This window comes from Mobula birostris, chromosome 4 (genome assembly GCF_030028105.1).
Source record: "Mobula birostris isolate sMobBir1 chromosome 4, sMobBir1.hap1, whole genome shotgun sequence".
Classification (NCBI taxonomy): Eukaryota; Metazoa; Chordata; class Chondrichthyes; order Myliobatiformes; family Myliobatidae; genus Mobula; species Mobula birostris.
In genome coordinates this window covers 189,940,038-190,012,126 of record NC_092373.1, presented here as the reverse complement: position 1 = coordinate 190,012,126, position 72,089 = coordinate 189,940,038, and positions in this window count along the sequence as shown.

Here is a 72,089-nt window from a genome sequence, read left to right as displayed (position 1 = left end):
CTCACCTCTGTTCTAAATCAACATCTTTGTATTCTGAGTCTGTGCCCTCTGGTCCTAGACACTCCCACTATTGGAAACATCTTCTCCACATCCAAACTATCTGGGCCTTCCAATCTTGAAGAGCAATTCAGTCAACTGAGTGTCCATAGTCTCCATCCTGTCACAGAACAATCACTTCATTCTTTCCAATCCCACCTTTCTTTGTATCTTAAGTAGTTTTTTTTTCCAAATTCTCAACTTGATAGAATAATTGAAGGGTAAGTTGAATACTCTTTCTACAAAATGCAGAAAACGAAGACTTTGATGTCCTCCTGAGAGAGGTGATGGTGCACAGGAGACTACAATGCTCCTTCATCCCAGTACTGGAGTACAAACTACAACATCTATGCACTGGGGTTTTCCATTGTTTGACATCTTACTCAGGTGTAATTGCTTCCACAGAGGCAGGATAGGAATGTGGCCACTACAGTAGGAGTATCAATGCTTCAATGGCTACATCTGCTCAAGGGGATGACTTACGAATCTGTGGAGCAGGTGATTAACTGACCTTTCCAATGTCACTTGCTGACCCTCTGTAGTGAGTACTTCTGAACAAATAATTTGACAACAAACCCTTGCCTTGCTGGAAAAATATTTTATACATCTCAACAGGATGTGATCTTGCATTATTGCCTCTGCAGACTGAGGCCATCATCGCCTATAAATGAAGGCACCATAAAATAAACATCTTGAGGTAGGATTACATTCAACTCATAGTCAACAAAGCACAATCCTGCAGATGTTGGGAGTTAGAAATCAGAACACAAATGGCTGTACATTCTCGGCAGGTCAGAAAGTGTCTGCGGCAATTGAAAAACAGTCAGAGAACTGTAAAAGTGTGACAACAACCATACCTTAAGTTGCAGAGGGAAGTGGAAGTGGGAAGAATAAAGGGAATGTTTGTGATTGGATGGAGACTATGGATGTTAAGGTGGCAAAGTTTCACACCATGAGGGAAACTGTGTTAATAATATATCCATCAAGAGGGATGTAAATAGATCAAGATGTGAGGGAAAAGAAGTATGTTGGAACTCTGTTATAGAGTCATAGAACAGTACAGCACAGAAACAGGCCTTTTGACCCATCTAGTCCATACTGAATCATTAATCTGTCTAGTGCCATCAACCTACACCTGATCCATAACCCTCCATACCCCTTCCATCCATGTATCTATCCAAATTTCCTTTAAATATTGAAACCAAACCTGCATCCATCACTTGTGTTGGCAGCTCCTTCTGCACTCTCAGCACCCTCGGAGTGAAGAAGTTTCCCTCTCATGTTGCCCTTAAACATTTCGTCTTTCACCCTTAACCCATGACCTCTAGTTGTAGACTCACCCAATCTCAGTGCAAACAGCCTGCTTGCATTTACCCTATCTATACCCCTCATAATTTTGTATACCTCTATCAAAACACTCTTTATCTTCTACGTTATATGGAGTAAAGCCCTAACCTACTCAGCTTTTCCCTGTAACTCAGGTCCCAAGTCCTGGCAACATCATTGTAAGTTTTCTCTGTATTCTTTCTATCTTATTTACATCTTTCCTGTATTTTGGTGATCAAAACTGCACAAAATACTCCAAATTATGCCTCACTAGTATCTTATATAATTTCAACATAACATCTCAACTCCTTCAATACATTGATTTATGAAGGCCAATGTGCCAAAAGTTTTCTTTTCAATCCTATCTACCTGTAGTATCACTTTCAAGGAATTATCGATCTGTATTCCATACTCCTCAGTACCTTACTGCTCACTGCATAAGAAACACCCTGGTTGGTCCTCCCAAAGTGCAAAACCTCAGTCTTGTCTGTATTAAATTCCATCTGCCATTTTCAGCCCATTTTTCCAGCTGCAAACCATGATAGTCTTCCTCACTGTTCCCTCTACCCCCGATTTTGGTGTCATCTGCAAGTTTTCTGATCCAGTTTACCACATTATCATCCAGATCCTGTTACTGATAGGAAGGCAAGGCAACTTTACACAATTGAAACAAATACATCCAGAAAGGACCAAATGATGCTGGATCCAACCCACAGCCGAGATCCCTTCATTCAGCACGCTTACCATGACTAGATGCAGAGGAGTACTCACAAAATGCTGGAGGAACTCAGCATGCCAGGCAGCATTTATAGACTGGTTAAGTTAACCTTCTTCACCACAGACATAGACACAAGTGTAGGGAGGCTACAGAGGTGAGTATGTATAGTATGCACAAAGGACCACCTGATCCTTTAAGACCATATAATCGTTTCAGTAAGATCTGCTCCATTTTCCTGACAATCCAAATATCCTTCTTTCCCAGTAATCTATTAATCTCTGTTTTGAATGAATACAATACCTGAGCTTCCACAGCCTTGCACAGTTGAGAATTCCAAGGATTCTCCACCCTCCGAGTAAATAATTTTCTCCTCATCTTCACAGCGCAAAAACCAACCAGAGGACATACTTTTAAGATGAGGCCTAAACTTTATAATCAACTTTGAATTTCACCGTCTGGCTTCAATTTGATGACGGAAGGTGTTAACTGTAATGTTTACTCACCTGCCACAGAGAGTGCTGAGTACTTCGCATAGTCTCTGTTTTAGCATTAATCATTTTAATTTGACAAGAATTAACAAGTTGAAGAACTAGGAGCAGGAATGAACTATTTGGCATGATTCATCAAGTTCACGGCTGCTTTCCTACCTCAGCAACATTTTCCAGCACTCCCATATCCCTTGACTTTCTTCCATTCCAGAAAATGAAGATCTACATTCTGAATGAACTCAATGACTGGTGTCTAAGAGCCACCCAGAGTAATTAATTCTGTCCCTGCTACATTACCCACTCAGCCTGGTCAATCCTATCACTGATATTCCCCTTTTCTGCTCCATCCCACCTTCTCCTCTCCCTTTATCTCTCTTTTCAAGTTCATTGTCATTTAACCATATACATGTAAGTGAGGCCTCCATTGATCAGAGTTGACCATGGATATTTCATCCTAGCTGTCTAGTTACACAAGCCTGGGCAGTACAATATGGAGAGCAAGCTGTTACCCATGTAGCAAGCTCCCCCCCCTTTCCATGCATCTGATGAAGCCAGAGGAATGGCAGAGACCAGTACAGTTTGGCACCAGCAGCGTCACAGGAGTTGCCAGTCAGTGTTGAACTCAATATAGGACTGCCTTAGAAACTCCAACTCCGGAAATTTCCCTCCAGGCTTACTCCCGAAGACTTCCCTATGACTGGATATACCTGCAAGGCAGTGGAGGTTTGAGATCAGAGTTCTCCTAGGTGAGCTGCCAACCATGGCTGACAAGCCCCATCTGCCTGAAGCAACTGGTTTAAAGGTGCCAGTAGAAACAATTCTGCCGGACTTAGTAGGTAAGCCACATGTGAAGGTCAGGAGTTTGGCTTGGTTGTCAGAGGCTAATTGAGGTGCAAACCACTGGTAGCATTTAATAGTTTGTGGGGCCTTGTCCCCCTAATACCACTCCTGGCTATAACAACCTTAAGGAACCCATGTATACAGCAAAACAAAACATCATTCCTCTGGGACCAAGGTGTAAGACACAGTACGTGTACTCATGCAGAGCACATATAGTTACGGTCCAGCACATCTGGTCACAATATAATATTAGCACAGGCCCCTGAGTGGCATGGCCTGGAGTTTGACAGGTTGCCGTGAAGAGCGAGATGCATGTTTGTGTAAGACAGTATAATGTTACTCTCACTATTATAATAAAACAAGCAGTAGTGTAAATCTGTGAAACAGCAACAATAAAAGATGAACAGTGACCAGTGCAGAATGAAAGTGTGTCTGTGATTTGGGGGTGGGGTTTATTTCTATAGAATGGCAGACATCCCACCCTGCAAAAACTCATTTCAGGGAAGTAGCACCACCAATTTGCGGGAGACTCCCGGAACTTCCGGGAGAGGTGGGATGTCTGCAATAGAGTAGCTCCTTAGCAGCTAGCCAGCTAGTTTAAATAACGTTAGCTATGCTAATGAATGAATGACACCTGTTAAGCTCACCTCAAAATGTCTTTTACAGTCTTAACCCACCATGGGCAATAGAAAAGTCACTGTTGCAAACAGTGCAGCGAACAACACTGTCATTATTTTTGACCCCTATTAGGCAGGGGTACACTTTAGGGTAGTCTGGGGTGACGTACGTTTTATATTTTCTTTTTTTTGAACACTCTGCCATCTCTCTCTCTCTCTCTCTCTCTCTCTCTCTCGCACACACACACACACTCTCTTGCACTCTCTCACTCTCATTCTCTCTCTCAAAAAAATTTAATTTTGGGATATTGTATATAATTTGCGGGCATCAGGGAGCCACTATTAATATGCGGGAGACTCCCGAAACTTGCGGAAGAGGTGGGATGTCTAGAATGGCCTCAGACCTGAGACATTAATTCTGTTTCTTTTCCCACAGATACTGCTTGACCTGCCTTTCTAGCATTTTTTGTTGTTATTTTATATAAGAGAATTCCAAAGATTCGCGATTCCCTGTGTGAAGAAATTCTTCCTTAACTAAAAGGTCTGTCCTTTATTTAGAGACTCTGAACCCAGAAACATCCTCTCTGCATCACCTCTGGTGAGTCCTATATGAACTTTGCAAGTTTGAGATCATCTCTTATTGTTCCATACTCCAGGGAATATAGAGCAAATTATTAAATCTCTCGAAATACAGAAGTTAGTGTTGTACAGTCTCTGTGGCAAGTATGAACATGAGGACTCTACTCACCTCCTATTCTTTTCAGGGTTTTATGTAATTAGCTCTTTCATTATAGAGTTCCATCAAGCCACAGCCTTTGTCACCACTGAGGACATTTTCCTGAAGGAGTTGATGAACCTCACCATTGGGACATAACTTCTTCTCATTACTACCACTGAGGTGGAGATACAGGAGCCTGAAGACCCACACTCAACAATTCAAGGACAGCTTCTTCCCCTTTGCCACCAGATTTCCAAACTGTCCACAAAATCACTCACTTTCTTTGCACTATTTATTTTATAGGTTGTACAATTATGTGTCTTTGCACTGCATTGCCTCTGGAAAAAAACACAATTTTTCTATGAAGTCATAAAGTCATCGAGCACTACAGCACAGAAACAGGCCCATCAGCCCATCTAATGCATGCTGAAATATTATTCTGCCTATTCCCATCAACCCGTATCTGGACCATAGTCCTTCATTGGAATTGAATCTGCATCCATTACCCATTCCATACTCTTACCATCTTCTGAGTGAAGAAGTTCCCCCTCAGATTCCCCTTAAAGAGTTCATCTTTCACCCTGAACCTATAGTTCGAATCTCATCTATGCTCAGTGGAAAAAGCCTGCTTGTATTCACCTTATCTTGCATATATTAATTTAATTTTATTTTATTTACTTAGAGTTGCAGCACAGGACAGGCCCTTCTGGCCCTTCAAAACACGCTGCCAGCAACCCTCATTTTAACCCTAGCCTAACCGCAGGACAAGTTACAATGACTAATTAACCTACAAACTGGTACGTGCGTCTTTGGAATGTGGCAGGAAACCGGAGCACCTGAAGAAAGCCCATGCATTCCATGAGACCACAAGATATCGAAGCGGAATTAGGCCATTCGGCCCATCAAAGTGCTCTGACATTTCATCATGGATGATTCATTTCCCTCTCAGCCCCAATCTCCTGCCTTCTCCATGTGGCCCTTCATGCCCCGACCAATCAAGAATCTATCAACCTCTGCCTTAAGTATACCCAGTGACTTGGTCTCCACAGCTGCCCGTGGCAATAAATTCTACAGGTACACCACTCTCAAGCTAAAGAAATTTCTCTTCCTCTCTGTCCTAAATGGAAGTCGTTCTAGTCTCAGACTCCCTCACCATACAAAACATCCTCTCCACCTCCACTCTGTCGAGGCCTTTCAAAGTTTAATAGGTTTCAATGAGATCCCCTCTCATTCTTCCGAATTCCAGTGAGCAGACGTCCATCAAATGTTCTTCATATGACAAGCATTACAGTTCGAGAATAATTTACGTGAACCTTTCCTAGATAAGTGCCCAAATCTGCTCATAATATTCCAAGTGAGGCCTTATAAAGCCTCAACATTACATCTTTGCTTTTTTATTTTAGTCCTCTTGAAACATCATATTTGCCTTTCTCATCACAGACTCAGTCAAATTATTACCCTTTAGGGAATCCTTCAAGAGGACTCCCAAGTCCCTTTGCACCTAAGATTTTTGAATATTCTCTCCATTTCTCTCTGTTCATTCTACGGGGAGGACATGCAAACTCTGCCAGGATTGAACTCTGAACTCTGATGTCCGAAACTGTAATAACGTCATGCTAATCGCTATACCGTGCTAACCGTGTTGGCGCGAGGCCAAGTGGTTAAGGCATTCGTCTAGTGATCTGAAGGTCGCTAGTTTGAGCCTTGGCTGAGGCAGCGTGTTGTGTCCTTGAGCAAGGCACTTAACCACACATTGCTCTGCGACGACACTGGTGCCAAGCCGTATGGGTCCTAATGCCCTTCCCTTGGAGAATATCGGTGTGTGGAGAGGGGAGACTTGCAGCATGGGCAACTGCCGGTCTTCCATATAACCTTGCCCAGGCCTGTGCCCTGGAAACTTTCCAAGGCGCAAATCCATGGTCTCATGAGACTAACGGATGCCTATATATGTAATAAACCACTATACTATGATTGAATCATAAACAATAAGTTGGTAATAATATATCTGATTCTGACTTCAACATCTGTCCTTCTCCTGACGTTGGCCTGTCAGTTCTTTAACAGTGTGACCAATTTAAACTCACTTCCATGAAACTATAATTTGTGATTGTACATGGCCTATCAGAGGCATCAACAGAGCTTTACCGTGAGGGGTTTCTCACAGGTCAGCAGCAGTTATTTAAAAAGGGAGCTTCGAGCATGTTTGTCCATTGTACGTGTCCTATCAGTGGCTGTAACAGGAGCACCAGTTGTGAGTTGGGAAGCAGGGAAGGATCAGACGTAAACGGGAGACGCTGCCTAGTGGAGCGGTCATCGACGGAGTGATCTGAGGCAGAGTGGTAGGGCTTTGGCTCATTCGGGCTTCAGCGATAATGGTCGAGGCAAGGTAAGTTACCTGTGAGGAATAGAAACAGGAAGTATGTCTGTGAGGCCAGTGTTCTGTGCTGGGTGTCAGATGTGGGATGTCCGGGAGGATCCCAGCCTCCCGGACAGTCACATCTGCGCCAGGTGCATTGAGTTACAGCTCCTTAGGGACCGTGTTAGGGAACTGGAGATGCAGCTTGGTGACGTTTGACTGGTCAGGGAAAGTGAGGAGGTGATAGAGAGGAGCTATAGGCAAGTAGTTACACTGAGGCCTTAGGAGACAGATAAGTGGGTAACAAGCAGGAGAGGGAAGGGCAAGAGTCAGAAGCTAGAGAGTACCCCAGTGGCTGAACCCCTTAACAATAAGTACTCCTGTTTGAGTATTGTTTGGGCGGGGGGAACGGCCTACCTGGGGGAAGCAACAGTGGCCGGGCCTCTGACACAGAGTCTGGCTCTGTGGCTGAGAAGAATAGGGAACGGAAGAAGACAGCTGTAATAGGGGTCACTGTAGTTAGGGGGTCAGACAGGCAATTCCATGGATGCAGGAAAGAAACACAGATGGTAGTTTGTCTCCCAGGTGCCAGGGTCCGGGATGTTTCTGATCGCATCCACAATATCCTGAAGTGAGAAGCTGAACAGCCAGAGGTCGTGGTACATATTGGAACCAACGACATAGGCAGGAAAAGGGAGGAGGTCCTGAAAACAGTCTACAGGGAGTTAGGAAGGAGTTTGAGAAGCAGGACCTCAAAGGTAGTAATCTCGGGATTACTACCCTTGCCAGGTGACAGGAGGTATAGGAATAGAGTGAGGTGGATGATTGTGTGGCTGAGGGATTGGAGCAGGGGGCAGGGATTCAGATACTGTGGCAGGGGGCAGGCTGCAGAACAGGAGGAAGTCGTGGAGGGATTGTCTACTGTGGGTGGAAGTTAGGAACAGGAAGGGGTCAATAACTCTACCAGCTGTTTTTTATAGACCACTCAATAGTAACAGTGACATTGAGGAGCAGACAGGGAGACAGATTCTGGAAAAGTGTAATAATAACAGGGTTGTTGTGGTGGGAGATTTTAATTTCCCAAATATTGATTGGCATCTCCCTTGAACAAGATGGGGTGGACTTTGTTAGGTGTGTTCAGGAAGGTTTCCTGACACAATATGTAGATAAGCCTACAAGAGGAGAGGCTGTACTTGATCTGGTATTAGGAAATGAACCTGGTCAGGTGTCAGATCTCTCAGTGGAAGAGCATTTTGGAGACAGTGATCACAATTCTATCCTCTTTACAATAGCATTGGAGAGGGACAGGAATAGACAAGTCAGGAAAGTGTTTAAATGGAGTAAGGGGAAATATGAAGCTATCAGGCAGGAACTTGGAAGCATAAATTGGAAAAAGATGTTCCCAGGGAAATGCATGGCTGAAATGTGGCAAATGTTCAGGGGATATTTTTGTGGTGTTCTGCAAAGGTAAATTCCAATGAAACAGGGAAAGGATGGTAGGGTACAGGAACTGTGGTGTACAGAGGCTGTTGAAAATATAGCCAAGAAGAAAAGAAAAGCTTACGAAAGGTTCAAAAAACTGGGTTATGATCGAGATCTAGACGATTATAAAGTTTGCAGGAAGGAGCTTAAGAATAAAATTAGGAGAGCCAGAAGGGGCCATAAGAAGGCCTTGGTGAGCAGGATTAAGGAAAACCACAAGGCATTCTACAAGTACGTGAAGAGCAAATGGATAAGATGTGGGAGAATAGGACCAATCAAGTGTGACAATGGAGAAGTGTGTATGGAACCGGAGGAGATAGCGGAGGTACTTAATGAATATTTTGCTTCAATATTCACTAAGAAAAAGGATCTTGGTGATTGTAGGGATGACTTACAGCAGATTGAAAAACTTGAGCATATAGACATTAAGAAAAAGGATGTGCACGAGCTTTTGGAAAGTATCAGGTGGGATAAGTCTCCAGGACCAGACAAGATCTACCCCAGGCTACTGTGGAAAGCGAGAGAGGAGATCGCTGAGCCACTGGCAATGATTTTTGCATCATCAGTGGGGGCAGGAAAGGTTCCACAGGAATGGAGGGTTGCAGATGTTGTTCCCTTATTCAAGAAAGGGAGTAGAGATAGCCCAGGAAATTATAGACCAGTGAGTCTTACTTCAGTTGTTGGTAAGTTAATGGAGAAGATCCTGAAAGGCAGGATTTATGAACATTTGGAGAGGAATAATATGATTAAGAATAGTCAACATACTGTAATCTAGGAAATATATTCATTTTTATAACATTGACTCTACCTACTAATGTTATTGGTAATATCATCCATTTGTCAAGATCTCCTTGAATTTTTTTCAATAGTGGTAAATAATTAAATTTATATAAATTCTTTACATCATTATCAAGTCTTATACCTAAATACTTTATACCATTTACCGGCCATCTAAATTGGGTTACTAATCGACATTGACTATAGTCTCCTTTAGTAAGAGGTAAAAGGTAAAATTTCACTTTTATCCCAATTTATTTTGTAACCTGATACCTTCCCATATTCATCCAATCTAGAAGATAATTTATGTAATGAATGTTGTGGGTTTGTTAAATAGATCAAAACATAATCGGCAAAAAGATTAATTTTATATTCCTCCTGATTAACTCTAAAACCCATAATATCTGGATCAATTCTAATTAGTTCTGCTAATGGCTCTATCGCCAATACAAATAAAGCAGGTGATAGTGGACAACCTTGTCTAGTTGACCTTTTTAACTGGAATGGTGTTGAAATTTGAGAGTTTGTCACTACTTTAGCTTTGGGGTTAGAATTTAAAGTTTTAATCCAATTTATAAAAGATGTTCCTAACCCATATTTTTCTAGTACTTTAAATAAAAAATCCCATTCTAATCTATCAAATGCTTTTTCTGCATCCAAAGCTACTACTATACTCTTCTCATCCCTTTTTTGTGCCAAATGAATTATACTGAGTAGCTGGGTTACATTATCTGCCAATTGTCTATTTTTAATAAATCCTGTTTGATCCATATGTATTAATTTTGGTAAATATTTAGATAATCTATTCGATAAAATTTTTGCTATTATTTTATAATCCGTATTCAATAAAGAAATAGGCATGTATGATGTTGGTTTCATAGGATCTCTGTCTTTTTTTGGTATTACAGTATTTGTTTCAAACATTACCAATACAATTGCCACAGAAATTTTTTCAAGAGTTAAATAAATGTGTGAGAAAATTTCTTTGGAAAGGTAAAATGTCAAGAATATCATTGGAAAAATTGACGTGTAAATTTGGGTTAGGAGGGTTACAACTTCCAAACTTTAAAAACTATTATAAAGCAAATCAACTTAGATTTATTGCATCTTTCTTTGATGATCGAAAACCAGCATGGATTAAAATAGAACTAGACAAGATAGGGGAAAATAAACCTGAAGATTTTATATATAAATGGGAATCTAAATTGATACGGGAAAAGAAAGAATCTCCTATATTAACGCATTTGATTGATCTATGGAATAAGATAAATGTTGATAATGAAACACAGAAATCTCTATTAGCAAGGAGGCCTTTGTTCCAAAACAGACTTATTCCTTTTACAATGGACAATCAACTTTTATATAATTGGTACCAAAAAGGGATTAAATTTATAGGAGATTGTTTTGAACGAGGTATATTGATGTCATTTGAACAATTAAAGGATAAATATAAAATATCTAATAATACTTTCTTTTGTTACTTTCAATTAAGGGCTTACTTAAAAGGTAAGCTGGGTCAAACAATGTTTTTGCCAAAACCTAATGAAATTGAAATTTTAATACAAAAAGGGAAAATTAAAAAATTTATTTCTTGTATGTATAATTTGATTCAAGAACAGACAATTAAACAAGGAACCCATAAGTCAAAGCAAAAATGGGAAACAGATCTGAATATTAATATTGATGAAACAAATTGGTCAAGACTTTGTCTTGACAGTATGACAAATACAATAAATGTTCGACTTAGATTAGTACAATATAATTTTTTACACCAATTATATATTACACTGCAAAAATAAGTAGATTAAATTCAAATCTATCTGATAAATGTTTTTGGTGTAATCAAGAAATTGGTACTTTTTTACATTCTACTTGGTCTTGTTTTAAAATTCAACCCTTTTGGATAAATTTAAGAATTTTATTGGAACAAATTACTGGAACTCAACTTCCACATAACCCTGTATTATTTCTATTAGGTGATATTGAAGGGATAAAACCGAAACTTAAATTGAATAAATATCAGAAAGAATTTATAAAAATTGCATTGGCAGTAGCTAAGAAGACTATAGCAGTTACTTGGAAATCTGATTCGTATTTAAGTATGGATCGTTGGAATAATGAAATGGCTAGTTCTATTCCACTCGAAAAAATTACTTATAATTTAAGAGACAAATATGTAACATTTTTGAATATTTGGCACCCTTATTTACAAAAGATAGGATGGCATATTTAAGTGCTCCGATAAAGACTTTGGTCACTTGGGGAAAGTAACGAATAATTATACCAAATTTATTTTGAATCCCATGGAGCATGTGGAAACCTTCCAACACCCAGGCGGCTCTTCTTCTTCTTCTTTCTTTTTTCTTTCTTTCTTTTTAGGTAGGACTTTATATGGGGGGGGGGAGGGTTAAGGGGAGGGGGGAGGGTAGATTCTATTTTTTCATGTATTCCTTTTGAAAATTCAATAAAAATTATATTACAAAAGAATAGTCAACATGGCTTTGTCAAAGGCAGGTTGTGCCTTACGAGCCTGATTGAATATTTTGAGGATGTGACTAAACACATTGATGAAGGTGGAGTCGTAGATGTAGTGTATATGGATTTCAGCAAGGCATTTGATAAGGTGCCCCATGCAAGACTTACTGAGAAAGGATCCAAGGGGACCTTGCTTTGTGGATTCAGAATTGGCTTGCCCACAAGGCAAAGAATGGTTGTAGATGGGGCATATTCAGCGTGGAGGTCGGTGACCAGTAGTGTGCCTCAGGGGTCTGTTCTGGTACCCCTTCTCATTGTGATTTTTATAAATGACCTGGATGAGGAAATGAAGGGATGGGTTAGAAAATTTGCTGATGACACAAAGGTTGGGGGTGTTGTGGATAGTGTGGAGGGCTGTCAGAGGTTACAATGGGACATTGATAGGATGCAAAACTGGGCTGAGAAGTGGCAGATGAAGTTCAACCCAAATAAGTGTGAGGTGGTTCATTTTGGTGGGTCAAATATGATGGCAGAATATAGTATTAATGGTAAGAATCTTGGCAGTGTGGAGGATCAGAGGGATCTCGGGGTCTGAATCCACAGGACACTCAAAGCTGCTGTGCAGGTTGACTCTGTGGTTAAGAAAGCATACGGTGCATTGGCCTTCATCAATCGTGGGATTGAGTTTAAGAGCCAAGAAGTAATGTTGCAGCTACATAGGACCCTGTTCAGACCCCACTGTGCTCAGTTCTGGTCACCTCACTATAGAAAGGATGTGGAAACTATAGAAAGGGTGCTGAGGAGATTTACAAAGATGTTGCCTGGATTGGGGAGCATGCCTATGAGAATAGATTGAGTGACCTTGGCCTTTTCTCCTTGGAGCGATGGAGGATGAGAGGTGACCTGATAGAGGTGTATAAGATGATGAGAGGCATTGATCGTGTGGGTAGTCAGAGGCTTTTTTCCAGGGCTGAAATGGCTAACACGAGAGGGCACAGTTTTAAGGTGCTTGGAAGTAGGTACAGAGGAGATGACAGGGGTAGGTTTTTTAACGCTGAGAGTGGTGAGTGCGTGGAATGGGCTGCCGGCAACGGTGGTGGAGGCAGATATGACAGGGTCTTTTAAGAGATTCCGGGATAGGTACATGGAGCTCAGAAAAATAGAGAGCTATGGGTAACCCTTGGTAATTTCTAAAGTGAGAACATGTTCAGCACAGCATTGTGGGCTGAAGGGCCTGTATTGTGCTGTAGGTTTTCTATGTTTCTAAACTGCAAGGGCTGATGCTCAGTAAATGCCATTGCTCCTTTAGGCAAATCATTTGCTCTTGTTACATTGATTCTGCTTTATCAACACTTATGTAGAATAAAGGCAACTTAACAAATGTTCCCATTGTGCAGGGATACTGGAGCACTTGGCAATTTTATCTTTAGGGCAGAGATAAAAGATGAGAAGTATGTTAAATACTCAAAATAATGAGCGATTTTTAGAGAGGAGAGATAATCTCTCCCTATTTAAACAGGAGAACTCTATTTTTATTGGCAAAAATTTGGAAACCAGAGGGTACAATCTAACTTTAGAAAAGGCAAGTTGGTTTTGCATTCCTTCACAATTTTCACACCCCTTTTTAGTTGTCTATAGTCATTTAAAATACATTGGTAAAATTACTTTTTGAAGTACATTAATTTCTTTTAAATATTGAAATCGAACCTGCATCCTCCACTATTGCTGGCAGCTTGTTCCACATTCTCACCATCCACAGAGTGAAGAGGTTTCCGCTTATGCTCCCCTTAAACATTTCACCTTTCACCCTTAATCCATGACCTCTGATCCTAGTCTAGTCAACACAGGAAATGTAGCTGCTAGTTTGTATATCACAATCTCTCACAAACTGCAGTATAATGATTAAACTATCTTCATTAATAGTTAGACTCTATGAGGAATATGCATTGACAGGACAAGGAGGAGGACTCCTCTTCTTGCCTTCAATATATTTCTGCTGATTCTTTACATAGAGAGATCAGACAAAAGACATCTGCCCCAGAGATGATACATTTGAAAATGCTGTATTCTCTCAGCACTTCAATAAATTATCGCATTTGGTCTTTTGTTCAAATCTCTGGAATGGGACTTGTAATCATAAACAAAACAATGAACAGTGAAGTAGATTGGCTGAGCTTACAACAGGATCTAGATTAAACGGGAAAGTGGAAGAGGGTTCACTTCTGTCGGTAGATGCTGCTTGACCTGCTGAGTTCTTCCAGCGTTTTGCGTCTACTGTTCAAAAATGGACAAAGGAATGTCTGAATGAATTAACTCAGACAAGTACAAAACATTGCCTCTTAAAATTTTCTTATTACTTTGAGTCGTTTTAAACAAATTTCTAATTTGGTGTCTCTGCTCAGAAGACAACATTGACAACTTCATCAGTGTCACCACACAAAGTGAATGTTTGTAAAAGTCATCTTTAACCTGTTGATGGTGGAGACGTGTGAAAGCACACACTCAATGATTCAGGGACAGTTTCTCTCCTCTACCATCAGATTTCTGAATGGACATTGAGCCCATGAACACAACCTTTTTACCTTTCTTTTATTACCTTTTTTTTTACATACACAAACAAATTTCATGACATATTCCAGTGATATTAAACCTGATTCTGATTCTAGAGCAAAGTCGATGAAACTACAGTAAGAAAAAGAGTAAAAGTGTTTCATCAGAAAGACTTCAGCATTTACTCAAAATGGTGCAAAGTGGACATTATACCAAGCCAGTATATACATAGAATGACAGAGTCCTGGGGAATGTTACTGAATACCCAGAACCCAATACCCATTCTTGTCATCTTCAGAAGTTTTCGGATGACTCTGCCATAGTTGGATGCATCAGCAAGGGAGATGAGGCTGAGTACAGGGCTACGGTAGGAAACTTTGTCACATGGTGTGAGCAGAATTATCTGCAGCTTAATGTGAAAAAGACTAAGGAGCTGGTGGTAGACCTGAGGAGAGCTAAAATACCGGTGACCCCTGTTTTCATCCAGGGGGTCAGTGTGGACATGGTGGAGGATTACAAATACCTGGGGATACGGATTGACAATAAACTGGACTGGTCAAAGAACACTGAGGCTGTCTACAAGAAGGGTCAGAGCCGTCTCTATTTCCTGAGGAGACTGAGGTTCTTTAACATCTGCTGGACAATGCTGAGGATGTTCTAAGAGTCTGTGGTGGCCAGGGCTATCATGTTTGCTGTTGTGTGCTGGGGCAGCAGGCTGAGGGTAGCAGACACCAACAGAATCAACAAACTCATTCATAAGGCCAGTGATGTTGTGGGGATGGAACTAGACTCTCTGATGGTGGTGCCTGAAAAGAGGATGCTGTCCAAGCTGCATGCCATCTTGGACAATGTCTCCCATCCACTACATAATGTACTGGTTGGGCACAGGAGTACATTCAGCCACAGACTCATTCCACTGAGATGCAACACAGAGCGTCATAGGAAGTCATTCTTGCCTGTGGCCATCAGACTTTGCAACTCCTCCCTTGGAGGATCAGACACCCTGAGCCAATAGGCTGGTCCTGGACTTATTTCATAATATACTGGCATAATTTGCATATTACTATTTAACTATTTGTGGTTCTATTACTATTTATTATTTATGGAGCAACTGTAACAAAAAACAATTCCCCCCGGGATTAATAAAGTATGACTATGACTAACTTGGTGAACAAATACATAGTTCTCTGAAAGTGGCAATGTTTATACAGAATAGTTCAAGTTCAAATTCATTGCCATCTGACTGTACATGTATACAAACAAACAAAATAATGTCCTCTGGACCACAATGCACCCACACAATATATATCCCACGCAGCACATAAACCAAAATATTATATTATAAATAAGTTAATAAAATATAAATCGAAATGCATGTAGTAAAGTGCAGCACAGGTAAAGAGTAAACAGCTCGCTGTCCTAGTGACAAGACCTCGGCGGTGGCAGGGTGTTCATTAGTCTCACAGCCTGAGGGAAGAAGCTGTTACCCAGTCTGGCAGTCCTAGTCTTGATGCTTCAGTACTTCCTGTACAGTGAAGAAGGTGTCTGTCTGCACAGGCTGAGGCATTACAATTAAGTTTTGTAACATCATTATACAGTTGGTTAGGCTGCATTTGGAGTATTTTATGTAGTTCTGGTTGCCACTCTATAGAAAGGAAGTAATTAGGCTGGAAAAGGTAGAAAATATTCAGATATCTTGCTTGGGTTATAGAGAGAGAATGGACAGAATGGGACTGTTTTGTCTCGGATGTTAGAGGACGAGGTGTGACCATAAGGGGCTTAGACAGGGTAGACAGAGTCATTTTCCCAGCGTAGGGGAGACTGAAACAAAAGGTTTAAGGAGAGAAGGGAGAGATTTAAAGGGACCTGAGGGGCAGGTTTTTCACAGGGAAGGTAATGGGTATATGGAATGAGTTGCCAGTGGAGGAGAGTACAATTACAGGATTTAAAAGACGAGTGGACAGGTACATGGATAAGAAAGATCTAGAGTATAATGGGCCTGACTCAGACACATGGGATTAGTAGAGACAGGAATCTTGATTGGTTTTATTGTTGGGTGAGGGGAAAGTTTCTGTGCTTACTCTGTAAACCTATCTGGCCAGCTAAACTTCAGCTGAGATTTACACCCTGAGAGGTTGAGAAGAGATGGGAAGATATTTTAATTATATTCTGGAATGCACCAACTGAAAGAGTGATGGACACAGATGCAAATCCAAATTGGATGCACGTATTAAAGGTGAAGGAAATATGCAGGACTACTTGTTCAGAGGAAGGATACGAGAAAACTCAAGGATCAGGAATAGCTATGCTGCTCTGAATGGTCACTTCCTGAGCCCGGGGATCTTTGGTCAAGATTTACATAAATGATACCACAAGAGGGAGAATACAATGTCAATCATAAGGGTGAAAGATTAAAGATCACAAGAGATTTTGTAATTTCATGTTTTAGCAACCACTGCTAAATTACTTTTTCAATGATGTTAATTTTGGAGTTGAAATCAGTGAAGACCACGAATGTGAGGTGGATTGGAGGTAAAGATTGGGGCACAAGGACAGAGAAAATACTGAACAAACAAAGCAGACTGAGGAGTGTGGTAGATCGGAGGGATATGGGAACACAGATTCACAATTCCTTGAAAGAGACATCACAAGTAGATAGGGTTGTAAAGAAAGATTTTGGCACAATGGCCTTCATGAATAGAGTATAGGAGCAGGGATGTGATGTTGAAGCTCTATAAGGCGCTGGTGAGACCTCACTTGGAGTACTGCGGGCAGTTTTGGTCTCCTTATTTAAGAAAGGATGTGCTGACGTTGGAGAGGGTACAGAGAAGATTCACGAGAACGATTCCGAGAATGAGAGGGTTAACATATGAGGAACGTTTGTCCGCTCTTGGACTGTATTCCTTGGAGTTTAGAAGAATGAGGGGAGACCTCATAGAAACATTTCGAATGTTAAAAGGCATGGACAGAGTGGATGTGGCAAAGTTGTTTCCCATGATGGAGGAGTCTAGTATGAGAGGGCATGACTTCAGGATTGAAGGGCGCCCTTTCAGAACAGAAATGAGAAGAAATTTTTTTAGTCAGAGAGTGGTGAATCTATGGAATTTGTTGCCACGGGCATCAGTGGAGGCCAAGTCATTGGGCGCATTTAAGGCAGAGATTGATAGGTATCTGAGTAGCCAGGGCATCAAAGGTTATGGTGAGAAGGCGGGGGAGTGGGACAAAATAGGATAAAATGGATCAGCTCACGATAAAATGGCAGAGCAGACTCGATGGGCCGAATGGCCTACTTCTGCTCCTTTGTCTTATGGTCTTATGGTCTTATGAATCAAAGTTTTGAGTATAAGAGCAACACATGACTCTTTGGGCCATGATCTTTCTTCAGGACCCTTCCTGATGAAGGGTCATGACCCGAGGCGACTGTTTACTCTTTCCTATAGATGCTGCCTGACCTGCTGAGTTCCTCCTGCATTTTGCGTGTGTGGCCTTGGGTTTCCAGTCTCTGTAGATTTTTTTGTGTTATTGAGTACAGGAGTTGGAATGTTTATGTTGAAATTGTGTAAGACATTGGTGAGGCCTAATCTTCAGTATTATGTGAAGCTCTGATCACCTACTGTGCCTACAGGAAATATATCAAATAGATTGAAAGAGTGCAGAGAAATTTTTCCAGGACCTGAGTTATAGGGAAAGATTGAATATCTTAAGATATTATGCCCTGGAGTACAGGAGATATAGGGCAGATTTGATAAAGGAATACAAAATTATGAGGGGTATAAATAGGATAAATGCAAGCAAGCTTTTTCCGCTGAGGTTGGGCGAGATTAGAACTAGAGATGATAACAGGTAAAAAGTGAAATGTGTAAGAGGAACCCAAGGGGCAACATCAGAGGGTGGTGAGAGCATGGGGCGAGTTGACAGTGGAAGTGGTGCATGACATCAATAGTTAATAGAAATTAAGTCGATAAGGCTGGTATGGAGGGCTGTTGTCCAGATATGGATCAATGGGACTAAGCAGAATAATAGTTCAGCATGGACTAGATGGTCTGACTGGCCTGTTCTATCGTTCTTGATGACTATAACTCTATGACTGCGTAAGGTGTGGAAAACTACCCACACAGCTGTTCAGGCAGGGGAGGAGAAAGAAAAAGAAGGGCAGTTCAGAGAGAGTCGTCAGCAACAGTGAGGCAGTCGATGAGGGTGTTTTTTATTTTTGGGGAATGGATGAGGGTGTATTTTATCTGTAGGTGTCTGGATATTCATTAAGTTATTACTTAGGGTCATGAATATCCAGAGGCTCAATGCAGTAGAGCACTACTGCTGAGGGTTGAGACAGAAGGATTTAACTGAAGAATTTATTTTATTTTCAAATGTGGTGCTGAACAGGCATCTCCAGCCCAATGAGCCACACAGCCCAGCAACCCACCTACTTAACACTAGCCTACAGGACAATTTACAATGACCATTAATCAGTATGTCTTTGGAACGTGGGAGGAAACGCGTGCGTTTCATGGGGTGGACGTACAAAATCCTTACAGACAGTGTTGGAGTTGACCTCAGAACTCTGATGCCCTGAGCTGTGATTGTATTAGCTGCTACGCTACTATGGCACCCTGCTCTAGCCTGCTGGGCACTGCGGTTAGCATGGAGAGTTGGGCCGAAGGGCCTGTTTCTGCACTGTATTCTAACACTACATCCCTCTGGCATTCATGTTCTGATGTTCTGTCCTCAGCTGAATTTTCTTTATAAATTGTTCTGGGATAATTGGTGTTGGGATGGACAGTAGTTTTTGATGGACCTTAGATCATGGTCTCTAATGCTTGTATGGTGGGTGGTGGAGGTGCGGCTAATGATTTTGCTGGAGTAACTGGAAGAGAAGGGGGGGTTGATGCTTTTTCTGCTGCTTGTGCATGGGAGATGGAGGCGGGGGGGCTTTGGGGTTCTCACATTTTCCTGTCATTCATTCTTTGGGCTTTTACCTCTTTGTTCTGTGGATGCCTGTGAAGAGCGAGGATTTCAGGTTGTATACTGTATACCTTTTCTGACCCAAATTGAACCATTGAAGCACATTTTTACAGTATTTGACCAATTGCTCGATGTTCTTTTTTCTAAAATGTCAACCTGCTTAGTGTCAGGCAAACGTTTGACATCCTGGCTGTACTTACAGTAACACATGCTAATTATATATGAGTCACACTTTTAAAAAGATATCTCAAAGTGCTTGCAAGGTCATTTAGTTTCTGCTGAATCAGACTTAAACAGGGATACCTCTTCTCTGCCCTGCAATAACAATGAGTTTTGCATAAAATATCTGGTAGTTCACAGGTCGAAGCATATATTGGGAGATATAAGGGACTGCAGATACTAGAAACTGAAACATAGAACATAGAACAGTACAGCACACTAACAGGCCCTTCATCCCACAATGTTGTGCTGAACTAACTAAATAAATCAAAAAACACTAATACTTCCTATCTACACCATGTCCATCTCTTCCTTCCATCCATGTGCTATCTAAACATCTCTTAAAAGCCTCTACCACCATATCCGGCAGTGCATTCCAGGTATCCACCATGCTGAGTGAAAAACTTACCCCTCACATCTCATTTGAACCTACCCCCTCTCACCTTCAATGCATGCCCTCTGGTATTGGACATTTCAAAACTCCCTGTCCGCGCTATTTGTGCCTCTCAGTCTTATAACAGATCTCCCCTCAGCCTCCGGCACTCCAGAGAAAACAACCCAAATCTATCCGGCCTTTCACGACAGCACATGCCCTCCTAACTCAGGCAGCATCCTGGTAAACCTCTTCTGCACCGTCTCCAAAGCCTCAACATTCTTCCTGTAGTGGGGTGACCAGCACTGTATGCAGTACTCTGGATGTGCCATAACCAGATTTTTTTAAAGTTGCAATATAAACAAATAATTTGCTGAAGGAAGTCAGTGGGTGGAGTACTATCTGCGGTATGAAAGAATTACCCATGTTTCAAGTCTAAACCCTACATCAGGGCTCCACTGGAAGCATTGACATCTCAGGAGTCTGACTGTATCTTGCTTAAGGCTTAAAGTTAACTCACACTGTGAAGACTTAGCTTTAATGTCCAAATATTCCCAAGGCTTTGTCCCTAATTGACCTCAATATTGCACTTAATTGCAATAAAACAATGTAGTGGTCTTATTTCATTTTCGTCCATTAAACACAAGAGTAATTGCATCCTGAAGTAACACGACTTGAAGCAAACTCACATACTGAAAATATAAAAAGGTCCATGTCATTTATGTCTGATAGGAAAGCAGCAGAGAGTTTTCCTTGCTTGCTGATCAAAAATCCTTCCTCTTATTCATAGAACATTACAGCACCACACAGACCCTTTGGCACATGATGTTGAACTGACTTTTTAACCTAATCTAAGACTTTAACCTAATCTAACCCTTCCCTCCTACATAGCCCTCCATTTTTCTATCATCCATGTGCTTATTTAAGATTTTCTTAAAAGCCCCTAATGTATCTGCCTCGACCACCATACTTGACAGGGTATTCTACACATCCACCATTCGGTGCAAAGAAATTACCACTGACATGCCTCTGTACTTTCCTCCAGTGACCTTAAAATTATATCCCCTTGTAATAGCCATGTCCGTCCTGGGAAGAAGTCTCAGTGATCTTGGGGTCTATGTCCATAGATCCCTCAGGGATGTCGTGCAAGTTGATAGGCTTGTTAGGAAGGTCTATGGTGTGTCATTAGTCATGGAATTGAGTTCAAGAGTCATGAGGTAATGTTCTAACCAGCTCTAGAAAATCTCGGTTAGAGCACACTTGGAATATTGTGTACGTGTCTGGTTGTCTCATCATAGGAAAGGTATTTAAGCTTTAGGGAAGATGCAGAGGAGATTTACCTGAATGCTGCTGGATTGGAGAGCATGTCTTGTGAAGGTTGACTAAGTGAGTTAGGGCTTTTCTCTTTGAAGTGAAGGCCAGCTGATGGGTGACTTGACAGATAAGTACAGGATGATAAGAGGCATTGATTGAGTGGACAGCCAGAGGCTTTTACTTCAGGGCACAAATGGCAAATACAAGAGGGCAAAATTTTAAGGTGGTTGGTTGAAAGAATAGTGAAGATGTCAGACAAACCAGGGCTTTCTCTTGGGAGTGAAGGAGGATGAGAGGTGACTTGATAGAGGTATGCAAGGTGATAAAAAGGCATAGATAGAGTGATAGCCAGAAACTTTTTCCCAGTGCGAAAATGTCTAATTGTAAGGTGATTGTTTGAAAGAATACCAGAGGCAAGTTCTGTACATAGAGAGTGGTAGGTGTGTGGAATACATTGCCAGGGAGAGAGGCAGATACATTGGGGACATTTAAGATGATTGAAAAATGGAGGGCTATGTTGTGGTAGTTAAGAGTGTTATTCCTATATCACCCAGTTAGTCCCTCTCACATGGGAGGAGTTCACATATTGTACATGCAGCGATATCAATAAAGTTCAGTTGAATATCTTGCAAGACTGGCATCTGGGGTCTCTCTGCACTATCCCTCAATATCGAACACAGCATGGTATCAGAAATGGTTGATTGTCAATGAATTGGTCCTACAGTCCAAATGAAATCCCTGACAAGAAAGAATTTACAGCAAGTCTGTTCTTGTTCGCATATATCTATGAAAAATATCCAGAGATTAATCAACCTAATTTGTCCATGCTTGTTGCTAATTGCATGCACTATGAGGCTGAGCTGAGAACTGGCCAGGGTTGCTAGCCAATGCCTTCAGGTGGCAACCAGAATTGGATACATTGTAATAGTCTGTGGGCCACTAGCCTGGGAAGTTCACAGAGACACAGACACAGCAGAGAAATCTGAGAAGTTAGTCAAACTCTTTTGTCATCCAAATAAATAAAAATAAATAAACAAACAAACAAACAAACAAACAGGAAAACAGAGCAAATACCTGCAGTACCTACATCTACTTATGTAATAAAGCCCCCCCCCCCCCCACCCACAAGACATTTGATTTCTTTAAACCAGGGGACTTTGAGAGTTGGCTTAGATGCTTAGAGATTTAGGGTTACAAGCAATCTCACTCAGCCTCCAGAAGATCATCAGATAAGCATACTGATATGCTGCATGGGGAACAAAGCAGATGACATCATGGATTAGGACTGACAGATGCTCAGAAAAAGGAGTGCAGGAGTGTAAGAATATTTTACAAGAAAATGAAATGTGATGTATAGAGGAAATAATGTGCAGTCAGAAAGACTGCAGAAAAAGGTGACAGTACAGCTCAGCTCAAGCAAAATAAACAAGCGAAACAAGGAGCAGGTAAAATGTTCAACTGCAGAGGATGTTGCTAGCCTCCATTCCACGTCAAACAGCCCTGACCAGCAAAAGAAGTGAAATGGCACAAGTGCAATAGAGTTGGGCATTATAAAAGTCAGTGTCACTCAAAAACAGTTCAGGAGGTCAAAGACGATGATTCAGATGAAGAGAGATTTCCATGGGGCTCTATATTCAAATAGACAAGGCTCGTGTACTATGGTTTAGTTTCAAAATTAGACAGTGATGTTTAAATGGACACCGGGGCAGATGTCACAATGTCTGTTCACAAAACTGGTGAAAAAAAACAGGCATTATGCCAAACCCAGCAAAGAGAGTGCTCTAGGGGCCAGGGAGACACAAGCTCAGAGTGACGGGAATGTTTACTCCTTGCATTCGTAAAAATGAAAAGCAGTTAAAAGAGGATGTCTATGTTGTTCAGAATCTCTTCTCACCACTACTGGGATGACCTGCGAATCAACAAGTTGAACCTTATTGCAAGGTTGGATTCACTAAACAATGTTCAGTGGCAGGAAAAGCACCTGGAGTTGTTCATAGGCCTGGGGGTTTCTGAAAGACGAGTACCCATCCAGCTGAGGCCAGGAGTGACACCCTACTCGCTGACCACAGTGAGGCATATACCAGTCCCATTGATGAACAAAGTCAAAACTGAACTTGTGAGAATGAAAGTGCTTGAGGTCATAACTAGAGTGAATGGACCTACTGACTGGTGTATAGGCATTACTCCTGTTTCCAAGCCAGATGGCACAGTGAAGATTTCTGTTGGTCGAACAAAATTGAATAATGCAGTGAAATGGGAGAAGTTTATTCTGCCCTCTGCAGAGCACACATTGGGTATGCTGGGTGGAGCAAAGTTCTTCACTAAACTAGACGCACCTCAACACGGCTGAGTCACAGAAGCTCACAACCTGTATCATGCCATACACCCTCAAGAGACTCCTTATGCCATCTCATCAGCCCCTGAGCTCTTTCAGATGAGACCAAACCAAATTTTGGAGGGACTGTAAGGAGTAGTGCGCCGCAGGGACGATGTACTCATCTTCAGAAGGTCAAGTAGGGAATAAGACAAAAGAGTGGAAGCTGCTGTGGAGAAACGGAAATAGGCTGGAATTACCTTGCACAAGAAGAAATGTGAACTTGCAAAGTTGGAGGTGAAGCTCTTAGGTCACCAACTGTCCTCAGTGCAACCAGATTCAGACAAACTGGCAGGAGTTTGGAACATGAAACCATCTATGAATGTATCAGAGATCTGCAGTTTCCTTGACATGGTAAACCACCTAGGAAAGTTCACTCCAGATTTGGTAGAGAAAACAAAGCCACTACATTACCTCCTCTCTCAGTGAAATGTCTGGACCTGCAATGCAGCACAGAAGAAGTTAATTCTCATCACCTAAAGCAGAGCTTATCTCTCCGCCAACATTGGCATCCTTTGATCTGAACAAAGCAACCAAGGTCTCAGCAGATGCCTCATACTTTGGCCTAAGGGGAATGATGATGATGATGAAGATGATGATCAGACCTGAGAGGCCAGTGTCAGGCATTTTCATGCCTTACAAGGCACAGTTTGAAAGGCTGTGTGGGATGCCACTCCTCGTACAGACATTTCGCAGTATTATTTTATGAGGCCGAGTTGTGAGCTCGACATCAACCTGGCACGGATGGAGAGCGCACGGGGGGGGGGGGGGCGCGGTCGGTCACTGGATCAAGCTTGGGAACCTCCGTTCTCGAGCCTGGTGCTGATCTCACTGTGCCACCAGCCAGGGGAATGCTCATGTAAAACTGCAGTGGTGAATGGAAACTGGTGGCATTTGCATCAAGAACCCTGACTCCTACTGAACAACATTACGCCCAAATCAAGAAGGAGACGCTGGCTCTCCTGTGGGCTTCTGAACACTTCAGCTGCTACTTGATAGGCACTAAACTCCAACTTGAAACAGACCTCAGGCTGCTTATCAGCATCCATAGCTCAAAACACTTGGATGTCTTACCTCTACATCTGCAAAGATTCAGAATGAGGCTTATGAGATACTGCAATGACATTGAACATGTCCCCAGCAAATCTCTCACAATACCAGACACTCTGTCAAAGATTCCATGCAAAAGTGAGTAGATAGAAGCTGAGTAAATGGTACCAATCTCGGCTTAGCTCAGGTACGTGAAAGCTTTCCTGCATCACAGAGTAAACTGTATGAATTTCACACCGAGTTGGCAAAGGACCAAATCTGCCGCAAGGTCATGCAATACTGTGAGCATGGATGGCCAGCTGTTCCAAAAGGAGCTCATGAACCCAGATCTTACTGGCTTGAAGGAGACACACTCACCATTCTTGATGGTTTGCTGCTAAAGAGCTCCACACTCATCATTCCTGCTGCTATGCACAATAAGATTGTCAGTGAAATCTACCAAGGTATTGAAAATTGTCAGCCAAGAGAAAGGTAATCTGTGTGGTGGTCTGGTCTGAGCACACAGCTGCAAGATTATGTAAAGCAATGTGAAGCATGTGAAAAACTGCACCAAAATCATGCTGAACTCTCTGTCCCACAGAATTCTCGGACTTTCCATGGCAAATTGCAGACGCAGAGATTATTGAGCTGAAAGGAGACACACATCCTCTCACTGTGGATTACTACTCGTGGAATGTTGAGGTGTCCAAGCAACATCCTCAGCAGCAGTTATACAGCACCTGAAAGCTGTGTTCACTCGCCATTGAATATCAGAGGCATTTGTGTCAGACAATGGCCTACAGTTCAGCTGCTCAGAATTCAAAACCTTTGCTAGGAACTGAGCTTAAACACCAGACAAGCAGTCCACGTTATCCACATGCAAATGGAGAAGCAGAAGGAGAAGTGCAAACTGTTAAGACTCTCCTACTGAAGGCAAAAGCTCCCTACAAAGCACTGCTGGCTTATCACTTCACACCTCTTTGATGGACTGTAGCCATTTTCAAGCTGTCAATGGGCCAAAGACTGAGAATATACCCGTTCTTTCTTCCTTTCTCCAATCTCACTTACCGGACTTGGACAAAGTGAGGAACTATGAGACGACACAGTGTGAGACGACTAAGAGCGTACCTGACCTCAGACACAGCAAGATCTTTGTCGTCAGTCAGGAGTGGTGAAGCCACTTGGGTTTCAGACCAATTCACCAAAGGAATAATAGTTCAGTAGCATGCACCACGGTCAGAAAATCACACGATGAAATCTGAAGGAACAGATATGAGCTCATATGCCTTCAAAGTCCACAATAGGTAGAGAAAGAAATGGATCCTTATGACAAGGACCACTTACCTGAGGTGGATGCACCTGTTCAAGAATCTCCATCCGCTCCAATACTTCCAGGAGCCTCTGTACCAGAAGTGGTTGTTTATCCGTCCCACCACAGAGATGTACTTCGTAGCCTAATAGCTTTTAGGGCAAGTGACTAATGATGTAGAATAATCCTCTCACTTTGCAGGAGTGTTCAAGTAGTCTACCCTGATTAAAAAAAAAAGATTTGTAATGTTGGAAACATTTCACAAAATGAGACTGTTCTTTAAAAGAAAGGAATTGGTAGAAAAAAAAATGAGGAAAACACAGAGAGAGCATTGGAAACAAAGAGGAAGACAGTTGTGATGTTGGTAATTCTTTTTAATACAGGGAGTGAGAGATCATTAAAACAAAGAAAAAACAACTATAAAGTTGGCAATTCTTTTATGTTTATTGTAAGGAGCATAAGTTACCTGCTATGGGTGAAGTGAACTGAATCACTCATTTTCAGTGACTATAATTTCAATGCAACTCTGTAGACAAGGAATCCATATATACCTAGTTTTTCTTTTTTTTCTCAAGAAGGGATGATGTTCTGGTAGTTAATAGTGTTATTCTTACGTCACTCATTTAGCCACTTCCACATGGGAGGAGTTCACATATTGTACGAGCAGAGTGATCAATAAAGTTTAGTTGAATATCCTGCACTTGCCCTCAATAACGAACACCACAGGCTATGTAGAGGGAAGGTTTAGATTGATCTTTGATGAGGTTAAAAGGTTTGCACAACATTTTAGGAGAAAGAGCCTGTACTGAAATGTAATGTTCTATATTGATCTCAGTAGCAAATAGTACTTAAACAAGATCAAATGGTCGTATGGAGATACACACAAAAAGTGCTGGTGAACGCAGCAGACCAGGCAGCATCTATAGGAAGAGGTACAGTCAACGTTTCGGGCTGAGACCCTTCTACCCTGACGAAGGGTCTCGGCCCGAAATATCGACTGTACTTCTTCCTATAGATGCTGTTTGGCCTGCTGCATTCACCAGCATTTTTTGTGTGTGTTGCTTGAATTTCCAGCATCTGTAGATTTCCTCATGTTTGTGTCATATGGAGATGTTACACCAGCCTGTCATATTCTTTACTGCCATCGAAAACTTTAAATAATCTTTTACCATCAAGTTTAATTTTCTGCATTCAGTAGTCTCCTCTACAATGGAGAAAGCAAACATATATTGGGTGACCATTTTGCAAAACATCACCATTAATTTTCAAGGTTAACCCTAAGCTTCTTTGTGTCCACTGTTCTTCAACACTCGGACAGCAAACTGTTTACCTGTGCTGTGCACAACATGCATTTTAAATTATATTTTATTAACTTATTATCTTTAATTGTCACAAGTACACTAAAATGCATTGTTTTACGTCACCAACGAATGCAGTGTGAGGATTGTATTGGGGGTAAGGATTGCCACACTTTCGGCACCATCATAGCATGCCTGCTAACTGTAACCCTAACCCTATATCGTCAGAATATTGGAGGAAGCCAGAGCACCCAAAGGAAACTTAAGCTGTCATGGGGAGAATGTACAGACTCTTTACAGACAGCAGTGGGAATTGAGCCCCGATTGGTAACTGCTTGTGCTGTAAAGCATCACGCGAACTACTATGCTACTGTGTCAACCAGTCAGTCATAATTAAACAGTGGAGTAGCTCAACGGATCAAATCACAAGATATAAATCACATGATTTTATGGAATAGGTTTTTGCTTGTGTATTTATTTTGGACTCTCATTCCCTGGTCCTAATTATTCCGGAGTTTGCATGAGGGATGCAGACCTCTTCCTTCTCCATGGATGTGACAAATGGCCTGCCAGTAGAGCTGACCTCATTACCACACCAGTCAGTGTCTCCAAGAACCAGCATAGGAGGCAGGGCAGGACAATGCAGAATGATAGGTTTCTTCCCTTCAAGGACATTAGCCAGCCAGATGGATTGTTACGACAACCTGACAGTTCAGTTTTTTCTCATAAAAAATGCAGATTATGTATTTTTCCTTGCCTGTATAATCAGGCAGCAGACTGATAAAGTGGCCGAGGCCCTTCTCCTGCACGCGGTGCTCCTTACGTAAAACGACTGGTTCTGATTTCTGACAGTCTCTAATTAGAAAAGATTACCCACTCTAAGGCAGCATTAAGCTTCTAAATCAGCAGGAATGCTGATTAGAGCCCAATAACAGCTAATTGGAGGATTTTATGGAAAACATCTCGGTGGCATCACATTCAGACGTGAGAGAATTGAATTGCTTCTCTTTCTCTGCTCCTGAATCAATGCAGCGCATACCTAATGAACAGTGTTCTTTTAAAGAGAGGGGACATGGAATACATTCAGCCAACATTCCCACTGCCAAACTATTATTAAGGCCAGTAAACTGTCAAATAGAAGATTACACTGATGAGGGGGTCAGGAGAACTCTCATTTGAAAAATATCCACCTACAGAGATTGGTCAGAATAAAAGTTTCTGTACACTACACGTGAATTTAAAATGTTTATTGATGACAATGATATCTATTCTGACTTTAAATGACAGAGTGTTACTAGAATCACAGAATTATTCAGCACAAAAGTTGTCTTTAGCCCAGCTCTTCAACACCAAACATCACGCATATTTACCCCATTATTAATATTTCCCCACTCTGGCTCCCTTCTCACCTCTCTTCTTCTCCTCATTTGCCTTTCACCTCTCCCAGTGCCCCTCCTCCTTCCCATTCTCCCATAGTCCACTCTCCCCTCCTGTCAGATTCCTCCTTCTCCAGCTCTTTACTTTTTCTACCCATCACCTCCCTGCTTCTTACTTCCTCTCCCCAGTCACCTTGCTACACCTATCACCTTCTAGCTTGTTCTTTTTTCCCCTCCCCCTTCTTAGTCTGGTTTCTTCCTCCTTTCTTTCCCGTTCTGGTGATAAGCCTCAGTCTAAAACCTTGACTGTTTATTACCTCTGCATAGATGCTGCCTGAATTGCTGAGTTCCTCCAGCATTTTGTGTGTGTTGCTCTGGATTTCCAGCATCTGCGGAATCTTCTGTGTTTCCCAAATTCCTCTACCTTACTACATGAAATTCTATTTCCAAATCCCCTTAAACATTGTAACTGTATCTGACTCTACCATCTCCTTTTTATCATTTTATTTAATATCAATAATCATAAAATTCACAACACTGTAAATAGATCTTCCTGTCCAACAAGCCCCCAGCTGCTCAGTTACACCCATGTGACCAACTAACCTTCTAAACTATACTTCTTTGGAAACTGGGAGGAAACCAGAGTACCTGGAGGAAACCTATGTGGACATGGAGAGAACATACAAACTCCCCACAGACAGTGGTGGCATTGGACCTGGGTCTCTGGCACCGTAGTAGCGTTATGCAAACTGCTACACTACCATGCTGCTCCTCTGGAAACTTGTTCCATATGACCACTTCTGTCAGTGAAAAACAAAACCCCTTTAAATTTATCTCTCTCCCCTTACATCTGTACCTTCTAGTTCTAGACTGCTCTGCTCAGGGGAAAGTCTGCAAAATGTTCAACGTAGCTATCCCCCTTATTGTTCTATACACTTCAGTGAGAATGACGTTCAGCCTACCAAATAAACCCAACCTCTCAACAGTCCTCTATCCCAGACAGCATCCTGGTGAATCTCTTCTGCATTCTCTCTGTTGCTACTACATCCTTCCCGTGGTGTGTGCACAGCGGCATGCAATACTCCAAATCCAGTCTAACTAATATATTGTACAGCTGCAATATGACTGTGAAATGTTGCACTTTGAGAGGACAAACAAGGGTAGGATTTATATCGTGAGCGGTAGGACACTGAGGAGTGCGGTAGAACAGAAGGATCCGGGAATAGAGATCTTTAATTCCTTGAAGGTGGCATCACAGGTAGACTAGGTCAAGAAGAGAGATTTTGGCACATTGGCCGTCATAAATCAAAGTATTGAGTGCAGGAGTTGGGATGTTATGCTGAAGTTGTATAAGACATTGTCAGGCCTAATTTGGAGTATTGTATCTAGTTTCCGTCACCAACCTATGGGAAATATAACAATAAGATTGAAAGAGTGCAGGGAAAATTTATAAGGTTGTGCCAGGACATGAGGACCTGAATTATAAGGAAAGGTCGAATCATTTAGGACTTTTTTCCTTGGAGTGTAGGAAAATGGGGGTAGATTTGTTAGAGGTATACAAGATTATGAGGAATATAGAGGACGCAAGAAATAATTTAAACAAGAAAATAGGAAAGCTAGAAGAGGCCATGAAATGCCTCAGCAAGTAAGAGTAAGGAGATTGCCAAAGCACTTGATGCATATTATTAGGAGCAAGAGGTAGCTGGGGAAAGTGGTAATGCAAGTGGGCAGGGTGGTTAAGAAGGCATGCTGCATACCTGCCTTTGTCAGTCAGGGTCTTGAGTACAAAAGTTTGGAATCCTAATTGGTTGAATCAGGGCCTGGTGTGGAAACACCAATGTCCCAAAACAGAAAAGCTTAGAAAAAGTAGTAGATGCAGCTTCATCCATCACAAGAAGAGGCCCCACTGTTACTGAGCACAGCTGCAAGAAGCGCTGCCACAAGAAAGCAGTGTCCAAAAGTCAGGGACCTCCACAAACCAGGTCAGGCTCTCTTCTTGCTGTTGTCACCAGGAAGGAGGTATAGGAAGCCGTAGGTCCCACACCACCAGGCACAGGAACAGTTATTACCCTTCAATCAGCAGACTCCTGAACCGGAGTGGAAAACCCCACTCACCTCAACACTGAACTGGTTCCACATCCAATGGACTCAGTATTATTTATTTATTTAGTTAGACCATGATAACACAAGACAGAATTAGGCCATTCAACCCATCAAGACTGCTCTAGCATTTTATCATGGCTGATTTATTATCCCACCCAACCCTGCTCCCCTGCCAATCCCCCCACCCCCGTAGCTTTTAACACACTAATCAAGAACCCATCAACCTCCACTTTAAATATACCCAATGACTTGGCCTGCAGTCATCCATGGCATTGGATTCCACAGATTCGCCACATTCTGCTAAATAAACTATGTGGACAGCCAGAGGCTGTTCCCAGGACTGAAATGGCTAACATGAGGGGGCATAGATTTAAGGTGCTTGGAAGTGGGTACTGAGGGAATGACAGGGGTAAGATTTTTCCACACAGAAAGCTGTGGGTGTGTGGAATGCACTGCTGCCGACACTGGTAGAGGTGGATAAGGGTCTTTTAAGAGTCTCTCAGATAGGTACATGCAGGCTAGAAAAATAAAGGGCCATGTGGTAGAGAAAATCTAGGCAGTTTACATGGTCAGCACAACATTGTGGGTCAAAGGGTCTGTAATGTGCTGTAGATTTCTATGTTCTATAAAATGCCTCATCTGTTCTAAAGGGACGTCTTTCTAATCTGAGATTGTGTCCCCTAGGCCTATTCTCCTCTCCATGTCCACTCTAACTAGCCCTTTCAATATTCAATAAGTTTCAATGAAATCCCATTGATTCTTCTAAACTCCAGTCGATACATGCCCAGAGCCATCAAATACTTTTCATACATTAACCCTTTAATTCCTAGAATCAATCCTGTGAAATTCCTTTGGACCCTCTCCAATGCCTTACATAAGGGGCCCCAAAACAATTCATAATACTCCAAGTGCGGTTTGTTCAATGTCTTATAAATCATCAGCATTACTTGCTCTTGTATTCTAGTTCTCTCGAAATGAATGCTAATATTGCATTTGCCTTCCTTACCATTGACTCAAACTGCAAGTTAACCTTCATGGAATCTAGCACAAGGACGCCCAAGTCTCATTGCATTTCAGATTTTTGTGCAGACCAGGCACTTCTCTATACTACATTCCATCTGCCACTTCTTTGCCCATTCTCCCAATCTGTCTAAGTCCTTCTGCAGACACCCTGCTTCCTCAACACTACCTGCCCCTAAACCCATCTTCATATTATCTGCAAACTTGGCCTCAAAGCCATCAATTCCATCATCCAAACCATTCACAGATAATGATAAAAGACTGCCCAATACTGACCACCAGCGATCTGCAGCCAACCAAAATAGGCCCCCTTTATTCCCACACTTTGCATCCCGTCAGTCAATCTTCTATCCATGCTAGTATCTTTCTATAACACCATGGGATCTTATCTTGTTAAGGAACCTTATGCACAGCACCTTGTCAAAGGCCTTCTGAAAATCCAAATAAAGGACATCCATTGATTCTCCATTGTTTATCTTGCTGTTATTTCTTCAATGAATTTCAATAAATGTTTTCAGGCAAGATCTCCCCTTAAAGACACCTTGCTGTCTCTAGTCTATTTTATCATGCACCTTCAAGTACCCTGAAACTTCATCCTTAAAATGGACTCCAACATCTTCTCAACCACTGAAGTCAAGCTAATTAGCTTATAATTTCCTTTCTTCTGCCTCTCTCCCTTCTTGAAGAGTGGAATGACATTTGCAATTTTCCAGTCCTCCAGAACCAATTCAGAATCTATTGATTCTTGAAAGATCATTACTAAAGTTCCATAATCCATTCAGCTACCTCATTCAGAACCCTGGGGTGTGTTCCATCTGGTCCAGGTGTCCTATCTATCTTCAGCCTAATCCCAAGCACCTCCTCCTTAGTAACATCAACTTCTCTTACTTCAGCCCCCTGACACCCTCAGATTCCTGGCATACTGCTAATGTCTTCTACAGTGAAAAAAGATGCAAAATACTCAGTAAATGTGCCTTCTATTTCTTTGTTCTCCATTAGGTTCCTTAACAAGATAAGATCCTGTGGTACTATAGAAAGATACTAACATGGATAGAAGATTGACTGACGGGATGCAAAGAGTGGGAATAAAGGAGGCTTATTTTGGTTGGCTGCTGATCACTAGTGGTTAGTATTGGGGAAGTCTTTTCACATTATATGTGAATGATTTGGATGATGGAATTGATGGCTTTGAGGCCAAGCTTGCAGACAATATGAAGATAGATGTAGGGGCAGGTAGTGTTGAGGAAGCAAAGTGTTTGCATCAAACCCACCTCCCAATCCTGACACAAAAAAGAACAGTATTCTGATCATTAACCCCCAAAAACCAACTCCTTCCCAACACAAAAAAAGTAACAGAACACAACAGAACATCAACGACTAAACCCCCTCCCCTCGTACAACAAAGCGGAAAGGGAACGGGTGATGGAAAACCCAGAATATAGAAACCATAAGTCTGGAAAGGTTCACAGCCTATAAACGCAGAACCATGATACCATCCTACGATATCACTGACATCCTTTGAAAGAGAGGGACAACTCACGAGGTAGAGCGGCCTACCTGCCTGCTAGAGCGAGACACACAGCGATAGGTCGCTCACAAGTTTCTTCTTCGGCAGCAATCAAAAGAAAGGCAGCCAGCGCCGAACTCTCGCTCGACTTCTGCATTTGCCTTGATGTCTTAATCTTCCTCGACTCTTCAACTGGCGATTAATAGATGCTTTGACTGGTGAACATCAGCTCGTGCCGCATCTCAAAGTTTCTTCCCATCAAGGCTGTCCGAGTATGAGCTCATTTCCTGGAATATTCTTGGGAATAGCAAAGTGCTGGATTACTCAAACTAGATTCCCTCTCTTGGTATCCAGCACCAACCTAATTTTCCCAATCAACCTGCATATTCAAATCTCCATGACTATTGTAATATTGACCATTTTACAAGCCTTTTCTATCTCCTGTTCTAATTTCTATCCCGTAACCTGGCTACTATTCTGAAGCCTGTATATAACTCCTGTCAAGGTCTTATTACCCTTGTAGTTTCGTAACTCGATCTACAAGGATTCTACATCTTACAATCCTGTGTCAACTATTCCTAAGGATTTTTTTCTTACCAACACAGTTACCGCACCCCCTCTACCTACTTGCATGTCCTTTGTTGGGAGCTCAGCATACAATGTGTATCCTTGCGTGTTATGCTCCCAACAATGATCTTTTTCGACCATGACTCAGTGATGCCCACAACATCATACCTATCAATCTCTATGTGCACTACAAGATCATCTACCTTATTCCTCTACTGTATGTGCATTCAAATATAGCACCTGCAGTTATCACCCTTTTCAATTTTGTCCCCAAGTTACACTTCAACTCATCCCGCTGACTGCAATTTTGCCCTATCATCTGCCTGGCCTTCCTTTGCAGTCTCACTACAAAAAGCATTGACTTGTACACCGTCTGCTAACCTATCACGTTGATTCCCATCTCCCTGTTAACTTAGTTTAAGCCTACCAGACAGTTCTAACAAACAGCCCACAAGGATATTCGTCCCCCTCAGGTTCATGTGTAACTTGTCCTTTTTGAACAGTACTTACCTTCCCCAGAAGACATTCTAATGGTCCGGAAATCTGAAACACTGCCCCCTGAGCCACTTCCTCAGCCATTCATTCATCTGTGCTATCATCCTAATCCTGCCCTGACTAGCACGTGGTACTGGGAGTAATCCAGGGATTACTACCTTAGAGGTCCTGTTCTTCATCCTCTTCCCTAACTTCCTATACTCACTGCCCAGGACCACTTCCCTCTTTCTATCTATGAGATTGGTGCCAATGTGCACTATGACCTCTGGCTGCTAATCCTCTCTCGTGACAATCTTCCGTAGCTGGTCTCAGATATCCTGGACTCTAAAACCTTTGAGGCAACACAACATCCTTGAATCCCTCTTATTTCTTCTTTGTATTATTAGTTTTTGTTTGCACGGTTTTTCTTCCTTTGCACCTTGGTTAATTGTCTGTGCTTGTGTGCACTTTTTCTGTAAATGCCCACAAGAAAATGAATCTCAGGATAATTTATGGCGACATATGTACGCTGATAATAAATTTCCTTTCAACTTGGAACTCTCTGGAAGTTATGTTGCAGCTTTATAAAACTTTGCTTAGGCCACATTTGGAGCATTGTAGACAGATTACATGCCACATTATAGGAGGGATATGGAGCTTTGAAGTGCAGAATTTCACTGGGATCAGAATCAGAATCAAGTTTATTATCACCAGCATGTGTCGTGAAATTTGTTAACTTAGTAGCAGCAGTTCAATACAATACATAATATAGAAGGGAAAAAACATAAATCGATCAATTACAGTATATGTAGTCATAGTCATACTTTATTGATCCTGGCGGAAATTGGTTTTCATTACAGTTGCACCATAAATAATTAAATAGTAATATGTAAATTATGCCAGGAAATGTCCAGGATCAGCCTATTGGCTCAGGGTGTCTGATCCTCCAAGGGAGGAGTTGTAAAGTTTGATGGCCACAGGCAGGAATGACTTCCTATGACGCTCTGTGCTGCATCTCGGTGGAGTGAGTCTCTGGCTGAATGTACTCCTGTGCCCAACCAGTACATTATGTAGTGGATGGGAGACATTGTCCAAGATGGCATGCAACTTGGACAGCATCCTCTTTTCAGACACCACAGTCAGAGAGTCCAGTTCCATCCCCACAACATCACTGGCCTTACGAATGAGTTTGTTGATTCTGTTGGTGTCTGCTACCCTCAGCCTGCTGCCCCAGCACACAACAGCAAACGTGTTCGCACTGGCCACCACAGACTCGTAGAATATCCTCAGCATCGTCCGACAGATGTTAAAGGACCTCAGTCTCCTCAGGAAATACAGATGGCTCTGACCCTTCTAATAGACAGCCTCAGTGTTCTTTGACCAGCCCAGTTTATTGTCAATTCGTATCCCCAGGTATTTGTAATCCTCCACCATGACCACACTGACCCCCTGGATGGAAACAGGGGTATATTGAATAGATTAAAAATTGTGCAAAAGCAGAAATAATATTTATTAAAAAAATGTGAGGTAGTGTTCAAGGGAGGGAGAATTGACTACTTTGATTGTTTTATCTGGATCGTCGGAGGCTGAGGGAAATATAGAATTACATATATTAGGCGCCTGAAACATTAACTTGTCATTTCCACCTGATCTGCTGAGTTCCTCCAGTCTTTTGTGTGTGCTGCTAAAGGTGTCCAGCATCCGCAGGATCTCTTTCGTCTATATGTTCCACAGAGTGCGGAAAGTGCTTGGAGTGTGCTGCTGGGTGGTGGTGGAGGCAGCCACAGCAGAAGAATTTCAGAGGCATTTAGATAGGCACATGGGCAGGCAGGGAGCAGAGGGATATAGACCATGAGCAGGTTCCGGAGATCCTGAGAGCAATGCCATCTGGAGTATAGCAACCTGGCACTTTGCTCACAGTAGGCTCACCCATGGCGGTAAGGTCAATGGGGAGGTTCCAGCTGGAGTGATCCAACCAAGACCTCAGTGGTGGAACTGACGGGAGGTGGTGACGTCACAACGGCTGTGAAGGCGGAGCAATCAAGGGTCCCCAGTCATCTTGCGTTCCATACCTCTGCACCCCGACCCCAATCTGACAGGTAGTGTGTGATGGCTCCCCATGCATCAGCCTCCCCATGTCAAAACGAAGTCACACACAGGCATTCTCCATGAAGAGGATACCAAACAACCCAACCACACTACCACTCCTAAACTTTGGAGATCAGCCTGCAGTGAAAGTTTCTTTCAGTCAGAGCAGTGTCCTCGCTGTGCCATGGGTGACTCTCCTGTTTATATAATCAGCATCTAATTTAAATATTCATAAAGTTAGCTGCAACACAACTAAACAAGAATCACATTTGATTTTGCTCCTTCTTAATTAATATAAAGAGCACCACAAGTAGACTTTGAAACAAAAATAGCAGCGGTATTTAAACCCCTGAGATTGTTATCTGCTTGTCATTGCAGATTAATGATTGGTCTTCCTGCCACTTTTCAGGGACCAGATTTAATACTTGTCATGGAGTTGATAGTTAGAAGTGGTCTCTCAGGTTCCAGCTTTCCTGGAAGGTTCATATCATCCAATGCAGGGACACCATACCACAGGATTTTTACAGTATTCCAAAGACACCACCCTAGAATAGAACATAGAACATAGAATAGTACAGCACAGTACAGGCCCTTCGGGCCACAATGTTGTACCGACCCTTAAACCCTGCCTCCCATATAAGCCCCCAACTTAAATTCCTCTGTCTGGTAGTCTCTTAAACTTCACTAGTGTATCTGCCTCCACCACTGACTCAGGCAGTGCATTCCACGCACCAACCACTCTCTGAGTAAAAAACCTTCCTCTAATATCCACCTTGAACTTCCCACCTCTTACCTTAAAGCCATGTCCTCTTGTATTGAGCAGTGGTGCCCTGGGGAATAGAAATGGAAAATGCTGGAAACTCTTGGCAGATCAGGTAGCATCTCTGGAAAAATAAATAGTTAATGTTCATTTGTAGGAAGTCAAAGCTACTTTCTGATTTTATTTCAGATTTCTAGTATCTGTTGTTTTCGATTTTCACACAAACCATGAGCCAAGAGCTGGCAAAGGAAATCGTACAATTTGATTGGATGGCTATTTTGCACTCAGCCTCAAGTTGAAGCAGGGTGGAACTTCATCCCGTGTCCCTGCCCTGGACAGCTGTCCAATAACCACTTGGTAAAGCACTTCCAATTCTGCAACAGGTAATTAAACCCAAACACAAATAACAGAGTGGCTAATGTATATACATATTGCTTCCTACCTTGGGAAATGGGCAATGCAAATTAAAGTAATAAAGATCTGGTATCTGAAATTATCCTTATAACCCATCAGGTTCATGGGTAACCAGCAGGGAAGGAGTCTGCCACTTTTTTCCTGTCTAAATGACACAAGAAATTGGATGGGAGCGGTATGGAGGGCTGTGGTCCAGGAGCACAATAGGATTGGACAAAATCATAATTCAGCATGGATGGGCCAAAGGGCCTCTGGTTCCGTACTGTAGTGCTCTATGACTCTAAGACTCCATTGTATGGTTGGTTTCCAAAGGGCCTTTGGAATGGCCTACAGGGCCTATCAGTTGAGAAAATAAAGGGGGAAAGGGCACAAATGCCCACAATCAATGTTCTCTCGGATTTTTAGTAGTTAGTGTGCACAAAAATCTTATGTTGTGCAAATTTTTTTTCCTGTGACAAAAGTATGTGCTCACTGAATGCACACATGGCACAGTTTATGTAGGTTTACAAAATATTTGACATAAAACTGCACAGAATAACAACAAAATAACATACATATTTAAGTCACTCAGTTATTTTTTCTCTCTCCTGTCTTTGGCATTTACCCATTCTTTGTAAACATTATCTAGGCTAACAGAACTTCCATCCAATTGATAGCTTCTGATTCTCATTAACATATCCAAATGACATTCACCTAAACGGTTTCTCAGCTTGTTTTTGAGTTGATTCATTAGGCTAAAATCTCGCTCACAGTCTGCACTAGATGCAAGAAAGGTTCCCCCAATGTCCATCAACTGTTCAAGGTCACAAAACTGTTCATTTTGAAGTACAAATGCCATTATTTGAGCAAAGTTTGAAATCAGTTTGGATTTAATTTTTTCTTGCATGGAAAATCTGAAATCATTAAACTGTGTAACTATTACGGTATTTTCAGCTACAAAATCGTGATATTTTAGACATAAGGCATTAACTTGTTCATCGCCAAATGTGAAGTCACATTCTGCAATAGTGGAGAAATCAAAAGCTGACCATTCTTGTACCTCATCTTCAGGAAACCTTTCTTTTAAATGAACGCAAAGACTATTTATAAAAGTCAACAGCGAACTTGCATCTACTGTGATGTTTCCTTCACTTTGTTGGCTTAGCAAAAATTTAACTTTGACACTCCATGAAACATTGTCTTCTAGATACTGCCCTCCTATCTTGTTAATTTTACCTCGTGCAAAACGAAGTGAATCAATCGGTGTCAGGCCACCCTTTTGCAGAATCTTGCACAGTGCAGCCAGTTCATCAAAGATGTCACTTAAAACCTGTAAAGCTACTTCGCATGTGATGTTTATCAATTTCTTGTGACAGTATTTAGCCACAGGGTCATTTGACTGATCTTTTTCAATAAAAACTTAGTAAGCTATCTACAGGATTTGAAACAGATCTTTGCAAACTTTACAATATGAACACTATCCGCCAAAGATGGCTGCCGCCGTGATGCAGCTGTACAAACCGGAACAGGAAAGGTGAGGTGACGTAAGTTAGTGACGTGCATTGTAGTACTTGAAAAACCGACTAACTAGTTAACAGAAACATTTAGCTAAAAGATTATTTTCAATAAGTATAATTATTAATTACTACATTATTTTAGGTAACTAACCTTTTGTGCGCACATTAATTTCCTTTGTGCGCTGGCTGAAAAATGTGTGTGTGCGCGCACACACGCACAGCTTAGAGGGAACATAGCCCACAATGTCCATAGGGTTTGAACAAAGTCAAAGTTGAGTTCATTGTCAGATGCAAAGGAAAAAAAAACTTGCTGCAGTATCACAGTAATGCAGCATCATAAAAGAAGTTTTCACAAGAAAAACACCAACTAAACATAAATTATGCACTATTTTTACAAGAAAGACATGCTCAGAACAAAAAAAAAGACATTTTATCTTAAACCTACCCTGATTAATAAAAAAATAAGTATTAAAGACCATAAGACATAGAAGTAGGATTAGGCCATTCAGTGCATTGAATCTGCTTTGCCATTCTATCATGGCTGATTTATTATCCCCCTCAACTTCTTCCTACTGCCTTCTCCCTGTAACCTTTGATGCCCTTACTAATTAAGAACCTATCAACCTCTGCTTTAAATATATCCAATGACTTGGCTTCCACAGCTATTTCTGGCAGTTTCACAGATTCACCACCGTCTCACTAAAAAAAAATCCTCCTCATCTCTATTCTGATTCTGTGTCCTCTGGTTCTGGATGCCCCCACTATAAAAAGCATCCTCTCCATGTCCACTCCATTTAGACCTCTCAGTATTTGAAAAGTTTCAATGAGATCCTCCCTCATTCTTCTAAACTCCAGCGAGTACAAGACCAGAGCAATCCAACTCCCCTCAGTCATTAACTCTTTCACTCGCGGGATCATTCTTGTGAACCTTGTCTGGACTCTCTCCAATGCCAGCACATCCTATCTTAGGTACAGGGCCCAAAACTGCTAACAATGCTCCAAGTGCAGACTGACCCATTTCTTATAAAGCCTCAAGTTTATCTGAGTAATCTTGATGGAACCTCAAAAAGCAATAAATTCTGTGAAAGCAGCAGTCTGTTTGAGATTTTGTGCTGGATTGCTGGTATTACATTGACTGGTATTCAGCCTAGACTTAAGTCTCTGGAGTGTGAATTAACCACATGACCTTTATACGTGAAGGTGAGAGTGCTAAGCCATAAATGACACAATGGGAATGTGATAAAAGTGAATTCCAGCTCTTGGAATGTTACAGTGTTTCTACAATCTTCAAGTTTTTGGACTAGAAGGCCAGAAATATTTAGTCACTGAGAACAGAAAGCTGATCTAATGACTACCCTTCAGCAATCAATTACTTACACACGACCAATGGGAAGAATAGTTCATTGCTGCTAAGTAGCAGAGCTTAACGAGATTCTGTCCTGACTGCAAAGCATTCCAGCAGCACCTGAGTTCTGAACTGCAGAGTAATTAATCAGCATTACAGCAGTCCGATGGGAATAGATAGTCACCAAGGGATGACACTTCTCCACCAGTGCTGCTGACCCTTGAGCTCACCAAATCCTTTGGGTGGGAGACTTGGACCTGTCACCAACATGTGTATCATTGTCTGGCATGAATTTAATTCCAATTTTAGATTTGGTAATTTAATTTAGAACAAAGAACAGAGAGCATTAGAACACAGTACAGACCCTTCAGCCTATGACGTTGTGCCAGATATTAATCTACTCCAAGATCAACCTAACCCTTCGCAGCCACATAACCCACCATTTCTCCACCATTCATGTGCCTATCCAAGAGTCTCTAAAAAACCCCCAATACATCTGCTATAGAATCATAGTTATACAGTAAGAAAGCAGCTTTGCAGCCCAGCTGGTCAATACCAACCAGGATATCCACCGCAGCTAGTCCCATTTGGCTCATAACCTTCTGAACTTCTCCTGCACAGGTACTTGTCCAACTGTCTTTTAAATGTTGTTATTTTAACCTGCCTCAACTACTTCCTCTGGCAGCTTATTCCACATATATGGTTGTGCTCAGTCAGGTCTCAGCTACTGAGGCTAAATGGGTGGAACTGAGGAATAAGAAATGAATGACCACAGTAATGGAATTATATTATAGATATGACCATATAACAATTACAGCATGGAAACAGGCCATCTCGGCCCTTCTAGTCCGTGCTGAACGCTTACTCTCACCTCGTCCCACCAACCTGCACTCAGACCATAACCCTCCATTCCTTTCCTGTCCATATAGCTATCCAATTTAACTTTAAATTACAACATCGAACCTGCCTCAACCACTTCTGCTGGAAGCTTGTTTCACACAGCTACAACTCTCTGGGTAAAGAAGTTCCCCCTCATGTTACCCCTAAACTTTTGTCCTTTAACTCTCAACTCATGTCCTCTTGTTTGAATCTCCCCTACTCTCAATGGAAAAAGCCTATCCATGTCAACTCTATCTATCCCCCTCATAATTTTAAGTACCTCTGTCAAGTCCTTCTACGCTCCAAAGAATAAAGACCCAACTTGTTTAACTTTTCTCTGTAACTTAGGAGATGAAACCCAGGTAATATTCTAGTAAATCTTGACTTTACTTTACTTTATAAATCTTATAAATCTTTACTAAATCTTCTCTGTACTCTCTCAATTTTGTTGACATCTTTCCTATAATTCGGTGACCAGAACTGTACACAATACTCCAAATTTAGAGGAGCAAATTTGTAGAAAGATTGCAAACTGTTGCAAGAAACAAGGTTGTAATAATAGGTGATTTCAACTTTCCACATATCAACTGGGACTCCCATACTGTAAAAGGGCTGGATGGGATAGAATTTGTCAAATATGTTCAGGAACATCTCCTTAATCATTACATGGAGGTCCCAACTAGAGAGAGCGAGATACAAGATCTCCTAATAGGGAATGAGATAGGGCAGTTGATAGGTATTTCTGTAGGGGAACACTGCATCTAGTGATCATAATACCGTTAGTTTCGATATAGTTATGGAAAATGATAGGTCTGGTCCTCGGGTTGAGATTCTAAATTAAAGTTATTTTTGTTGGTATCAGAAAGGGTCTGGCAACTATGGTTTGGGATAGGTTGTTTTCTGGAAAAGGTGTACGTGACAAGTGGGAGGCTTTCAAAATTATTAGAATACAGAGTTCGTATGTTCTGGTCAGAATAAAAGACAAGGGTAAGAGGTTTACGTTTTGGTTTTAATCTCTTGGTTTGAGAAATATTGAGGACCTGGTTAACGAAAATGAGATGTATTGCAGGTGTAGGCAGGAAGAAGAAAACAAGGTTTTTCAGTACAAGAAATACAAGAGAACACTTAAGAAAATCAGGAGGGCTAAATGAAGGCATGAGGTTGCTCCGCAGGACAAGGTAAAGAAGAATCCCAAGTGTTTCTACAGATACATTAAGAGCAGAAGGATAGGATAGCAAGGGACAAAATTGGTCCTCCAGAAGATTAGAGTGTCATCTATGCATGGAGCTGGAGATCTTAAATGGAACCTTTGTATCTGTGTTTACTTGGGAGACAGACACCGTCTATAGAATTGAGGCAAAGCAGCAGTGAGGTCCTGAACCATATACAGATCACAGAGGAGGCATTTGCTGCCTTGACGGAAATTAGAGTGAATAAATCTCCAGGGGTTTACAGGATATTCCCCTGGACCCTGTGGGAGGTAGTGCAGAAAATGCAGGAGCCCTAGCAGAGATATTTAAACCATTCTTGGCCACATATGAGGTATCGGAGATTTGAAAGTAGCTAATTTGGTTCCACTGTTTAAAAAAATGTTCTGAGAATAAGCTAGGAAATTATAGGCCAGTGAGCCTGATATCCGCAGTGCACAAGTTATTGGAAGGCATTCTAATGGACCTCTAAGTGCTGGGTCTGTTGAATTTTATGTCATTTATATCAACAGTCTGGATGATAATGTGGTAAACTAGGTCAGCAAATTTGCGGATGACAGCAAGATTGGGGGGTGTAGTGGACAGCATGGAAGACTATCAGAGCTTCCAGATCTGGACAGCTGGAAAAAAGGGCTGAAAAAGGCAGATGGAATTTGGTCTTCCACGGTGAGCAATAGAGCACTGAGCAACGCGGTAGAACACAAGGATCTGGGAATACAGATCCATAATTTTGTGAAAGTGGCACCACAGGAAGATAGGGTTGTAAAGAAAGCTTTTGGCACTCGAATCAAAGTATTAAGTACAGAAGTTGGGATGTTACGTTGAAGTTGTACAAGGTATTGTTGAGGCCCAGTTTGGAGTATTGTGTGCTTTTTTGGTCACCTATCTACAGGAAAGATGTCAATGAGATTGAAAAAATTCGGCAAAATTTTACCCTAGAATGTCGAAGGATAAGTAGAGGTATGCAAGATTAGGAGGGGTATAGTTAGAGTAAATGGCAGCAAGGTTTTCCATTGAGGTTGGGTGAAGTTAGAACTAGTGTTTATGTGTTTGGATCAAAAGTGAAATATTTAAGGGGAGCATGAGGGGGAATTTCTTCACTGAGAGGGTTGAGAATGTGGAATGAGCTACCAGCAGAAATAGTGGATGTGGGATTTATTTCGACATTTAAGAGCATTCTGGATTGGTACATGGATGGGAGGGGTTTGGAGGGCTATGGTCCAGGCGTAGGTCAATGGTTCTAGGCAGATTAATAGTTTGGCCTGCACTCAATGGGCCAAAGGGCCTGATTCTGTGCTGTTTCTATGATTATGATGGCTCCAGCAGATTCTGCAGTCCCAAGTGATTTCTTCTAGTACCCGTATTTATTTCTCTTCTCTTTTGTCTTTCTTTTCTTTTCAAGGTGGTTGTGGTTCTGTCGGAGTCCATGATCTACAGTTGAAACTACTGTTCTTTGCAAGTGGTGGGTTTTCGCATTGCCTAGCGCTTTGCTATCTCCAGGAACGACCTTGAAGACGTGTGTCCTCGGGGCTGGGAAGTCAGAAGTCGGGGAGTGGTTCCTTGCCGATTTCACCGACTGAAGCTTCGTGGGAGACAGAAACATCAGGAGTTGAACACTGAGACAGCAGGCGGTGTGCCTGCTAATTGCCAGTGGCTGTCAGAGGAAGGCCTCTGTACTCGAGCGATTCCTTCCTCTCTTTCAATGGAGAGTGAGAGTCTGTTGGTCCTTGAGAAGGGAGGCTTGGCGACTTTGAAGATTGTAATATAGGAACTGTGAGTTGCTGGTCTCTGCTATTGTTGTTGCACGAGTGACCTCTCTCTTCCTCGCTGGGAGAGAGAGCCTGTCTGAGATACTGAAGTGCTGGTATGTGAAGTGTAGCTTTGATGCACTCTGGATCTTATCGGGCTTATGCTGTTGCTCGCATGGGGGGGGGCGAGGTGACAGTGCTTCTGCTGGCTTGGGTGGGTCGGTCTCAGGTGGTCATTGGTTGGGTCCATCTGATTTTGCAGCTGCTGCTTGTTCTCAACAACACAGCAGAGGTCATTCTCATTAACACAGCTTCCATGTGAATGGATTTCCTCCTGGTTTATCTGTTCAGTGCAATATCTTCCCAGCTTTTCGATGTATCACTGAGTAGCTTCAGGCTAATTTTGATGCCATCTTTGAAGTGTTTCTTTTGCCTCACCAGGACCTACAATCAACTGGGATTAAAGTATCTGTTTGTGGAGAAGTGATTTACGTATCTGGATGACATGACATATCCAATGGAGTTGGTGTTGCTTTATCAAGGTGGAAATGCTGTTCATGTTGGCCTCCTCCAATACGCTGGTTTTAGTGCATCTGTCCTTCCAGCTGATCCTCACAGTTCAGTGTACCTTATGCCTTGCCTACCGCTCTCAGAAGCCCATTACCTCCAAAAAGATTCTTTAGCCAACCACCTACACCTAGAGATAATTTCCCCTCTGATGATCATCACCTGGTAGGGTCACCCATGCTGTATAGTCAAGGGGGAAGTTTCAGACAAGCAGCGATCCATCCTCAAAGGAGGAGCTGGAAGAAGATCATGATACCTCACACTGTCAGTGAAGACCGAGGACGGCTGCCAATGAAAGGTCCACAGTTGTCTTGCATTCCATGCCTCTGCATCCTGACCTCGATCTGTCAAGGACTGTGTGGTGTCAGCCTCTCCACATTAAACAAAGACACTCATTCTTCTGGATTAGGACCCATGGAATATGTGGACGCTGGACTGGCCTCTACAGCTACCTGAGGACCAACCAACAGACAAACTCTTTGGAGAATATCATCCTCGATTCCAGTGATTGCACGACCTACCTGCTAGAAATAAGGCAGAGCGCTAGTTAAATTACCATTCTGCACACCAGGAATTTGAAACACTTGGAGAACCCGGTGTGGTCACAGGGTGAATGTACAAAATCTGCACAGGAGGTCACGATCAAACCTGGGTCTCTGAAGCTGTAAGACAACAGTACGACCTGCTCTCTTAACTGCCTTTAAAGTTAGAACTTATTCTTGATTTTTTTTCCTTACCTGGACAGTAACCTGCAGCCTCAGCAGCTCTAAAACTGCGACCCATTTCACAGTTAGAATCGGTTTTGGCACTACAGTACAACAGCTGCCACACTATTTGCATGTGATAGCACTTGCTCACTCAGAAATATCTTAATTGCAAACTCAGATACAAGCTCTCACGACTGCCAGCTCCCTGGAGGTTTGAAGTCAGAGTAATGCTGACTCATGACTTTTGGTAGCAGCATTTTCTGTAAAGCAAGCACTCAAGAATGGTGGGGGAGGGGGGAACCTCATTGAAACCTATGGAATATTGAAAGGAGGAGATGGAGAGGATGGGGGAGTCTAGGACAAGATGGTACAGCCTGAGAATACAGCGTAAGGCTGTGTAGTCCAAAACCTCTGGAGGAGAAGGCCCCGAGTCCTCGGCTTTGCTTGTTGGTCGGTGGCTGGGCGGGGTTGAAGCGCTCGGCAGAGGATGGTGCTCGGCGAGGCTGTGTCGGAGGGGCTGGTCGGAGGCTCGAAGTTTTCGGACGGACTCAGAGTCCGCTGCGGTCGGGTGCTTCCAATGGTGCTGCATCGGCGAGTTGGCGGTGCTTGGAGGTTCATGGCGGGGAGAGCTCCTCCCTTCTGTCACCTGCATGGGATGATGAGTCTATCGGGACTTTGAGACTTTTTTTTTTACTGTGCCCATGGTCTGCTCTTTATCAAATTATGGAACTGCTTTGCACTGTTGTAACGATATATTATAATTATGTGGTTTTGTCAGTTTTAGTCTTGGTTTGTCCTGTGTTTTTCTTGTGATATCATTCTGGAGGAACGTTGTATCATTTTTTAATGCATGCATTTCTAAATGACAATAAACGAAAACTGAACTGAACTGAACTGGCTCCTTTAGAATAGAGATGAGGAGGAATTTCTTTTGGCAGAGTGTGGCGATTCTGTGGAATTCATTGCCACAGATGACTGTCCGGGCCAAGTCATTGGGTATATTTAAAGCAGAGGTCGATAGGTTCTGGATTAATAAGGGCATCAAAACCTATGAGGAGAAGGTAGGAGGATGGGGTTGAGAGAGGTCATAAATCAGCCGTGATGGAATGGTGGAGCAGGCTCAACGGGGTGAATGGCCTAATTCTGCTCCTATGTCTCATTGTCTTATGATTTTATATAGGGCTCCAGTTCTGGAGTCCTACAACATTTCTCTGGTCACTTTACAATGCCAACAATTACTGCCACTGCCTGTAAGGAGATTGTTCGTTCTCCCTGTGACCACATGGGTTGCTCTAGTTTCTTCCACATTCCAAAGATGTACAGGTTAGGGTTAGCAAGTTGTGGGTAAGCTACGTTGGCAACAGAAGCAAGGCCACTCTTGCGGGATTGTCACAGAACATCCTTAGACTGTGCATGTCTTTGACAGAACCCTGATGAAGGGTCTTGGAATGAAATGTCGACTGTTTACTCTTTTCCATAGATGCTGTCTTGCCCGCTGAGTTCCTCCAGCATTTTATGTGCGTTGCTTTGGATTTCCAGCGTCTGCAGATTTTCTCGTGCTTCTGACACAGTTCATTGTATGTTTTGATGTTTTGATGCACATGTGACAAATAAAACTGTTTTTTAAAAAAAAAATCTCTTCTTGCCTTGCTATCAGTTAATGCTGCCACTGCTAAAACCCTTGTTCAGAAATACTCTCAGATTGTTCAGTTTATACACAGATTCAGTGATGTACAGCTATCTCTGAAAAAAAGGCCCGGGGGTACAAGATGTTCTAATGAATCCACATAGACCATATCTAATCCACTCAATGAATTACATTACAAACTAATACACACAAAATCAGTCCAATTCATTTAAGGGTCTCAGCTCCAAACATCAACCATTTATTCCCTTCCATTGATGCTGCCTGACTTGCACACGCAAAATGCTGGAGGAACTCAGCAGGTCAAGCAGTATCTGTGGAAATGAATAAACAGTCGACATTTCGGGCCAAGACCTGACCCGACGAAGGGCCTCAGCCTGAAATGTTGACTGCTTCTTCTTCTCTATAGATGTTGCCTGATGTGCTGAGTCCCTCCAGCACTTTCAGAACAGTGCAAAAAGAGAAATAATTTTAAAAAAGTCAGTTCAATGTCCACTTAGAAATCAGATGGCAGAGGGGAAGAAGCTGTTCCTGAATCACCGAGTGTGTGCCTTCAGGATTCTGTACCTCTTTCTTAATGGTAATAATGAGAAGAGAGCATGGTCTGGGTAATGGGTCCTTAATAATGAACGCTGCCTTTCTGAGGCACCGCTCCTTGAAGATATCTTGGATACTACAGAGGCTAGTACCTATGATGGAGCTGACTAATTTTACAACTTTCTGTGTGTTGCTATGGATTTTCAGCATCTGTAGAATGATATATGATTTGCTGCCTAACTTGTTGAATTTCTCCAGCATTGTGTGTGTGTGTTACTCTGAATTTCCAGTATCTGCAGAATCTCTGTGCTTATACATTACGATCCAAACTGTGATTGGTGCAGAAGCTTCCATTTCCTCAGAAGTTTAAGGTATATCACAGCTTGGGTTGGCAACTGCTCTGCCCAAGAAGTTGCAGGGGTTTGTGAATGCACCCCAGTCTATCATGGATAAAGTCCCACCCCCATCATTGACCCCATTTACACTTCCTGCAGCCTCGGGAAAGCTGATCACATAATCAAACAGCCTTACATATAATCAGAGGCCCCGATCATCATCTCTTCTCTCTTCCATTGGGTAGAAAATACAGAAGTTTGAGAACGCACACCACTTTCCATCAGGCAGAAGTTACAAAAGTTTGAAAACATACCAGCAGGCTCAAGGAAAAGTTCTATCCTGCTGTTACAAGAGTCTTGAACAAACCTTTTGATGAACTCTTTATGATTTACAAGGCAAGCTTTTCACACAGAGAATGATACATGCCTGAAACATGCCAAGGGAATGGGGGAAGCAGGAATGACTTCTCAACTTACCTCACTGGGGCCCTTGACCCTTATTTGTCAACTTATGCTGCACTTTCTCTGTAAGTGTGATATTATATTGTGCATTCTGTTCTTCCTATTTCCCCTTTGTCCTATCTCTATGTACTTGTATCTGAATAGCATACAAAACAAAGTTTTTCACTGTACATATGACAGTAATAAACCAATTACCAGTTACAAATTTGTTTAATAAATCCATTAGTCTGTGTGCTTATGATTCGGATGAAACTTTCCTCAGAACTCAATACAAGAGGGTGTATTTAAGGAGATCTTTTCAAATTCATCTTGGCATATTGACACTTGACTCAAGTATAGAGTCATGGAGAAGTACAGCACAGAAACAGGCCTTTTGGCCCATCTAGCCTACGCAGAAACCATTTAAACTACCTACTCCCATTGACCTGCATCAGGCCATAGCCCTCTCTAGGCCTACGATCCATGTACCTGTCCAAACTTCTCTTAAAGGTTAAAATCGAGCTTGCATGCACCACTTGTGCTGGCAGCTCATTCCACACTCTCATAACCCTCTGAGTGAAGAAGTTTCCCCTCATGTTCCCCTTAAAATTCATGCCTTTCACCCTTGAGCCATGCCCTCTGGTTGTTGTCCCACCTAACCTCAGTGGAAAAAGCCTGTTTGCATTTACCCTACCTATACCCCTTATAACAATGTTGTATACCTCTATCAAATCTCCTCTCAATCTTCTACATTCTAAGGAATACAATCCTAACCTATTCAATCTTTCCTTACAACTCAGGTCTTCCAGACCCGACAAAATCCTTGTAAATTTTCTCTGTACTCTTCTAACCATCTTTCCTGTAGATAGTTAACCAAAACTGCAAACAATACTCCAAATTAGGCCTCACCAACGTCTTATACAGCTTCAACATAACATCCCATCTGCTGTACTAATAAATACATTGATTTAGATTATGAAGATATGTAGTCCTCTTTTATTGTCACTTAGTAATGCATGCATTAGGAAATAATACATTATTTCCTCCGGTGTGATATCACAAAACACAGGACAGACCAAGACTGAAAAAGCTGACAAAACCACATAATTATAACATATAGTTACAACGGTGCAACAATACCATAACTTGATGAAGAAGTCCATGAACACAGTAAAGTTCAAAGTCTCTCAAAAGTCCCACATCTCACGCAGACGGGAGAAGGAAGAAAAACTCTCCCTGCCATGCCCACCACAATCCGACTCTGAGTCATCCTAAAACTTCGAGCTCTGATCAGCTTTCTGACACCGAGTACTGAGCGCCATCTCTGTCTGAATGATTCGACCTCCTTCTCGGTCGCCAAAAGCAAGCAAGGCCAGGGATTTTGAGGCCTACCCTCCGAAAGATTCCCGACCACGCAGTAATGACAGCAGCGAATGAGTGTTTCAGAAATTTCTCCAGATGTTCCTCTGTGCTTTCACGTCCATTCTCCATCAAATCAGAATTGTCCACGGCCCCTATTTAACAGATACGATATCATTTTTCACCGGAGAGCTGCGTACACGCAGGCGCCGCCACCATCTTCGCCTCCCACCTTATATATGCCAAAAGCAGAGGAAATGTCAGAACTAAGTTTTTTTTATACGTACTGACTGGTGGGTAGAGGCATTAGGGACTTCTAAGAAACTCTTAGATAGGCACATTAATGATAAAATAACGGGGGTCTATGCAGAAGGAAAAGGTTAGAATGATCCTGGTGTAGGTTAAAAACATCGTGGGCCGATGAACCTGTTCTGTGCTGTAATGATCTAGAACATAGAACTGTACAACACAGGAACAGGCCCTTCGGCCCACAATGCTGTGCCAAACCAATAAACTAGTAATCAAATGGCAAACCTAACTAATCCCTTCTGTCTACACTATGTTCATATCCCTCCATTTTCCTCACATTCATGTACTTATCTAAACATCTCTTAAAAGACCCTACCTCAACCACCACATCAGGTGACACATTCCCAACACTGACCACTCTGTTAAAAAAAACTTACCTCTCACATCTCCGTTAAAGTTACCCTCTTTCATCTTAAATGCTTGCCTTCTGTTATTAGATATTTTAACCCTTAAAAAGAGATACAACCTGTCTATTCTATCTATGCCTCTTATAATCATATAAACCTCTGTCAGATCTCCCTTTAGCCTCTGCCTCTCCAGAGAAAAGAATCCAACTTTGTCCAATCTCTTCTTGTAGCACATGCCCTATAATCCAGGAAGCATCCTGGTAGACCACTTCTGCACCCTCTCCAAAGCCTCAACATCCTTTGTATAATGGGGTGACCAGAATGTACACAATATTCCAGGTGCAGCCTCACTCGGGTTGTATAAAGATAAAACAGAACTTCCTGACTTTTGACCTCAGTGCCTTGACTAATAAAGGCAAGCATGCCATATGCCTTCTTAACCACCCTATCGACCCGTGTGGTCACTTTCAGAGAGGTATGAACTTGGACCATCAACACTGCTTGTTAACACTGTTAACAAGGTTGGCCTTAACAGTGTACTGTCCCTTTACATTTGATTTACCAAAGTATAACACTTTACATTTTTCCCAATTAAACTTTATCTGTTAACTTTCTGTCCATACCTGCAACTGGTCTACAATATATTCCATTGTATTCTTTGCCAGTCATCTATGCTACCAACACCACCACCAATCTTTATATCATCTGAAACTTACTAACCCCCCAATCTACATTTTCATCCAGGTCATTAATGTAGATCACAAACAGCAGAGGTCCCAGTGCAAATCCCTGAGGAACATCACTAATAACAGAACTCTGGTTAGAATACATCTCCTTTGACCACTACCCTCTGTCTTCTACGGGCAAGCCAGTTCTGAATCCAAATGGACAATTCACCACTGATCCCATCAATCTTAATCTTCTGGATGAGTCTCCCATGAGGAATCTCATCAGACACTTCACTAAAATCCAGGTAAACAACATCCACAGCTGTAGCTTCATCAGTCACCCTTGTCACCTCATCAAAAAACTCAATCAAGATCGTAAGACACAACTTGCTCCACACAAAGCACTGCTGTCTCTCCCCGGTTAGGCCATGGTTTTCCAAATGTTCATAAATTCTATCCCCGAGAATGCTGTCTAGTAACTTCCCTACAAATGACATGAGACTCACCAGTATATAGTTTCCAGGATAATCCATAGTTCCCTTCTTGAACAACGCTAACTACTCAACAGTTCTTTGGGATCTTGCCTGTAGCTGGAGAGAGCACAAAGATATTGATCAAATCCCCTGCAATCCCTTGCTCTTCTCAATAACTTGGGGTATATCCCATTAGGCCCTGGGGATTTATCCACCTTAATACCCAAAACTACCTCTTCCTTTACTTCAAAATGTTATGTTAATGCTCTCAGCACTGATCTCCCTATCCTCCATATCCTTCTCCTTTGGGGAATACTGATGCAAAGTACTCATTAGGAACCTCACCCATACCCTCTGCATCCAAGCAAATATTTCCCCCTTTATCCTGTGGTGGTCTTACACTCTCTTGCTCTGATGTACATATACATGCAATTGGAGTTTGAATCCTTGGGATTCTCTTTAATCCTACTTGCCAAGGAGTTTTCATGGCCTCTCCTAGCTTTCCTAATTCCCTTTTTGAGTTCTTTTCTGGCTTCTTTACAATCCTCCAAGGCTCTCTTTGATTCTACCTTCCCATGTTTTACATATTTTTCCCTTTTCTTCTTGATTAAATTCATCACCTCTCTCAACATCTAAGGTTCTCTTCCCTTGACATCCTTGTCCTTCCTTCTAACTGGAACATCCAAAGCATGTATCCTGTGCTGTTGGCCTTTAAAAATCCTCCATATGTCAGGTGTGGACTTGCCCAGAAACAGCTGTTCCCAAGTAACTCTCCCTAGTTCCCGTCTAATGGTCTTGTAATTTGCTCTGCTCCAATTTAATACTCTCCCACATACTAGTGCTATATTAAAACTTAATGAGTTGTGGTCACTGTTTCCTAACTTCCCTAACCTAATCATTTGCCTGGCCAGGCCCATTACTCAATACTTGGTCCAGTACAGCCCCTCCACTTGCAGGACTATCTGCACATTGATTTAAGAAACTCTCCTGCATGCTCCTAAAATGTTCTGCCCCATTTAAACCTCAAAAGGTCCCAGTTTATATTTGGGAGTTTGAAGACCTTTGACAACAACCTTTCCTTAATTTGCCTGCATATCTTTTCCTTAACATCCTGTTGGCTAGCGGAGTGGGGGGGGGGGGGTTCTGCCATACATCCTTCCTGCTTTTTGAGTTCTACTCATATAAAACGAGCCTTCCATTATGTTCCCTCTGAGTGCAGCTATGATATTGTCTCTGATTAGTAGTGCAACTCCCCCCTCCTTTTTTACTTCCCTCTCTATCTTCTTTATCGATCTATCTATCTTTTCTAAAATATTGACATTAAGCACCAATCCTGTCCCTCTCTCAGCAAGTTTCTGTAATGGCCACAACATCACAGTTCCATGTATTGATCCATGCTCTAAGCTCATCACATTTACCCACAATGCCACGGTAGAGAAGTGGTTAGTGTGATGCAGTTGGAGCTTGGAACATTAGCTTGGAGTTCAGTTCTGGCTCCATTCTGTAAGGAGTCTCTGTACGTTCTCTCCGTGGAATGTATGGGTTTTCCCCTAGTGCTCTGGATTCCTCCCACGGTCCAAAGACGGTGCTGAGTAGGTTAATTGGTCATTGCGAAATTGTCCTGTGAATAGGTTAGGGTTAATCAGGGGTGTAGGGTTCTAGAGCGGTGTGGCTCAAAGGGCCAGAAGGCCTACTCTGCACTGTATCTCAATACATAAAATAAAATAAATAATTAAATTAAATCAAATCAAGTTTAATTATCGTCGAAACCATACCCAGATACAGCCGAACGAGACGCGTTCCTCTGGAGCCAAGGAGCAAAATATTCAAAATAACAAGCAATCATTCAAAAATAGTGAGTAACATAATTTAAAATAGCAAGCAAAGAAGCATATTCACTCAAAAAAACATATATATAGTACTAGACCCTGAGCAACAATATCCAGCAATCAATGGTATAGTCTCCTGGCAGTGTGCAGATGCATGCAATCCAGTCTGTCATTCCAATAAGTAATACACCTGGAATTAAGGTGCACACATTTCAAACTGTCTGTACTATTATATCTATTACTTTGCTCCTGCTTGCTTTTTGTGACCCTGACATCTACCTTCCTCCCCCTCCCTCTACTTTCTGGCCTGGTGGTCTGTTCCCATCCCCCTGCCAAACTAGTTTAAGCCCTCCTAAGTAGCACTAGTGAACCACCCAGCCTGAATATTGGTTCCCCACTAGTTTAGGTGCAACCCGTTCCTCTAGTACAGATCACCCCTGCCTCAGAGAAGGAACCAATGATCCAAGAACCTGAAACCCTGCCCTTTGCACCAGTTCCTCAGCCACCTATTCATCTGTACTATCATTCTATTCCTAACCTTATTAGCACATGGCACCAGGAGTAATCCAGAGATTACTACATTGGACGTCCTGCTCTTCAGCTTCTTTCCTAACTCCGTATACTCTCTGTGCAGGACCTCTTCCCCCTTTCTAATGATGTCATTAGTGTTAATGTATACCACGACCTCTGGCTGCTTACCATCCTGCTTGAGAATACTCTGCAGCCGCTCTTGGACATCTGGACCTTAGCACCTGAGAGCCAACACATTATCCTGGTGTCCCTTTTATGGCCACAGAATCTCTAGTCTGTCTCCCTAACTACTGAGTCTCCTATCACTACCGTTCTGCCTGACTTTATCCTTTTATGCTAAGCCTCAGAGCCGCTACAGTTCCGGCTGCTGCTGCTGTGCCCTGATAGGTCATCTCCCCAGAAGTATCCAAAGGGGTAGACTTGTTGCTGTGGGGAAGGACCACAGGGGAACACAGCACTGTGTGGTTACTCCCCTTACCTCCTCGGTCATCCATCTACTGCACTTTGGGTGTAAACGTTTTACCTTTGAGATTTTCAGCCTCCTGGATGATCCTGAGAGCATCCAGCTCCCGCCCCAGTTCTTTGACCTTATCAATCTGGACCTGAAGTTGGGTGAACTTCCTGTAGATTTAGTCATCCGGGGGACTGCCAGGTACCCTGAAGTCCCACATTTCTCTGGGAGAGCATTCCACTGCCTTAACCATCCTGCCTACACTGAACTAGGGACCAAGGATTTACAGACAATAAAAAAACTTACCTGCTCTTACTTTGTACCTTCTCTCTTCACCGAGCTTGTTATACCTTTGGCTCCACCTTCTCAAGTCCAAGTTCTGCAATCTAACCAAGTGTAAATGACTCCGCTTTCATAGCCTGCACTTGTTCTTGCCGAAGCCTACTGAGTCAAAGGCTGTCCACTCTACCACGGACCCACTCCAACAATGGCCATTCCCACAGTGGCTGCTCCACCCAAAACTAACTTCCTTTTATTGGTTCAAATAAAACTTACTCCCGAGAAGACGTTTTTTTTTCAAATGGCTCCTGGCCTGCAATGACGCCATTCTCTCACTCACAACTTCAAGGAATGTTCTATGTCCTATGTTGTAAGGCGTGAGGCCTTATGAATGCAAGAGCAGCATTTATCATTCATCTGCGATCGTCCTTAGGATAGTTGTGGATAGACCATAAGAGATAGGTGCAGAATTAGGCCATTTGATCCATTGAGGCTGCTCTGCCATTTCATCATGACTGATCCATTTTTTTCTCTCAGCCCCAATCTCCCACCTTCCCCCTGTATCCCTTGATGCCGTGACAAAACAAGAATTCAACTATTGTGGTTCCTCTAACAAAATTACTCCCAAGGTGTTGTAGGATGTCTGTTCCATGACCCAGCATCAATGAAGGACCATCAATGCATCTCCAAGTCATGTTGGTGAGTGATTTGGCGGAGAATCTGTCAAGACAGTTCTCCTGAGGCTGCTGTGCCAGGAATATAGATGAGCAACTGTACTGTATTTTGAGCCTGGTTTGCACATCACCATTGTGTACTCTTGAATGAATGTTTAGAGTGGTTGGTGAGATGCCAATCAAGCAGGCAATCTTGTATCAAAAGGTGCTGGGTGTCTTGAGGGCTTTTGGAACTGCACTCATTTTAGCGAATAGGGAGTGCAGTAGTCCATCATGCAAACAACAGGAATTCTGCAGATGCTGGAAATTCAAGCAACACACATCAAAGTTGCTGGTGAACGCAGTAGGCCAGGCAGCATCTCTAGGAAGAGGTACAGTCGACGTTTCAGGCCGAGACCCTTCGTCAGGACTAACTGAAGGAAAAGTTAGTAAGAGATTTGAAAGTGGGAGGGGGAGGGGGAGATCCAAAATGATAGGAGAAGACAGGAGGGGGAGGCATGGAGCCAAGAGCTGGACAGGTGATTGGCAAAGGGGATATGAGAGGATCATGGGACAGGAGGTCCAGGGAGAAAGACAGGTAGGGGGAAACCCAGAGGATGGGCAAGGGGTATAGTCAGAGGGACAGAGGGAGAAAAAGGAGAGTGAGAGAAAGAATATGTGTACAAAAATAAATAACGGATGGGGTACGAGGGGGAGGTGGGACATTAGCGGAAGTTAGAGAAGCCGATGTTCATGCCATCAGGTTGGAGGCTACCCAGACAGAATATAAGGTATTGTTCCTTCAACCTGAGTGTGGCTTCATCTTTACAGTAGAGGAGGCTGTGGATAGACATGTCAGAATGGGAATGGGATGTGGAATTAAAATGTGTGGCCACTGGGAGATCCTGCTTTCTCTGGCAGACAGAGCATAAGTTTTCAGCAATGCAGTCTCCCAGTCTGCGTCTGTGAGACTCTGTGTTCATCTCCTGAGTAAATACAGATGCAAAAAATCCATTTAAGATCTCCCCATCTCTTTTGGCTCCATGTATAGATTACCACTCTGATCTTACAGAGAACCAGTTTCGTCCCTTGCTATCTTTTTGCTCTTTATATTTATGTAGATGGCCTCAGGAGCTCCTTCACCATATTTGCTAGAGCAACCTCATTAACTTTCAGTTTTGTGCTGTGAATGTATTTACTACTTTTCTGCCAATGAGTGAACGTTGCCTTGGTCTAGTTTCATGAACACACAGATTTCTTCACTCTGAGAGGAGCTGCAAAAAGAATTGAACATTGTGCCACCTACTTCAATTCAAGTTCCCATTCCCATTCCAAGAGGTCTATGGCCATGATGAGGCCACACTTAGGCTGGAGGAGCAACACCTCATATTCTATCTGGGTAGTCTCTAACCTGATGTTATAAACATTGATTTCTCTAACTTACAACAATTCCCCTTCTCCCCCTCCGCTCTTTTACATTCCCCATTCTGTCTCTTCTGTTACCCCTTCTCTTCTCACTTGCCCACCACCTCCCTCTACTGCCCTTCCTCCTTCCCTTCCCCCCATGGTCCACTGCCTTTTCCTATCAGCTTTCTTCTTCTTCAGCCCTTTGCCACTTCCACCTATCATCCCCCAGTTTCTTACTTCATCCCCCCCCCCACCCACCCAACCACCTTCCCCCTCACATGGTCTCATCCAACACCTCCCCTACCTTCTTTTGCTGCCTTCCTCTCGCTTCCCTTCGTCCTGACGAATGGTCTCGGCCGGAAACATCGACTGTTCATTCCCCTCCATAAATTCTGCTTGACTTCGTGAATTCCTCCAGGATTTTGAATTTGTTTCTCTGGATTTCCAGCATCTGCGGAATCCCTTGTGTTTATGAACACTACGCAAGCATTCGTGAGCATCCCCACCTCTGATCTTATGATGTGATGAAAATCATTGATTAAGTTGTTGAAGGTGGCTGGATCTAGTATCTGCCCTGAGTTGAACTGATCTGTTTCCACCACCTGAACTGCTTAGTTCTACCATATAACTATATAACAATTACAGCACGGAAACAGGCTTTCTTGGTCCTTCTAGTCCGTGCCAAACTCTTACTCTCACCTAGTCCCACCGACCTGCACTCAGCCCATAACCCTCCACTCCTTTCCTGTCCATATAGCTGTCCAATTTAACTTTAAATGACAAAATCGAACTTGCCTCAACGAGTTCTGCTGGAAGCTCGTTCCACACAGCTACCACTCTCTGAGTAAAGAAGTTCCCCCTCATGTCACCCCTAAACTTTTGCCCTTTAACTCTCAACTCATGTCCTCTTGTTTGAATCTGCCCCACTCGCAATGTAAAAAGCCTATCCACATCAACTCTATCTATCCCTCTCATAATTTTAAATACCTCCATCAAGTCCCCCCTCAACCTTCTACACTCCAAAGAATAAAGACCCAATTTGTTCAACCTTCTTCTGTAACTTAGGAGATGAAACCCAGGTAACATTTTAGTAAATCTTCTCTGTACCTCCTCAATTTTGTTGACATCTTTCCTATAATTCGGTGACCAGAACTGTACACAATACTCCAAATTTGGTCTTAGCAATGCCTTGTACAATTTCAACATTACATCCCAATTCCTATACTCAATGCTCTGATTTATAAGGGCCAGCATACCAAAAGCTTTCTTCACCACCCTATGCACATGAGATTCCACCTTTAGGGAACTATGCACCATTATTTCTAGATCTCTTTGTTCTACTGCATTCTTCAATGCCCTACCGTTTACAATGTATGTCCTATTTTGATTAGTCCCACCAAATTGTAGCACCTCACATTTTTCAGCATTAAACTCCATCTGCCATCTTTCAGCCCACTCTTCTAACTGGCCTCAATCTCTTTGCAAGCTTTGAAAACCTACTTCATTATCCACAACGCCACCTATCTTAGTATGATCTGCATACTTACTAATCCAATTTACCACCCCATCATCCAGATCATTAATATATATGACAAACAACATTGGACCCAGTACAGATCCCTGAGGCACACTGCTGGACACCGTCCTCCAATCTGAAACACAGTTATCCACCGCTACTCTCTGGCATCTCCCTTCCAGCCACTGCTGAATCTATTTTAGTACTTCGATATTAATACCTAACGATTGAACCTTCCTAACTAACCTTCCATGTGGAACCTTGTCAAAGGCCTTACTGAAGTCCTTATAGACAACATCCACCGCTTTACCCTCGTCAATTTTCCTAGTAACCTCATGAAAAAATTTAGTAAGATTTGTCAAACATGATCTTCCACGCACAAATCCATGTTGACTGTTCCTAATCAGACCCTGTCTATCCAGATAATTATATATACCATTTCTAAGAATACTTTCCATTAATTTACCCACCACTGACATCAAACTCACAGGCCTATAATTGCTAGGTTTACTGTTAGAACCCTTTTTAAACAATGGAATAACGTGAGCAATACGCCAATCCTCTGACACCATCCCCGTTTCTAATGACATTTGAAATCTTTGTGTCAGAGCCCCTGCTATTTCTACACTAACTTCCCTCAAGGTCCTAGGGAATATCCTGTCAGGATCCGGTGACTTATCCACTTTTATATTCCTTAAAAGCGCCAGTACTTCCTCTTCTTTAATCATCATAGTTACCATAACTATCCTACTTGTTTCCCTTACCTTACACAATTCAATATCCTTCTCCTTAGTAAATACAGAAGAAAAGCAATTGTTCAAAATCTCCCCCCTCTCTTTTGGCTCCGCACATAGCCATCCACTCTGATTCTCTAAGGGACCAATTTTATCCCTCACTATCCTTTTGCTATTAATATAACTGTAGAAACCCTTTGGATTTATTTTCACCTTACTTGCCAAAGTAACCTCATATCTTCTTTTAGCTTTTCTAATTTCTTTCTTATGATTCTTTTTACATTCTTTATATTCCTCGAGCACCTCATTTACTCCAAACTGCCTATATTTATTGTAGCTCTCTCTTTTTTCTGAACCAAGTTTCCAATATCCCTTGAAAACCATAGCTCTCTCAAACATTTAACCTTTCCTTTCAACCTAACAGGAACATAAAGATACCCTCAAAATTTCACCTTTAAATGACCTCCATTTCTCTATTACATCCTTCCCATAAAACAAATTGTCCCAATCCACTCCTTCTAAATCCTTTCGCATCTCCTCAAAGTTAGCCTTTCTCCCATCAAAAATCTTAACTCTGGGTCCAGTCTTATCCTTCTCCATAATTATATTGAAACTAATGGCATTGTGATCATTGGACCTGAAGTGCTCCCCAACACATACCTCCGTCACCTGACCTATCTTGTTCCCTAACAGGAGATCCAACCTGCCCCTTCTCTAGTTGGTACCTTTATGTATTGCTGCAAAAAACCATCTTGCACACATTTGACAAACTCCAAACCATCCAGCCCTTTTACAGAATGGGTTTCCCAGTCTATGTGTGGAAAATTAAAATCTCCCATAATCACAACCTCGTGCTTACTACAAATATCTGCTATCTCCTTACAAATTTGCTCCTCCAATTCTCGCTCCCCATTAGGTGGTCTATAGTACACCCCTATAAGTGTTACTACACCTTTCCCATTCCTCAGTTCCACCCAAGTAGCCTCCCTAGATGAGTCCTCTAATCTATCCTGCCAAAGCACTGCTGTAATATTTTCCCTGACAAGCAATGCAACGCCTCCCCCTCTTGCCCCTCTGATTCTATCATACCTGAAGCAATGAAATCCAGGAATAATTAGTTGCTAATCACACCTCTCCTGCAACCATGTTTCATTAATAGCTACAACATCATATTTCCAGGTATCAATCCATGCTCTAAGTTCATCCACCTTTCTTACAATGCTCCTAGCATTAAAATAGATGCATTTAAGAAACTCTCCACATCTTACTCTCTGTTTATCCCTAATAGTGCAAACAACTTTGTTATCTTTTTCTTCCTTCTCCCCTACACCTTCGGTCTGAGTGCTCCCATTCTCTGTCCTCTGCCTATCCTCCCTCACACACTTTCTACTAGCTTTCTCTATTTTTGAACTAACCTCCTCTCTCCTAGTCTCTTCAATTTGATTCCCACTCCCCACCCATTCTATTTTAAAGTCTCCCCAGTAGCCTTCTCCCCGCCAGGATATTGGTCCCCCTAGGATTCAAGTGCAACCCGTCCTCTTTGTACAGGTCACACCTGCACCAAAAAAAAACGTTTGAGAAGTTGGATCAGTTTCAGTTGTTTGCCCCACCCATGGAACTTGAGCAGGTGTTTTTATATAATCCAGGTCCCCATGGGGAACCCAGCATCCTATAAAAGCACAAGCACTTTCTTCAGGTCAGCCAGCCTCTCCTTGTTCAGATACAGACTGCACGTCTTGCCCGATAGCCTTGTCTATTCCTCAAAGATGGACTAAGCGGGCTGCCGCATGATAAATGGCAGGCCAGGTACCTTTCTTCCGCATCTGCTGTTTCTTCCACACTGACTCTGCCTTCAGCTGCAAGGTGAGCAGATGGTGAGCCCTGAGTAATGGAGCATCAGTGAACGTTTCCGTCCTGACATGGCACTTCATGCTGACTTTCTACATTTACCTACTGCTTGTGGACACTGCCAGGTGGTGAAGGAGACTCTTCAGTGCTGGGATGGTAGGGGCAGGCAGTCCAGATTGTGTTTGCTACACGCATCCCTGTCTTCCCTACTGAAACAGCCCCACTCCACCCTTCCTTTGCATCGTCCCCAGTATCTACACAGTCTCTATCCATCACTGCAAGATAGGGATGAACTCCTGAGGCAAACGCAGCCGCTCATTATAGCACTCTTGCCGATGCCAGATCTTGTTTAACTATTACCTGCCAGCTTTGCTGACAGAAGGCAATGCCTACTGCAGGGAAAAGCTGACTGCTTATGGGACACAAGGCTTTTAATAGAAATCCAGGTGTCAGAGTTGACTCACTGCTCAAGAAGGTAATATCGTTGGGTTAGGGGTTGTCATCCTGGTGTCTGGGAGAATTCTCTGCCCTTACAATTACGAGGCGGCAGCACAGGAGGAGGCAATGCAAAACATGCTATCTGTGAAGGAAGTAAATGTTATGTTTTTGAGTCTGTTTTGGCTCTTGGCCTGTAGCTAAGGAAATCTGGCATGTTCCCAATGACCATCACCAATTGTTGCAGATGCACCACGGATATCATCCTATCCGGATGCATCACAGCTTCATCCGGTAAATGTGCTGCCCAAGTCCACAAGAAGTTGCAAAGAGTTATGAAAACAGCTCAGTCCATAACACAAATCAGTCTCCTCTCTATTGACTCTGCAGACACTCCCAACTATTTTGAGAATGCAACAAATATAATCCACCTAACGAAAAAAGTTTATTTCTGCTCTTTCTAACTCAACTCCGTATTGTTCTGTACCGTTCAGCTATGTTTCTCTGTTCAAAAGAAAACAAAAACTACTTAGATAGTCCATAAACTATCAACATTTGGACCAGGATCCTTGGCCTGAAACTTTGACTGACTATTCCCCTTAATAGATGCTGCCTGATTTGCCGAGCTCCTCCAGCTTTTTGAGTCTGTTGCTCTAGGTTTCCAGCAGCTGCAGAATTACTTTGCATCTTGGTCTATCTTCATAGCTGCAAACATCCTATCCAAGGCAATATTCAAAAGTCTCAAAGTACATTTATTATCAAGGAATGTATAAATTATATAACTTTGAGATTTGTTTGCTTATAGGCAGCCACAAAACAAGAAACCCGAAAGAACCCAATTACAAAAAAAGACCAACACCCACCCGATGCACAGAGAAAGGAAAGAAAAGCAAATCATGCAAATAATAGAAATGAGCAATATTTGAACCAAAAAGAGTCCTTAGATCCGAACCCTGAAGTAACTAGGAGTAGGCCCAAGCCTCAGTATCAGACCATCATATTAGAGGGCAGTCTTCATAGCCTCAGTACTATGGTGAGAGGATTGTGGGAGACTGAGCGAAATCCACTCTCACCTCCGACCCTGACTCCTTGTCTTTCCAAACAGCGTTCCTTTGCTATCTCATTACTTCCTTGGGGACTACCATTCAATGTTTACACCCTAATCTTACTAATCACAACATCACTCACCCCTTCATCACTATCTCAATATCCTGGTAAATCTCCTCTGTAACGTCTTTGATGAAATCACATCTTTCCTGTAGTGTGGCAACAAGAACTGCATACAGTACTCGATCTGTTTCCTAATTATTGCTTTATATAATTGTGCCATAACCTTTGTGCTCTTCTATTGTAGGCCTTGGTTAATGGGGGTAGGTATCCTATGTGCCTTCTTAACTAATGTACCTACTTGTGCTAATGCCTTCTGTATCTCAATAGTGCCTTGGGAACTACCATTCAGTGTTTATACCCTAATCTTACTAAAGCTGCCAAAATCACTCAATCACATATTACTATCTCAGTTTTATTAGAATTCAATTCAAGCGTGTCCATCTTGTCAATCTATTAATTTCATCCTTAGCCAAAGACTACCTTCGTCCCTATCAAAGACACCACCAGTTTCTGTGCAATCTGCAAGCCTACTGTATGGCTTGCACATACGTATGCTAAAGTTGATTCTGCAATACCACTCCCTTAAATATCCATATCTTCAACGTATATAACAAGTAGACAGGGTCCCAGCACTGATCCCTGTGATACAAAACTGATTGTATCCTTCAAAAACAGCCTGCATCATCACCCATAAGAGAAAATCTGCTCCTCAGCTCTTTTTTTCTCTAGTCCTGACGAAGAGTCTCAGCCTGAAACATTGACTATACTGTTTTCCAAAGATGCTGCCTGGCCTGCTGAGTTACTCCGTCATTCTGTGTGTGTTGCACCATCACCCTCTTCCTTTAATTTCAAGCCAGTTTCAGATCGTTTGCCAAATCCTTTGACTCACCTATTGGACCAGTCTTGGCTCTTATACTTTGGGCCTCAGCCAATGAAGGCGAGCGTCCCTTATGCTTTCTTAAGCATTTTATAACCTTCCCCACCACATTCTTTCATCGAATTGCACCCACTTATTATATTTATTTATTGACATGCAGCACAGGACAGGCGTTTCCGGCCCTTTGAGTCGCACTGCCCAGCAATTCCCCAATTTAATCCTAGACTAATCATGGGAGAACTTACCATGAATAATTAACCTACGTCTTTGGAATGTGGGAGGAAACCGGAGCGCCAGGGAAGCCCACGCGGTCACAGGGAGAACGAACAACCTCCTCAAAGGCAGCGGTGGGAACTGAATCCACATGACTGGCACTGTAAAGTATTGTGCTAACCACTTATGTTATCGTACAGTCCCACTATGCTACCGTGTCATCCCTGCCAAAACCCGCTTGTGTTTACCAAGAAGCCAATGTAGCCAGTGGCTAGGTAAATCGGCCAGTGTAATCAAAGTCCCCACCCACCCTGCACATTCTCTCAGCTCAGGCAGAAGGTAGGAGAATTTGAAAGCATGATCCACAACTTCTATCCTGCTAATATCAGACTACCGAACGAACCTCTTGTACAATGAGATGCACTCACAATCTAATTTGTCATGGCCTTGCACTATATTATCTGTCTGTTAGCACTTTCTCTGTATCAGTAACTCTATATTCTGCATATTGTTATACTTTTTCCCTTGTACCACCTCAGTGTACTTTTATGATGAAGTGATCTGTACAGGTGGAATGCAAAGACAAGATTCTTCACTGTACCTTGACACATCTGACAGTACTAATCCAATTTTCTTATTTACTAATTTGTTTGTAGGCAATTCAGTAATTACACCAATTCAGCTTCATCTTCCTGCAGAACATACTTGTGCAATTCTACACTGCCATCATAGAGAGCATCCTCACACCAGACATTACTCTCTGGTTTGCTGCAGCGTCTTTTCACAATACACAAAACCTGCAGTGAACTCTCATGTCAACATAAAGGACTGTAGCCAACCATCATTTCAGGGCTTGTATGTGTCCAGGGCAAAGAAATGGGCAAGAAACATCTTTTTAGACATTACCCAGCCTGCAGACTGTCTTTTCCAAAAACTCCTTTCTGGAAAGTGCAAGAGACCTATTAAAACAAACACTCCACGCCATTTTAAAAATTTCTTCCCCAGGCAGTTAATCTGATCAATTATGCACTGTAAAGTATAAAGCTGTTTACATTGTAAATATATGATGTTATTTATGTAATTATGCTAATTTTATTCCATGTCTGTACTGTAACTTCACATGTATTTTTATATAATTCTTTATTCTTTATAGTCGTTGAAAGTTGTTTTTTTTTCTTGCATATGTCAACACCCACGGCAAATTTCTAATACATGCAGATATATATGGTGGATAAATTGCTCTTTGATCCTTGATAACATAGTTCTTCATCTTGTTTGCCATTCTCAGACATTGGTCTCTTCTGGTAATACTAATTGGAATATTCTATGTTGATTGGAAAGGAAATTTGGGCCCTCAGCTTAACATTCTAACCTTCAGCTTCCATATGTACCAATGCCAGATGCTCCAAGCACTTTGCCATTATCCCACCAATTCCTGGATCTAAACCTCACCGGATGGCTCTCCAGTTCAGAGAGTACTGCCAACTAAGCCAAGGCACCACTGGGAGATACAAACTACTAAGAAGAAGAAAACTTTACTATTGCTGTTATGGAAACAGAATCACTGAGTGTGACTGTGCATTGAGTGACACAACAGATAGATGTGCAGTTTTAACTTTGATAGATAAGGTTCTCTGTCGGCTTGTCATTTTTGCATTATGTGCAAACGATTTATTCACTACACTATCGTGCGGCAAAACAAATATATATTTTCAGTTTGTGACATAGGAATAAATAAAGACCCAGGTTACCAACACTGCAGTTATAAGTCATGTGTGAAATGCAGTCTAGCTCTCCCAAAGATTAAGCTGGCAGGTGGGAAGGCCAGAATTAGATCAGGTATGTTCCATCATTTATCAAATGAAAGGAAGTATCGTTGGCAGCCATGGGCTCTTTATGCTTAGAGAGCTTTTTTAAAAAAAAATTTAAGTCTTCACTGTGTGTCGGGTGTCAAATGATGGACTAACAGATGGATTGATCATGGGTGTTAATTGGTTTCTCTAGACGGTCATGTGGGGCAACTCAACTAGACGTTGCGCTACAGATGAATGAAAACGTGGGGAATCACCTGCAGCTCTGGCTCCTGATCAATGGCATTTCATGTACTGAGGCACTCGGGCAGTGGCTCGCGAAGAATCTGACTCCAATGCTCCCTCCTTTACCGGGACAGAGTGGACCATGGGCAATATGAGGTGGACTTTAACTCTTGAGCACACCTGCTACTTTGTATTTAATTCTTACATTTTTGACTGGCAGATATACTTACTTAATCTTTACAGTAATGATATAGAACCTCGCGGGAAATTAATATTGGGCTGAATCTTAGTCGTTGCAGTTAATGGTTCTGCAAGCAAACTGCTAGTGTTCAGCTATTCAAGCTGATGAAAGTCCTGGACATGCATCAGGGTTCGTTTAATGTAGCACCATTGTCCACATTGTCATAGAGGTTAAAGGGCCTGTTGCTTGCTGTATTGATCTATATATATATGTCTTATTTTCTAAAGCTGAGATAGATGGAATTTTAGTCAGAGGTCATTGCTGAGGATAAGGTTAGAAAGTAGGGTTGAGGTCAGAGTCAAGTCTCCTCCTTACCTGTCTTGCGTTGCCATAAGAGCAGAAGTAAAGGAAACTGGAGTGGTCTAATCGGTCCGCAGCATCACTCCATCACACTCTCCCCATCCTTCTTGTTTCTCTTATAGTTCAAGTATCTGTCAATCTCTGCTTTGAATACATTCAATGAGCTTTCTTGGTTATGGAGCTCCAAAGACATACAACTCTCTGAAAGAAGAAATTCCTCCTTGTTTCAGTTTGATTTTAGGTGATCCATTACAGTATTGTGAATCTCTGGATGCCCCCATGTATGGAAACATTTTAATATTAATACCCCTCAGAAACATTTTATCTTTCAATAGAATCATTGTCAGTCCATTATTCTTCAAATGAGTACAGATCCAACCCGCTCAACCGTTCATCATACACCAATCACTTCACCTCAGGTCCTCCTAAAGAAGGCCATATTGTACAAGTAGAATTGGAGCTGACCAATACCTCGTCAGGTTGTGGCAATGCTTCTTTACCTCTTAGCTCCTTACACATGCAATAAAGGCTAACCTTTATTTAAGACCATTTAGACAGGTACATGAGAAGGATATGAACAAAATGCAAGGAAATGGGGCTAGCTCAAGTAGACAATTTGGATGGCAAGGATGAGTTGAGCTGGAGTCTTTTTCCATGCTTTGTAACTCTATGACTCTTATACGTTTTTTTTTGCCTTTATGCCAACACTTTGTCATTCATCAACACAAGAGATTCTGCAGATGCTGAAAATCAAGGGCAACCCACACAAAATGCGGGAGGAATTTAGCAGGTTCTCTGCACCCTTCCTGAATTCTGATGAAGTATCTCAACCAGAAATCTTGATTGTTTATCCCCCTCCATAGAAGTTACCCAACCTGCTGAGTTCCACCAGTATACCATATGCATTCCCTTGCGATTCGTGCACTGGGATCTGCAGATCTCTTCACAGTGCAACATTCCATAGGCTCAGATTTTTTTAAAACAAATAATTTTCTCTCTTATTACTCTTTGCAAAGTAATTAATTACATTTTTCCCACAATATATTCCAACTGTTAACTTCTTTCTAACTCAGTTAACCCATCTGTATCTTTTTGCAGACTCTGCCCTTCTTTCAGGCTGCTAATTTACCTATTTTGGTATAATCTGCAAATTTGACAGCACCACACTCTGAACCTTCATCTGGATAATCTCTCTGACATCCCACTATTCACTCATTGCCAATACAAAAATGGCCCATTTATCTCATTTACAGCCAATGTCCTATCCTAACTGGCTGAATCCTGCATGCTATCACAGTCAATAAGGCTGATCCCTCATAGTTCCAGTGAGATGGATTCAGCATAGACCTGTGGTTCTGACTGTATGGAGGATAGACTTGGTTTACCCCCAGGTGCTTGATAGCTTGGCCGCTATATGACATCACACCACTGGGTGCTAAGGACCCTTTTTGAACTGACGTTTTTAGAGGTGATCTGAGGGAGACTTTTGCACCACAGGGAATGGTTGGACCCTTGAATGCCCTTCTTCTGGAAGTGGTTGAGGCAGATGCTCTTCCAGTATTAAAAATGCATCAAGACAAATATTTGAAATATCAAGGTATTGAAGGCCATGGACCTAAATGGGATTGATAGAGACAGGTGCAAAGTCAGCAAAGATGTGGCGGTCGAGGGACTTGTTCCTGTGTAAATTCACCATAATCTAATCGAGCACAGAAGAGCATACTTGGTAATGACAGCATTAAAGCTGAACACAGCATATTCCAACAGGGACAATGTGCATTTTACAGCTGGTAACTGTGTGTGTGTGTGTGTGTGTGTGTGTGTGTGTGTGTGTGTGTGTGTGTGTGTGTGTGTGTGTGTGTGTGTGTGTGTGTGTGTGTGTGTGTGTGGTATGTATGTATGTGCACACGTATGTGTGTGTGCACGTACTTAATTATTTGCACTAGTTTGATGCGCCGTGTAACTGCTCCTGACCAGCTGGTGAATTACCATAATTAACCACTTTATCCTAGCAAACCCTGAGCAGTCAGGACTGGGCACTATGGCAAGTTAACCTAACCATCTCCTGTGATGACGTCTGTTTGTCGCCGTCAGACGTTGGTGCTCAGGTGAAGTTCCGATCGAGTAATGGCACTCGAAGTGGCTGCAGAGGGGAAGGGTAAACTCTCACAGCGGCACTGGGGAAATTAGAAACAGTTGACATAGTTAGACAGGGAAAAATGTCAAAAGAATGTCAACTGAAGCTAGATTTAAAACAGCAGGGACCATAAATCAGCAAAGCACACTAGGAAATGAAATGCGAAGGAGATGAATGTGACGGGTAAGAGAGAGACTGGTGATGCAAATGATCATTGAAGCTATTAAATTCACCCTAGGTCAGTTTATGTGTTTAGTCACAGGGCTACACAGTTTGAACTAGAATGCCCAATAGAATATCCATTTCTAAAACAGTTAATGAAGTATTTATATTCTGAAACTGAACTTACAATGAAGTTCATTCAGGCTCTGTTGCAAAATAATGAAAGCGCCTTTTGCTTCCGTGCGGTTTCACTAAGACTCAGAAATTGATAAGAGTTTATGCGGAGTTACAGTTTGCTTTCATTGTTCCTTTGGCCTGAGAACAACTTTGGGATCCTGGTGCATGTATGCATAAAGTGGATATTTCCAGAACTGCTTCCATGATGTATCTTCACAGGCTGCAGTGTAGGCTGCATAAGCAGTCACTTAAATTTAAACAACTCCGCATCAGTCCTGTTGATAAATAACCTGGAAAGCTTATGTGAGGTTTGAATCTTGGAAGGACAGAACTGTACAATACAGTACAGGGACAGACCCTTCAGCCCACAATATCTGTGCTGAACATAACACCAAATTAACCTAATCATCTTCTGCATGTACATGATCTGTCTCCCTCCATTCCCAACATAGTCATCTATCTATCTAACAACCTCTTAAGCACCATGATCATATCTGCAACCCGTTCTGGTACTCACCACTCTCAGTGTAAAAGCGTGCCCTGCATTCTTGAAAATTTCTCCCTCTAACCTGAAATACATGTTTTCCAGGACTTAACATTTCTACCCTGGGAAAAGGATTTGGACAGTCAAATAATCTTTATGCCTTCAATAAACTTACAATTTTCTGCAATGTCCACTCTTCAGCCTCCGATCCTCAAGCTAAGTTTGTCCAACCTCTCCTCGTACCTCATAACCTCTAATCCATTCAGCATCCTGGTACACATTACAAAGCCTTTTGTACTCTTTCATACCCATTCTGATGCCTCCTCATCCTCTTTGTAATAGGGCGACCAGATTGACGTAATACTCCAAGTGTGACATAAACAAAGTTCTCCAGACAACCACGAAACAAAGGAAAACCATGGAGCCGTTCAAAGAAAAAGATCAACACCCCATCTCATTAAAAAAAATCACGCAAACGGAAACATGAGAATCAAACTCCCCTATGTGAAACACAAAACAAGTTGCCAACTGGCAACTAAAGCATCAAATCCCCAACCCCCTCCAGACAAAAAAAAAAATAAACTGTGCAAATGGCAACAAGAAAGAATTGGCAAGAACACAGAATATAAAAACATAAAACTGAAAGAGTCCAAGCTGAACCACAGTCCACAGTCCAATCCATAAATTGCAATACTTCAGTTACATCCTCTGACAGCATCGAAGGAGAGAGAGACCATTCGAATGCAGAGACATTCACAAAGACCATCATACATCGGCATCTTCTCCAGCAGAAGCAAGCGAGAGACCCTCACACGCAGACACCTTCTCCGGCAGAACCCTTCCCTCCCCCATAGTCCTCCATTTTTCATCCATGTGCCTATCTAAAATCTTCTTAAATGTTCCTAATATATTTGTCTCTACCACGATCTCTGGCAGCACCTTCCATGCACTTACCTCTGATATCACCCTATACTGTCCTCCAAACACCTTAAAATTATGCATCCTCATACTAGCTATTTCCACCCTGAGAAAGTCTGAATGTTTTCTCTATCTATGCCTCTTATCATCTTTTCACCTCTATCAGGTTACCTCTCATCCTCCTGCTCTCCAAAGAAAAAACCCCAGCTTGCTCAGCCTATGCTCATTAGACGTGCTCTCTAATTCAGTCAGCACCCTGGCAAGTCTCCTCTGCATCCTCTCTAAAGTTTCTGCATTCTTCCTGTAATGATGCAGCCAGAGCTGAACACAGTGCAGTTCAAACAGATACTGGTCTCGATTATTAAAATCAATTATTAGACTTCATGGTTATTATTTGTAGCAACATTTTTGGTGGCAAGTTAGTCTTTTGGGTGCCACGATCGTGTAGCGGTTAGCTTGATGCTATTACAGCTCAGGAAAGCAGAGTTCGGAGATCATTTCTGATGATATCTGTAAGATGCTGCGTTCACCAGCAACTTTGATGTGTGTTGCTTGAATTTCCAGCATCTGCAGAATTCCTGTTGTTTCTGTAAGATGTTTACGTGTTCCTTCCCATGAGTGCATCAGTGTCCTCTGGGTGCTCCGTTTATCCCCACAGGCTAAAGACATACCGATTATCAGGTTAATTGGTCATTGTAAATTGCCCTGTGATTAGGCTAGGGTTGAATAGAAGGGTTGCTGGACGGTGCAGTTTGTTGGGCTGTAGGGGACTGTTCTGTACTGTATCTCTAAATATCCAGGTTTCCCCTGCCATCCGAAGATAGAGCGTTCCTATGTAAGCCGGAATGTCGTAAAGTGAAGAAGTAATTACCATTTATTTATATGGGAAAAATTTGTGAGCGTTCGCAGATCCAAAAAATAACCTATGAAATCATGCCAAATAACACATAAAACCTAAAATAACAGTAACATATAGTAAAAGCAGGAATGATGCGATAAATACACAGCCTATATAAAGTAGAAATATCTTTCTACAATCATTGCCACACTGTCCACTGTAGTGAAAATCTCACGCAAGCGCTCTCAGTTGAAACACGGCGCGAGTACTCTCGGCAGAAACACTCTCTCCAATGACCTTTAAGCTATGAAGTTGCCAAATCATACCAAATAACACATAAAAATACACAACCTATATAAAGTAGAAATAATGTATGTACAGTGTAGTATCACTTACCGGAATCGGGAAGACAGCACCAAGCACACTGGTGATAGTGTGTTAGTCTGAGTCGTTGGAGGTTGGGGCGGTGCCGCGGACTGATACCAATCCGCGAAGCATACAGGGATGCAGCGGTAGCTGGGACACACCCAGCACATCTTTAAGAAAAAAGCCAAAATAAACAAGCTAATTAATTAGGTACCGCCTGGCATGTAAATGTCGGCCCAGTCCAAATCGCTTCTGATCTGGGCCGACATTTACGTGCCGGGCGGCACCTAATTAATTGGCTTGTCTATTTCGGCTTTTTTCTAAAAGATGTGTTGGGTGTGTCCCGGCTACTGCTGCATGCTTCTCAGCCCGGTATCGGTCCGTGGCCCGAAGGTTGGTGTGGTGGAACATTGGGGTGTCATCTCATTGTCATCTGTTTCCATCAGGGTGGACTGGTTATCTTCTTCTATGTCTGCCTGCCTTGATGTCGAAAGTCGAGGTTTGTCGTCTGCTGTGGCTGATGTGGAAGGCTTGAAAAACGACAGTATGCTTGACTAATTAGCCTCACGCATTTTTCTATCATCTCATGCAGTTGCTTCACGTTCAGTTCCTGGACGACTTCACTTTCGGTCCGTTCGCTACTGCATTTGGTTTCGATTGTTATCCTTTCCTCTTCCAATTGCATCAGCTCTTCATCTATCAGTTCTTGGTCATGGGATGCCAAAACCTCTTCAACATCATCTTCGTCAACTTCCACAAGCCAGGCTCACTTTGTCCTCACTTTGTTCACCACGATCGAAATGCTCAATTATGTCTAGCTTTACGCTAAGTGTAACACCCTTACAAGCTCTTTTAGGCTTTTCCGATACCTTAGAACTCATCTTGCTAACGGATCCTCAAAATAAATCGAGAT